The 72,089-nt window shown below is 39.6% G+C and overlaps 2 protein-coding genes across 2 annotated transcripts; both read right to left on the bottom strand.

Annotated features, from left to right (window-relative positions):
* Nucleotides 1–2,415: 2,415 nt before the first annotated feature.
* Nucleotides 2,416–4,658, bottom strand: LOC138887374 (uncharacterized). Its single transcript, XM_070169116.1, has 3 exons — nucleotides 4,162–4,658; nucleotides 3,964–4,114; nucleotides 2,416–3,459 (listed from the first exon to the last, which is right to left on the bottom strand). Exons 1-3 carry the CDS (start codon nucleotides 4,656–4,658, stop codon nucleotides 2,416–2,418), a joined length of 1,692 nt encoding a protein of 563 aa, XP_070025217.1.
* A 44,501-nt stretch (nucleotides 4,659–49,159) lies between these two features.
* LOC104217989 (LIM domain-containing protein WLIM1-like) lies at nucleotides 49,160–51,271 on the bottom strand. Its single transcript, XM_009768366.2, has 5 exons — nucleotides 50,995–51,271; nucleotides 49,994–50,090; nucleotides 49,833–49,876; nucleotides 49,663–49,752; nucleotides 49,160–49,583 (listed from the first exon to the last, which is right to left on the bottom strand). The coding sequence occupies exons 1-5, from the start codon at nucleotides 51,127–51,129 to the stop codon at nucleotides 49,374–49,376; spliced, it is 576 nt and encodes a 191-aa protein (XP_009766668.1). The 5' UTR covers nucleotides 51,130–51,271; the 3' UTR covers nucleotides 49,160–49,373.
* Between the last annotated feature and the right edge of the window lie 20,818 nt (nucleotides 51,272–72,089).

The following is a 72,089-nucleotide window of genomic DNA, read 5'->3' as shown; positions in this document are numbered from 1 at the left end:
AAATGAGGTAAGTAGTGTAGGATGACAAATAATGTTTCAATTTCTGTGCTACCCAAGTTAGGGCATAACATGTCCTTTCCAGGTGACTGTACTTAACCCCATAAGCCGTGAACTTCTTGCTAAGATAGTAGATGACTTGTTCCTTCCTACTAGTGATGTCATGCTGACCCAATACACAACCAAATGATTTTTCCAGGACTGTCAAGTAAAGAATCAAAGGTCTCCCTAGTTCTGGCGGAACTAGCACAGGTGGGTTTGACAAGTATCCTTTTATCTTATCAAATGCTTCTTGACACTCATCAGTCCACTTAACCGTAGCATCCTTCTTCAGCAACTTGAAAATAGGCTCACAAATTGTCGTGAGCTGAGCAATAAACCTGCTAATGTAGTTCAACCTCCCTAACAGACTCATCACCTCAGTCTTGTTCCTCGGAGGTGGCAATTCTTGGATAGCTTTGATCTTTGACGGGTCCAACTCAATTCCTTGACGGCTGACTATGAATCCCAACAATTTTCTGGATGGAACACCAAATGCACACTTGGCAGGGCTAAGTTTGAGGTTGTACCTGCGAAGCCTCAGGAAAAATTTCCTCAAATCTCCGATGTGGTCGGCCTGCTGCTTCGACTTTATGATTACATCATCTACGTATACCTCAATCTCCTTGTATATCATATCATGGAACACAATAGTCATTGCCCTCATGTAAGTTGCCCCAGCGTTTTTCAAACCAAACGGCATTACTCGGTAGCAATAAGTTCCCCATGGCATGATGAATGCCGTATTTTCCGCATCTTCTACATCCATTAAAATCTGATGATACCCTACATAGCAATCCACAAAAGATCCAATTTCACACTTGGCGCAATTATCAATCAAAATGTGGATATTGGGTAGTGGGAAATTATCCTTTGGACTTGCTTTGTTGAGATTGCGGTAATCAATGCATACTTTGATCTTGCCATCCTTCTTTGGTACTGGCACAACATTAGCTAACCAAATGGGATATCTTGTGACCCCAATGACCTTTGCGTCCAACTGCTTGGTGATTTCTTCCTTAATCTTCACACTCATATCAGTTTTGAACTTTCTCAATTTTTGCTTGACGGGAGGGAATGCCGGGTCAGTGGGTAATTTGTGGACCACCAAATCAGTGCTCAAACCTGGCATGTCATCATATGACCATGCAAAAATATCTTTGTATTCAATCAGTGCTTTGATTATCTCTTCCCTGATCTTTGGGTTCAAAGTGGACTCTTATTTTAGTCTCTCTGATATTATCTACGTCCCCTAAATTGATGGCTTTTGTATCATTCAGGTTGGGTTTGGGTCTTTCTTCAAAGTGATTTAATTCCTTACTAATCTCTTCAAAAGCCTCATCCTCATCATATTCTGATTCGTCATCACACTCTACTTCTTGAATTATTATTTCAAAATCAGATTGATGTTTAAGACTGGGCTGAGGATTCCTCATGCATACCATGTCATTAGAACCAGCGTAAAAAGAACTTTACAGAAAAGAAAAGAAAAACAAAAAGGAAAACCATCAAGAATGATAAAGAAAGGGAGATTGCATTTCATTGAATGATAAAAGATAACAAGGTTTGCACAATCAAACAGACTGAAAGATAACAATCTGGATTACAACCCTGGAATAACCCAGACAAACTGAAGGAAAATCAAAATAAATTACCAAAACTCCTTCGAGCGGGGAGAGGAGTAGCCTTCCAATTGTTAAGCTTTGTCTTTGTCCCGACAAATTGCACTTCCGCATTGCTATAACCTTCTCCAATTTCTACCATGTTTACATCGTCGAACAATTTCTCGAATTTTTCAATTAATTCCTTGCCAGGATCAATCACAGAACTTGGAATTGTTGTTACTGGGCGACTTCTGGTACCGGACTTGACAAATGATCTGGAAAGATGTGGGACCAGCTTTGGAAGGACCCATGCCCTCTATTTCAATTTCCTAGCTCTTTTTATGTCTGCAGTTGTGGGCTTGAATCTCAGGCCAAATGTTCCCAAGTTTTTAGGGAGGGACACTGGCTCTATGATGCCCTGCAGAGATGAACCCAAACCTTTGCCTGGTACAAAACCATTCTTTAACATTTCAAAGGCCACCCTGACTGATGCGGCAGTTATCTTTTGATTTGGAATGTGTTTCCCCTTTGGAACTTTCTCGACCAACATCGTGTCAAAAACCTGGTAGACCCACAGCTCCTTGTCATCTTCCATTTCAATGAATGGCATAACGGAATTGCTATGGGCGCACAAATTATCTTCGACGTGCACAACTATTTCATGTCTATCCCATTCAAATTTGACCATCTGGTGTAGTGTTGATGGGACTGCTTTAGCCGCGTAAATCCATGGTCGACCTAACAACAGATTGTAGGAAATAACTATGTCTAGCACCTAGAACTCCATTGTGAACTCAACTGGCCCTATTGTTAGCTCTAGCACTATATCCCCAATTGAATCTTTGCCTTCGCCATCAAATTCCCGCACGCATATATTGTTCTTATGAATCCTCTCATCTTCTACTTTCAACTTGCTCAGAGTGGAGAGAGGGAAAATATTCGCACTGGAACTGTTATCGACCAATACCCGGGTAACTACGGAGTCCTCACATTTCACCGTAAGGTAAAGAGCTCTGTTGTGCTCAGTACCTTCTACAGGCAATTCCTCGTCAGAAAAAGTGACTCTGTTCACTTCAAAGATTTTGTTGGCTATCTTTTCCAGATGATTCACTGAGGTTTTATCGGGAACATGAGCCTCATTCAGGATTTTCATTAAGGCTTGACGATTCTCGTCTGAGTAGATTAACAATGTCAATATTGAAATCTGAGCAAGCGTCTTTTTCAATTGTTCCACGATAGAATAGTCTTGAATCTTCATCTTTCTCAAGAATTCCTCTGCCTCTTCTTCAGTTACAGCTTTTTTCACTAATACTGGGTTATCTTTAGCTTTTCTTAACTCCTCGGGGGCAAAGCATCTCCCTGAACGAGTCAAACCCTGGGTCTCACAGACTTCTTCTTTAACTTCTTTCCCATTATATGTCACTGTCACCCGTTCATAATTCCATGGAATAGCCCTGCTATTGACTATCGGTAATTGGCTTACCGGCTTAATAATGACATGATCTGTGCGGGCACCCTCCACAATTACGATAGGTCTGCTTGCCACTCCTGTAACAACCACTTTCACCCTTTCTTGTTTTTCTGCCACATCACTTGAAAACCTCTTCGACTTGAGTATTGATCTTTCACTTGTTGATTGTTCAATTGGCTTGACCTCACTGGACCGAATCATCATGACGGTCTGTGAAGGCTTCCTGGGCTCCCCTCCCTTATGCATTATTTCAATCATATTTGTCTCTTGGTGGGTTGGCATCAGATTCTGGTTGATATTGGGCGCCTCTGGAGCTTGAACTTCAATTCTATTAGTATCAATGAGCTCCTGGATAGCACTTTTTAGGTGTCAGCACTTCTCCGTGTCATGACCCGGAGTACCAGAATAATATTCACAGCTTACAGAATAATCCAGATTTTTTGGGGGAGGATTTGGCAATTTTGCATGTATCGGCCTTAGCATGTCCAGTTGTCTTAGCCTGTGAAACAGACTAGTATATAACTCTCCCAATGGAGTAAAGGTTTTCTTTTTCTGCAACTTTTCATCCTTAAATGCTTGATTAGGCCGGAAACTTGGTCCAGGAGGGTTTCGGTAGGCTCGTGGTGGTGGATAAGTGTTTTAGGGAATGGGCGCACACCATTGCGCTTGGGCAAGAGGTTGGTTGTATGTTTGGGCGTGGTGGACAGAAAAATGAGGTTCTGGTGGAGGTTAATAGTGTTAGGGTGGATTATACTGGTTGTAGGGGTAAGTTTGGTGGTGGGGTCGAGGCTGATTATAGTGGTAAGATGAGCCTCTAGGTCCGAACCAAGCTCCTGAATCAATTGTCCTCACATCCTCTCTCTTCTTATTCCCAATTATTCCTCTCGTGCTGCCTTGAATAGCCTGAGTGGTTGCCTTAATAGACAAATAGCTCATGATTTTATTCGACTTGAGCCCTTCTTTTACCATATCCCCATTTTCACCACTTCGTTGAAGGATTTGCCTACAGCCGATACCAGATGACAGAAACAAGTGGGCTCTAAGGCCTACAGGAAATAATCCACCATTTCACTTTCTTTCATCGGAGGGTCAACCCTCGCTGCTTGCTCTCTCCGACGGAAACCATACTCTCTGAAACTTTTACTGTGCTTTTTCTCAAGTTTTGTCAAGGATAGTCGATCCGGAATGACCTCGAGATTGTACTGGAAGTAACAAGCAAATGCCTGGGCTAGATCATCCCATGTGTACCATCTTCCGTGATCTTGCTGGGTATACCATTCCAACGCTGAACCACTCAAACTTTGACTGAAATATGCCATTAGCAATTCATCCTTCCCTCCAGCTCCCCTCATTTTGCTACAAAACCCTCTCAAGTGCGTTATTGGATCATCGTGCCCATCGTACAAATCAAACTTGGGCATCTTAAACCCTGCCAGCAATTGCACATCTGGAAACAGACATATGTCTTTGTAAGCCACACTTACTTGACCTCCCAACCCCCACATGTCCCTAAATGACTGTTCTAAGCTTTTAACTTTCCTGAACATCTCCTCATATTCGGGATTTTTGGACGGTTTCTCAGCTTCCACAGGAAGATCAAAACGAGGAGTGTAAGAATAGGGTTTTGGAGCTTTGAAAGTGGGCTCAGGGGGGTAATACTAGTTGTCATGAGCCTGGAATAAAGGCTCCCTGGAGGATCGGTGAATTGTAGCAGGCGGTAGTGCTATGAAGATAGGAGTGGCTGGTGGAGGAGGGTACGAAACTGGTTTGGGTGGTGGAGCTTGCGGGGTTTGGGAGGTGGTGCCTTGGTAGTGATGGTAAATAGGAAATCCTGCAGATGAATCAACAGTAGGATGTTCCTGGGTTTGAGTCAATGGCAGGATGAAAGTAGGGTTGGCGGGGTAAGCTGGTGGTGGTTGCCCTTTTGCCCAGGCCTGGTACATTTCGGCCATCTACTGCTTCAACTTATACATCTCTTCTTTCATCGAATTAACATCCAATTCTTCCATCTCTCTTGAAGGATCGATGCTACTAGCATCAAGTTCTTGGTTAGATATGATCAACTCGCCTTTGGACTTGGTGTTGTATGGATGAGTTGTCAGAATACTCAACAAACTAACTGTCACACCTCCTTTTTCCGCACCCGCGAGGGCGCAAGGGAGTTTTTTCCAATTAAAGGACAATCGAAACGGGATTGGTTTATTTATTTCAGAGTCGCCACTTGGGAGATTTAGGGTGTCCCAAGTCACCAATTTTAATCCCGAATCAAGGAAAAGAATGACTCTATATTATAGTCTGCGTACCAGAAATCCGGATAAGGAATTCTGTTAACCCGGGAGAAGGTGTTAGGCATTCCCGAGTTCCGTGGTTCTAGCACGGTCGCTCAACTGTTATATTCGGCTTGGTTATCTGATTTTATACAAATATGAACTTATGTGCAAATTTTAACTTTTTACCGCTTTCATAATTATTATTTTTAAAGAATGTGAACATCGCTTAAAACATGTCTTTGGACTGCGTCACATGAAATGCACCCACAATCCGAAATATATTTTATTTGATGTTTTGGGATTTGGATTTGGGTCGCATGAAATACACCCCTAGTTTAGGAAAGTAGATTATTAAACACGCGCCTAAAGAGACTATCGCGTTATTATTTTGGGAAGACCGTGAAATTCGCTAAACGACCCTCCTGAATTCTAAGTAGTTTAAAACAAGTATTTACTGAGGGCCCCGCAATTTGCATTTTTATTCGGCGAGGCTCATCTCATTCTTATTTTTTAAAGGAGTTTGCAACGTCATGGAAATGCATCTCCGACCACGTCACAATCAATGTACCCGTGATTAGATACACATTTCGACTTCGTTGAGATTTGGATTTGGGTCACATAAATGTGCACCCGAGTTCAGGGAGATAACATTATTAAAGGCGCGCCTAAAGCAACTAGCGCATTATTATTTTTGGGTAGGGCCGTGAAATTTGCTAAACGGCCCGTCCCGGAATCTAAGTATTTAATATATACATTTAACGAGGGCTCCACAATCTGTACATTTTTATTTGGCGAAGCTCGTCTCGTTTTATTTATTTATTTATTCTTTTATTATTATTATTTTTTCTTATTTTTATTTTTTAAAATAAAAAGGGACAAAGCTAAAATACCTACATTTTGGCTACTTTGCAGGGTCACGGGTTGTAGATTGAACTTATTTGATGAAACGAGTATTTTTTCGCGGAATTAAAATCACTACTATAATTTTAACATTACTACTACATGTGCAAACAATTATTAAGACAAACTAAAATAACTAACATCTTACAGAATGTGTACAAACGCCTATTGTGACAAATATTTGGATAACAATAATCTGAGCATGAAGAAACAAAATGTCGGATAACTACTTAAAATAACGAAACAAAGGAAAAGACATTCACGGTCAAATTTCAGTGCCACACGGAGTTAATTAACAAGAAATAGCAATTTACAAACATCATATGTATATGTCTCGCTTGCTTGCATACTATTCGCATGAACTAGGATTGTATTTCAACAAACACATGTACATATTACTAAACAACAAATATGAAGGACACGGACAGAGATGACCTACTTGATATTATCGTCCGGTGCGTTGGACCTGCGACGAAACCTCAGACAACAACCTCGACGTACCGGACCTCGACGAACCAAAGTCGACCTCGACGGAAAACAGAAAACTCGGACCCACAACTGTCAACAACCAAGGATTGTTTGGTTGCTGCTGTATTTTTCCGGCGCAACACCTGGTACGTAAAGCTGCAGCAGGAGGGGGTTGTTTGGGCAGTTGAAGAAGAAGTCGATAGGGCTGAACGACGAGCAGCAGGGGTTGTGGGGAAGCTGGAAGGGTCGTTTGGTAATGCGACGCAGCAAACGCAGCCAAAACTGCTGCTCGACAGGAGACGATGAAGCTACTATTTTTTTTTCGGGCAATGGCAGTCGAAGGGCAGCGACGACGGGGCTGGTGCGTTGGGGGGGTGGTTTGCGACTGGTTTCTGTTTGGTTATGGTGGTTTCACGGTGGTGGGGAAGTTCGGAGGTGGTAACGACGATGGTGAATGTTCGGAGGAGCTGGGCGTCGTTTGTCGTGGTGGGTTTGGACGTGGTGTTTGGGTCTGTTTATGGTGGTTCCGGCAGCTGGGGCGACGAATGGAGCTGGTGGTTATGGTGGTGAGGCAGACGAGGGTTATGGGGTTGGTCACGGTGGTTGATGAAGAAGAACGTGAAGCTGTCGCTGCTGCTCGACGGGGAAGTTTGGAAAAGTGGAGGTTACGGGTAGTGTCGTTTGGGTGGTGACGACATCGGGGTTGTTGATGGAGGTGGTACGATGGTGGTTTTTGTTCTTCACGGTAGGTTTTCTTCTTCTTCTCTAGGAAGAAGAAGGTCTACAGTACCCTTTTCAAATTTTTCCAAAAGTCCTGTCCGTCCCCAAAAAAAATTCAAAAGGTCCCCCTTTTCAAAAATGCCTTGTCCGTGTATTTAGTATGGTTTTGCCCAGGGAAATGAGCCCCACGCGTGGTGGGGTTCGAGGCTTGTGTCCCCCACGCGTGGTGGGGTTCCCTATGTGTCGTGGACTCGGTTTATTATGGGCTAGGTCCGAAAATTAGGCCTAAAACCGGGTAGTTTGAACCCGAATATTATTTTTTTGCCCGGACCGGAGAAATAGGCACACGACGTTGCTCAACTAGTCCTATGTAAGTAAAATAACTAACAAAAATAAGACTAATATTTAAACAAAACTATATCTTTTTAAGTATATTTTTCAAGATTTAAAATATCTACAAAATATTAATAAAACTATTTTTTGTAATTTTCGTTTTTTATATAAAGATAAAATATAAAGTAATATTTTTGTATTTTTTCCAAATTAAAATGACTACAAAACATTAATAGAATTATATTTTTTTGTAATTTTCGAAATTATATAAAGTACAAAAATAAAGTGCAATTTTTGTATTTTTCAAGTTTATGAGAGATACATAAACTAAAATTTATATATATATTTTTTGTAATTTTCTTTTTGCAACAAAATAAAGTAAAAATAGTTAAAATAGCTATACTAGACCCAATTTCACATATTCACGCTAAAAATGTGAAAATTCTCGGGGAGGGTCAAAAATCCGGTGTCTACAGCTGCCCCTCTTTGACTGGAAACACGAAGAGTTTTCCGACAAAGAACGACTAGACATGTTTTTGACCCGACCATTACTTGGACGGACTACACTAAGGAAAGGGAGGGAATGTGACCGAGCCCTGGTATCTGAGCTGCCTACATATCCTTGGTTATACAGGAATCAGGCCACGTGTAGTTCGGGAATGAGAGAGATAGTGAAGTGTACCGAGGTGGAGAGCCGATCGAGGTGCCGTTCCGTTGAGGTTCCGGTCCGCGGTCCTGTCATTACAACAAAAATGAAAACTGAAAAAGACTAACTAAGCCTATCAGCTACTAGTTACAAGGATTTCTATCTCTAAGTCTTCTGAAACTTGATCTTGAGTCTTGAATGGTGCTTCATACAGACTTTGGATTTGAACCTTGGTATTTGCTAGTTGTAGGCGCTAGTTCTTGAGCAGATCACATCTGTTCTCCACATCCGTGCTTCGAATTCATTCATTTTTCTTTTTTTTTCTTTTTTTCTTTTTGTTTTTTCTTTTTTTTTCTTTTTTTTTCTTTTTGTTTTTGTGACTAGCTTTCGTTGACTATCTCAGACTGTTGACTCGCATTTTTGAGGCGAGCTTCTTGTTGTTTCTAACTTGGATTGAATGTTGGGGATTTTGTTGTAGCCTTCTGCCTCCAATGGGTTACGGCTTGACCTTGAACGATGTTCCTCTGTTCTACAGGCGGACCCCTAACTTCTTCAATCTTTGACATATAACAACCTCCGCTCTACAGGCAGGCTCCTGACAACCAACATAAACAACACAAATGAAATTTCCTCACCCAGTTTGCACTGGGAAGGTTTGTGAGTCGTTAGCAAAATTGTAACCCCCTGATACTGCTGATGCAGTGCTGAGAGTGAACTAAAGACTAGACTAGGATGTGCATCTCCTACGGGTAAAATCTCAATTTAGGAAGTGAGTCTCCTAAAATAAAATATAACCTGAAAAAGCCAAGCTAGGAAGCGTGCCTCCTATTGGTAAAACATGGAACGTATTCCCTTGTTATACAGGTGGGCGCCTGGCTTCAACACTTGAAATGAAAAGACTGAAATGTATGCCTCTGTTCTATGGGCGGGCTCCCAACTTCAACACTTGTAATGAAAAAGACTGAAATGTATTCCTCTCGTTATACAGGTGGGCGCCTGGCAAGAAATTTAAAGACTGAAAGTATTCCTCTCGTTGTACAGGTGGGCGCCCGGGTTTAGGAAAATGACTCTTTTTTTTCAAAACGTTTTTTTTTTTAGCATCTTAGGAGAAAGATTCATCAGACTATGATTTGGATCCTAGGAGAAGATTCGTCAGACTAGGTCTCTATCTTAGGAGAAAAAATTCATCGGACTAAGATTTTGATCCTAGGAGAAGGTTCGTCAGACTAGGTCTTGTTTTTTTGGTATCTTAGGAGAAAGATTCATCAGACTAAGATTTTGATCCTAGGAGAAGGTTCGTCAGACTAGGTCTCTATCTTAGGAGAAAAATTCGTCAGACTAAGATTTTGATCCTAGGAGAAGGTTCATCGGACTAGGTCTTGTTTTTTGGTATCTTAGGAGAAAGATTCATCAGACTAAGATTTGGATCCTAGGAGAAGGTTCGTCAGACTAGGTCTCTATCTTAGGAGAAAAATTCGTCAGACTAAGATTTTGATCCTAGGAGAAGGTTCATCAGACTAGGTCTTGTTTTTTTGGTATCTTAGGAGAAAGATTCATCAGACTAAGATTTTGATCCTAGGAGAAGGTTCGTCAGACTAGGTCTCTATCTTAGGAGAAAAATTCGTCAGACTAAGATTTTGATCCTAGGAGAAAGTTCATCGGACTAGGTCTTTATTTTTTGGTATCTTAGGAGAAAGATTCATCAGACTAAGATTTGGATCCTAGGAGAAGGTTCGTCAGACTAGGTCTTTATCTTAGGAGAAAAATTCGTCAGACTAAGATTTTGATCCTAGGAGAAGGTTCATCAGACTAGGTCTTGTTTTTTGGTATCTTAGGAGAAAGATTCATCAGACTAAGATTTTGATCCTAGGAGAAGGTTTGTCAGACTAGGTCTCTATCTTAGGAGAAAGATTCATCAGACTAAGATTTTGATCCTAGGAGAAGGTTCGTCAGACTAGGTCTCTATCTTAGGAGAAAAATTCGTCAGACTAAGATTTTGATCCTAGGAGAAGGTTCATCGGACTAGGTCTCTATTTTTTGGTATCTTAGGAGAAAGATTCATCAGACTAAGATTTGGATCCTAGGAGAAGGATCGTCAGACTAGGTCTCTATCTTAGGAGAAAAATTCATCAGACTAAGATTTTGATTCTAGGAGAAGGTTCGTCAGACTAGGTCTCTATCTTAGGAGAAAAATTCGTCAGACTAAGATTTTGATCCTAGGAGAAGGTTCATTAGACTAGGTCTTGTTTTTTTGGTTATCTTAGGAGAAAGATTCATCAGACTAAGATTTTGATCCTAGGAGAAGGTTCATCAGACTAGGTCTCTATTTTAGGAGAAAAATTCGTCAGACTAAGATTTTGATCCTAGGAGAAGGTTCATCAGACTAGGTCTTGTTTTTTTTTATTATTATTTTTTTTATCTTTATATTTAACAACCACTTAGGAGGAAATGCATCTCCTACGGGTGAAACTAAAACGAACTTAGGAGGAAATGCGTCTCCTAGGGGGTAAAACTTAAACTTAGGAGGAAATGCGTCTCCTATGGGTAAAACTTAAACTTAGGAGGAAATGCGTCTCCTATGGGTAAAAGTGAACTTAGGAGGAAATGCGTCTCCTATGGGTAAAACTTAAACTTAGGAGGAAATGCATCTCCTATGGGTGAAACTAAAACAAACCTAGAAGGAAATGCGTCTCCTATGGGTAAAACTAAAACAACCTTAGGAGGAAATGCATCTCCTATGGGGTGAAACTAAAACACATTTAGGAGGAAATGCATCTCCTATGAGGTGAAACTAAAACAATCTTAGGAGGAAATGCATCTCCTATGGGTAAAACTAAAACTTAGGAGGAAATGCATCTCCTATGGGTGCAACTAAAATGAACTTAGGAGGAAATGCATCTCTTATGGGTAGAACTCTAACGATTTCAAACTAGGAAGTGCGTCTCCTATTAATGAAACCTTCGCTTTCTCTTTTTTTTTTGAATTATTTACTTACCTGTGTTGTCTTCCCTCGAAACTGTTGGGGATTATTTAGACGGGGATGACTTTCCTTTTCTTTTTCTTTTGTTTTTTTTTATCTTTTTATTCTTTTTGTTTTTCTTTTTATTATTCTTTTTTTTATTCCTTTTTTGTTTTGTTTTTGCATAGCTTCTTCCTTCAAAGACTACCTCCCTTGATTTACTTACCTGTTGGGGGTAAAATGTTATCAGCTGGGGGTACCTGACTTCCAGAAAATTTTCTAAATGGAAGGAAAATTTTCTGCCCCAGTTTGATAATATCCCTTGTGGCATGCGTTTCTGCATCAATGCCATTTCCTTTACCTGTTTCAAATCAAACAAAATTTGTTAGTTTAAAACATGGTGGTTGGCTGTGATACTCCTATTGGGATTGCTTTCCCTTTCTCCTTCATTGCGCTGTGCTCCACGACTTGTTGGGGATGATATTATGTGCTGGGGATAATCCCTTCCTGCTGGGGATATCCCTCTTCTTTTGTGGCATAGCTTGGAAACTGGCATTTCCCCGACCTTTTAGTCTAGTATGGATTTCGCCGAATCATGCTCACTGCTCTCCTTGCTTTGTTCACGGGCCTTGTCTTTGAGGTTTATAACCTTGGTTTTGGCAAGGATATCCCTCTTGACGCTCGTCAATCCTTTTGTCAATTCCCTTTTGCTGGGGATATCTTTATTGACACTGGCCTCGCGCTTGTTCCTTGCTGACTATACCATTTGGATGTACTAGTCAGATCTCATCTTGAAAAGCTGATGGCATATTTGAAGTCATTTCATACTTGTTCTGGCCCGACAGACTCTATTGGGGAATTTTTCTATGAAAGGAGAAAGATAAAAGAAACAAAATAAAAGACAAAGGAAACGATGACTCTTTTACAAAAGAAACTATAAATAAAAATCTATCAAACGCAGATACCGACTCTAATGGCCATGACATGCGTATGTGGCCTATCCTCTGCCGTCAATCATCTTTTAAGATCTTCAATTGGCGATTCCCCCTCTGATTCTCAATCTTATTCGACTTGTAGTGCCCGAAGGGTTTTCACTATCAAGTCTCTCTCATTTTTGGGTTCTTCTCTCAGCTTTCATCGCCTTATGGTGCCTGTGAAGGTTTTCACCAATAAGACTCTCTCGTTTTATATCTCTCTCCAGCTGGGGATTTGGAGTGTTGCTGGTATGACTCTTTCTGTTGGAGATTAGAGTCCTTTCTGCTGTGGAACAGAATGTTATGTTCGCCGGTAAGACTCTTCATTTGTCTGACTTGGCATTTTTTGAAGACTGGTCAGAAGGTCTTTCTTTGGACCGTAATGTGGGTTTTGGATAGGCTAGAAAGAAAGGGTATAAAAGGCTCAAAAAAATACATTAATTTTGGGTTATTAGTTACAACCTTCGGAATTAGATTTATTTACAACAAACGCAACCTTTGCCCCAATTTCTTGCTTGGGGATATTTTAATTAATTTTTTTTCATTTTTCAAAACTATGACCGAGCCGTGAAGCGCCTACGTATCCTCTTTGAGGAATCAGGTCAAACGTAGTTCCCAATTCCTCTTTTTCATTTGATTTTTTTTTCTTTGTTATCAATTTTCTTTTCTTTTCTTTTCTTTTTTTTCGTTGTTGTTTTCTTTCTTTCTCTTTTTTTTTTCTTCGTTGCTACTGATTCCGAACGGGGGTATGGAAGAAAAATAAATAAGGCTCAAAAGGGGTAACGAAGGATAGAGTGTTTGGGTAGCAGAACAAAATGCCTTCGTCATTCCAATCTTTAAAACATGCCAGGTGCAAACAACACAATTAAACGATAGATTTATAGTCTCTTCCGATGGTGCTGGACTTGACAATTATATTCAACATCTGTTTGTTCATTTTTCACTTCTAAAGCACCGTTGGGCGACACTCTCTTTCTCCTTATTATGAACGACCCTCATGCCAATTTGGCGAATCTTGCATTTAACGGTTTATGTTTTACTTGCCCCAGTTCTACATGACTCGGGCTCCAGATAATCTTGAACCGTTCTTATTCCCTTTAAATGCTTTGACACCTTCCCAGGGTTTCATGATTAACTTTTAAGATTAGGCCCAAACGGGTACGCATGTCATGTCCCTAGAATCGGTTTTGAACAAAAATGATAAAAGGACTAAACAAAAAGATGACTGGAAATAATAAAAGACCGGATTTTGTATTAGACTACCGGTGAAATGGTTTAAATAACGAAACAAACAAAACAATCCAGAACAAAATCCTAAAACAAACTGGACAAGACAACATCCGACTTATAACCCTAATAAACCGAACAACAGAAATGACAACAAAATGAGCCACCACAAGCTTCTCTCTTGCTGACCAAGGAACGAAGCGTCCTCCCACTTTATCAAAAAATTGGCATCTTAGCCACTGAGCTTTGCATCAATACTGCCAAGACCATTACCCGCTTCAACATCGTCACCCTCTGTCAACAAGTTCTCGATAGGGTTCGAGTGCTCCATGTCACTGTTATTGATCACAATCCGCCCTTCTTGGATCATTCTTTCTATTTCTCTTTTCAAATCCCGACAGCTTTCAACATTGTGCCCCTGGGCATTGGAATGGTATTCACACCTTTTAGAAGGGTCAAAGCTTCTTGCACGTGGGTCCACACGATTTGGAGGAATAGGTGCAATCATGTCATGATTCTTTAATTTCTCAAATAAGCTTTCATAGGACTCTCCTATTGGTGTAAAATTATCTTTCAACCTTTGTTCCCCTTTATACCACTGGCTTGGCTGTGGGTTATAGGGCACCTGAAAATTTTGTGGAGACTTCTGGAGATTTTGTGATGCTCGTGCTCGCCTCCTGGGGTGTTTTGGTGGCTGGACAACATACTGAGGTGGAGCGACAGAGTATTGAGCGTCCTGAGGTGGATAATACTGCTCAGGGGAGCCATAGAAAATCTGAGGAGGCTGCTCATACCTTCGAGATGTTCTCCTGGGACCTCTTCTAGACCCTGATGTCATCATGATTTCTTCAATCTCCTCATTTGTGTCGCTAAGATTATCTGAATCAACCCGGACAACCTGAGTTGCGGCTTTAAGAACAACTTGACTTATAATTTTGCCTGTCTTAAGACCATTCTCTACCATTTCTCCAATTTTGATTGCTTCCGAGAAGGTTTTGCCAACTGCGGACACCATGTTTTGAAAGTAATCTGGCTCTTGCGCTTGAAGGAAGACAGTAATTAGCTCGTGGTCATCCATGGGTGGCTTAACTCGAGCTGCTTGCTCTCTCCATTTTATGGCATATTCCCTGAAACTTTCACTTGGTTTCTTCTTCAGGTTTGAAAGGGAAATGCGGTCTGGGGGAATGTCGATGTTGTATTGGAACTGTCTGACAAAGGCCTGTGCCATGTCATCCCAGACATACCAGCGAGACGTGTCTTGATCCATAAACCCATTCGGAGGCTACTCCCGTAAGGCTTTCCACAAAATAAGCCATTAACAATTCTTCATTTCTTCCCGCACCTCTCAGTTGATTGCAATACCTTTTCAGGTGGGCTATGGGATCTCCATGTCCATCGTACTTTTCAAATTTGGGAGTCTTGAACCCAGGCGGCAAGTGGACATCGGGGAACATACATAGATCTTTGAAGGCAACACTCTTTTGGCCTGCCAACCTTTGCATGTTTTCCAACCATTGTTCTAAGCTTTTCACTCTTTGGGTCATTTCTTCCTGTACCATCTTTCGGCCAGGCTTCTCAGTTTTTGCAGCAAGATCAAACGAGTACGAGTGGTACTCAGGAGAGTGGTACTGCTCTTGTTGTGCCGCAAATTGTGACTCATGACGAGGAACCCTCCGACTCTGAGTCTCTGGAGCACTTGTAACAGCTTCGACGTTAGTTGTCATTTTTCTTTGAGGCACAAACCGACCACCTCAACTTTCTTCACATTTCAAAACCAAATATGTTAGAATGGACTCAGTCGGTCCTTATTATTATCAATATATATATATATATATATATATATATATATATATATATTTATTTTTTTTACCTTTGTTTTCCTTTTTTCTTTTTTTTTTCTCTTTTTCATTTTTTTTTGTGGTCGAATCTTATGGAGATTGCCTACGTATCATGACCCTGCATGAATCAGTCCTTGCGTAGTTCGGACCCAATAAAGGATAAGTACTAAACACATTTGTTTTCTGGAATTTACAATTTTCAAATTAAAACAAACTGGATTGCAAAAGTTTAAAAACTAACCATACTAACAGACTTTGACAAAAGACAACAAACGACCTCGAAAATCAAATAACTCGCATACTTTAATCAAAGAATTACAAACTCAAAACAAAAGGGCCAGTTCCTTTCCCCGTTTGCCAAATGCAACCAAACGGTTATTTTTTGCAAATGTGGCCCCTTCCAAATTTCATATAAATTTTGAGGCCGGGGAGGATTATTTTATGACACTTTACAAACTTGTCCATTCTTTTACGAAAATAACCTTTTGACAATTGAAAGATACTCTAAGGCTATTTCGGCAAGAACGGTTTAAAACGCGGCCGAAGCTGGCTCGACTTATTTTGACTAAAAACCCAAACGGTATACACCTGACCGTTGACTCTTTTTTTTTCAAATTACAAAAAAACTGGTGTTGCAAACACGGCCCTTCAGCGCCTCGGGAACGAAGATTTATAGGGCTGTGTGTGTCAACTAGACCAAAAATCCTAAACATGACCCAAAAGTGGCTGTTTATGCAAAGTCAGCCTTCCGGCGTTCCTTTCGGGAACATTCGGCTATTTATGACATAACAACATCACCTGACTTATTTATGACTCTTTTTATCGTTTTTCAAATTAGAAAACTCAATATTGCAAACACGGCCTTTCAACGTCTCGGGGACGAAGATTTTTAAGGCTGTGTGGGTCAACTGGACCAAATCTTAAATATGACCCAAAAGTGGCTGTTTATGCAAAGTCAGCCTTCCGGCGTCCCCTTCGGGAACATTCGGCTATGTCTTCATAAAACAGCGTCACCCGACTTCTTAGAAATTTGACATATATATTTTGCTATTATTAGCAAAAGGGGAGGTTGGACACCACCCGACTTATTTATGGCAAAATTAAAAATTTGACATATATTTTTTATTTATTTGTTTTTTGGCTATTTTAGCAAAAGGTGGGTTGGACATCACCCGACTTATTTATGACAAGATTAAAATTTTTGATTTTTGGCTATTTTAGCAAAAGGTGGGGTTGGACCCGATGAGGGTTGCCTACGTATCTCACATCCGGTGAGAATCAAACCCGCGTAGTTCGGGCGAATAAACTATTTTTGAGAAGACCCTTTTCCATTTTCTATTCTTTTTTTTTATAGCAAACAAACAAACTATTATTTTTCATTCATAACAAACTAACTAACGTAAAACATAAAACATTCCTTCTTTTTTCATTTGTTTTTCTTATTCTAAAGAAAAAGAAAATGTTTTTTTTTTGGAATTTTTACCTTTAATAAAAGAAATGCTTAAAAAATATTTTTTTTGAATTTTGAATTTTTAAAGAAGAATCAAAATATTTTCGTCTTTTGAATTTTTTTTTTTTGCTTATACATATATTTATTTTGGAGCAAATAATAAAATCACGTTCAACGCCCGACTCATTTTATTTTTATTTTTTGCAAAACAAACTATTTTCTTTTCTATATTTTTTAAAAAAAAAACAAGACGGAACAATGATGATTTTTTCCCTCTATTTTCCTTTGCTTTTAATATAACAAACTAATAAGGCATTTTTTTCATTTTCTTAAAATTTCGGCAGAGTTTCGATACTACTTGGACATTGGTTTTTTCCTTCTAAAAATAAGTAGTTATATCTCTACACTGCCATTTTCTCATCTTTTCACGATTTTCTAATTTGTGGAAAATGATGACAACATACAAAATCTTTTTGAATTTTCCAATGCTCTTTTTTATTTATTATTATTTTGTTATTATTTTCAAAAATTTGGCATGAGGGACATGGGGGATTCCAAGACTTCTTGGATTCCACAAATGTTCCCCATGTGCTTTTCCCAAAAATGAAGCGTGGGGGACATGTGGAATCCCAAGACTTCTTGGATTCCACAAATGGTCCCCATGTGCTTTTCCCAAAAATGAAGCATGGGGGACATAGTGGATTTCAAGACTTCTTGGATTCCACAAATGTTCCCCATGTGCTTTTCCCAAAAAATGAAGCGTGGGGGACATAGGGAATTCCAAGGCTTCTTGGATTCCACAAATGTTCCCCATGCTTTGATTAATATAATAGCATGCTTAATAAAAAATCGTGCAACTTTCTTATTTAACGTGATCAGCATGATAAGAAGTGTCATTTGTCCGCAAATATCATTTGTCCGCCAAATGACTCATTCACCCTTGAATAAATATAACATGTAGCACATAGGATGCCAAAGATGGTCTATTATTTTCAGGTTGCTTGTCCTAGACGGACCCAACCCCTGTGTTGAGTCCCCTAAGTCAAATGCACATGATGCAAATAAACGTTCCTACTAGGGATCCGGCATGTGGCTTTGTTATACTAAGTTCATAACCTGGGTATTTGTTCTAGACCTGGCTTACCCGAGCGGACAACTCGAGCCGAGGATGGGAGCTGTGTACCGGTAACCAAAAGGCCATCCGATTTTGCAACTCCTCCGAATCCTCTTTCTTATTTCGGGTATTGACACTAACAGAATAGGGAGTCTCGACCAGCGAGCTTCTCCCCGGAGGTAAGAAGAGAAGGGTTTCGGCACAGTTTATATATACAGTCCAAATAATATCAAAGCAGTAAAAGCAGCATTTAGCACATTAGGCTCAAACACGTAAAAAACCAGATAATAAATAAAGCCAAATAATAACAATTATTTTAAGCTCGAATTCTTAACCCTGAACCAGTGGTTCTGGGTTACAGATCCCCAGCAGAGTCGCCAGAGCTGTCACACCTCCTTTTTACGCGCCCGCGGGGGCGCAGGGGAGTTTTTTCCAATTAAAGGACAATCGAAATGGGATTGGTTTATTTATTTCAGGGTCGCCACTTGGGAGATTTAGGGTGTCCCAAGTCACCAATTTTAATCCCGAATCGAGGAAAAGAATGACTCTATATTATAGTCTGCGTACCAGAAATCCGGATAAGGAATTATGTTAACCCGGGAGAAGGTTTTAGGCATTCCCGCGTTCCGTGGTTCTAGCACGGTCGCTCAACTGTTATATTCGGCTTGGTTATCTGATTTTATACAAATATGAACTTATGTGCAAATTTTAACTTTTTACCGCTTTCATAATTATTATTTTTAAAGAATGTGAACATCGCTTAAAACATGTCTTTGGACTGCGTCACATGAAATGCACCCACAATCCGAAATATATTTTATTTGATGTTTTGGGATTTGGATTTGGGTCGTATGAAATACACCCCTAGTTTAGGAAAGTAGATTATTAAACACGCGCCTAAAGAGACTATCGCGTTATTATTTTGGGAAGACCGTGAAATTCGCTAAACAGCCCTCTGAATTCTAAGTAGTTTAAAACAAGTATTTACTGAGGGCCCCGCAATTTGCATTTATTATTCGGCGAGGCTCATCTCATTCTTATTTTTTAAAGGAGTTTGCAACGTCATGGAAATGCATCTCCGACCACGTCACAATCAATGTACCCGTGATTAGAGACACATTTCGACTTCGTTGAGATTTGGATTTGGGTCACATAAATGTGCACCCGAGTTCAGGGAGATAACATTATTAAAGGCGCGCCTAAAGCAACTAGCGCATTATTATTTTTGGGTAGGGCCGTGAAATTTGCTAAACGGCCCGTCCCGGAATCTAAGTATTTAATATATACATTTAACGAGGGCTCCACAATCTGTACATTTTTATTTGGCGAAGCTCGTCTCGTTTTATTTATTTATTTATTCTTTTATTATTATTATTTTTTCTTATTTTTATTTTTTAAAATAAAAAGGGACAAAGCTAAAATACCTACATTTTGGCTACTTTGCAGGGTCACGGGTTGTAGATTGAACTTATTTGATGAAACGAGTATTTTTCCGCGGAATTAAAATCACTACTATAATTTTAACATTACTACTACATGTGCAAACAATTATTAAGACAAACTAAAATAACTAACATCTTACAGAATGTGTACAAACGCCTATTGTGACAAATATTTGGATAACAATAATCTGAGCATGAAGAAACAAAATGTCGGATAACTACTTAAAATAACGAAACAAAGGAAAAGACATTCACGGTCAAATTTCAATGCCACACGGAGTTAATTAACAAGAAATAGCAATTTACAAACATCATATGTATATGTCTCGCTTGCTTGCATACTATTCGCATGAACTAGGATTGTATTTCAACAAACACATGTACATATTACTAAACAACAAATATGAAGGACACGGACACAGATGACCTACTTGATATTATCGTCCGGTGCGTTGGACCTGCGACGAAACCTCGGACAACAACCTCGACGTACCGGACCTCGACGAACCAAAGTCGACCTCGACGGAAAATAGAAAACTCGGACCCACAACTGTCAACAACCAAGGATTGTTTGGTTGCTGCTGTATTTTTCCGGCGCAACACCTGGTACGTGAAGCTGCAGCAGGAGGGGGTCGTTTGGGCAGTTGAAGAAGAAGTCGATAGGGCTGAACGACGAGCAGCAGGGGTTGTGGGGAAGCTGGAAGGGTCGTTTGGTGATGCGACGCAGCAAACGCAGCCACAACTGCTGCTCGAAAGGAGACGATGAAGCTACTGTTTTTTTCGGGCAATGGCAGTCGAAGGGCAGCGACGACGGGGCTGGTGCGTTGGGGGGGGGTGGTTTGCGACTGGTTTCTGTTTGGTTATGGTGGTTTCACGGTGGTGGGGAAGTTCGGAGGTGGTAACGACGATGGTGAATGTTCGGAGGAGCTGGGCGTCGTTTGTCGTGATGGGTTTGGACGTGGTGTTTGGGTCTGTTTATGGTGGTTCCGGCAGCTGGGGCGAAGAATGGAGCTGGTGGTTATGGTGGTGAGGCAGACGAGGGTTATGGGATTGGTCACGGTGGTTGATGAAGAAGAACGTGAAGCTGTCGCTGCTGCTCGACGGGGAAGTTTGGAAAGGTGGAGATTACGGGTAGTGTCGTTTGGGTGGTGACGACGTCGGGGTTGTTGATGGAGGTGGTACGATGGTGGTTTTTGTTCTTCACAGTAGGTTTTCTTCTTCTTCTCTAGGAAGAAGAAGGTCTACAGTACCCTTTTCAAATTTTTCCAAAAGTCCTGTCCGTCCCCAAAAAAAATTCAAAAGGTCCCCCTTTTCCAAAATGCCTTGTCCGTGTATTTAGTATGGTTTTGCCCAGGGAAATGAGCCCCACGCGTGGTGGGGTTCGAGACTTGTGTCCCCCACGCGTGGTGGGGTTCCCCATGTGTCGTGGACTCGGTTTATTATGGGCTAGGTCCGAAAATTAGGCCTAAAACCGGGTAGTTTGAACCCGAATATTATTCTTTTGCCCGGACCCGAGAAATAGGAACACGACGTTGCTCAACTAGTCCTATGTAAGCAAAATAACTAACAAAAATAAGACTAATATTTAAAACAAAACTATATCTTTTTAAGTATATTTTTCAAGATTTAAAATTGCTACAAAATGTAATAAAACTATTTTTTGTAATTTTTGTTTTTTATATAAAGATAAAATATAAAGTAATATTTTTGCATTTTTTCCAAATTAAAATGACTACAAAACATTAATAGAATTATATTTTTTTGTAATTTTCGAAATTATATAAAGTACAAAAATAAAGTGCAATTTTTGTATTTTTCAAGTTTATGAGAGATACATAAACTAAAATTTATATATATATTTTTTGTAATTTTCTTTTTGCAACAAAATAAAGTTAAAATAGTTAAAATAGCTATACTAGACCCAATTTCACATATTCACGCTAAAAATGTGAAAATTCTCGGGGAGGGTCAAAAATCCGGTGTCTACACTAACCACCTGCCTTAGCTCTACAGCATCAACAACAAACTCGTTAGTGATTAGAGCTTAACATAATTGTAAATGCATATTTGTGGAATGCAATTCACCTAAGTAATTAATCATTTCTATCATGTATTTGCTCGATTGCTTGTGTCATCCCGGCTTTTCCTTATTTCCATGTGCAACTTCCCTTTTTATCTTTTTTTCTTGCCTTTCTTTGTTTGACTTCTCTTTGTTTTTTTATTCTCTCATTTCCCTTTCTTATTTTGTTTCCTTCTCACGGTTTCTTATTTTCTTTCTCTTTTCTTTTGGTTATGGTCGAATCCTATGGAGATTGCCTACGTATCATGACCCGCATGAATCAGACCGAGCGTAGTTCTGGGGTATAAGTGTAAAAATAAGTAATAAAATATTTTTGGGATTTTCAAAAAGCAAATACTTTGATTATAACGACTCAAAAACTAACAGACTCAAAAGAAACTAACAGACTTTAACAAAAAGAAAATACAGACTCAAGTAAAAAAATCACGAATACATTAATGCCTCAAATGCTCCTAGGGCCCGTGGGACATCATTCGGTCTCGTCACGGGCCTATATGCAAGATCCCTTTGAAGCCTCTCCAAGTCACTCATTATTTGTCGGACAAACATCATCACTGCCGCGAAGAAAGTGGTGCGAGTCATATCCTCACATGCTTGGCATTTCACAACAATGTAGTCTGCGATGACTCTGACCCGCTCTCCGATTCTACCCTTTTCCTGAAGCAGTCGCCCGACCTGTTGATTCCGGGCTTCTAACACCTGAGTGTCATGAAGATGTTGATTTTGTAACTATTGCATTTCTTCCTCAATCTGAGCCATCGAATCATAACATTGTTCCCTATCATCCTTGAAGTCCTTGTCTTGCTTGGCTACTTCATTCTTGAGGGTAGTCATTTTTCTCTTTAGGCTGGTGATTGTCCCTTCATACTTTCTTTTTATTTGTTGCACAAACTTTGCCCGCTCTTCCACCTCCTTTGCCCATTGTGCCCGGACTTTGGCTAGGTTGGCCTCAGACTTTTCCAGGTCATCTTGACAATCAAGGGCTTTCTTTTTCAGACTGCTTATAAGCCTTTCATCTGCTTGGCTTCTTTCCGGGTTTCTAACAGCTGTTCTCATTTTCTGAATTTGGGCTTTGAGAGCTTCATTTTCCTGAGTTAGCTTTTTCTTCTCTCCTTCATCCGCGGCGGCTTGCAAACCATTCTTAAACTGAAGGTCCATGACTTGCTTTTCTAGCCTGCCTATGTTGGCTCTGTACTCATTTTCTTTGGCCAGCCAATCCCATTTCTCTTGTGATGCTCCGACAAATTCTTGAAGATGAGGTATTTTGGACAGCCTTCCAAACTCAACTTCCCTTTTATACCAGGAAAAATATCCTGGTGCAACTTCACATCTGGGCAGATCACACACTCGAGTGTTCGCCATCAAGTACTGGCATTCGCTCCAAATTTGGCGGACTGCTGCTTTATGAAACTGACCATCGGGACCAATCTCGACCACATGGCGACTAATGTCTTCATCCCTGGGAACCATTTGATATCTCCTTAATTGTCTCAAAATCTGGTATGGGGAATAAGGCTGGATACTCCTGAGACCCATCAAAAGGAAATGAGGCCCGGTAACTGGCATGTATATGATCTCATCTACGGGAAGCCACCCAAACGTCCACTCTATTTGACTTGCACTGATGGAACGGAGATGTGATACCCATTCTATAACCCCTTCTGGCAAGCTGATCCCATCAACCCTCGTATAAAATTCCTCTATTTAGGTTTTCTCTATCAACCCATAACTCAGGAATTGAGGATGATGGCATAGATATTCAATCATCCACATCTGCAGCAACAAGTTGCACCCCTCAAAAAAGTCTCCTCCGGCTTTGCAGGTTGTGAGAGTGCAAAAAATTTCAACTACTATCATGGGTACGGGGGTGCTTTTGGCCTGAGTAAGCAAAGTGCTGACAACCCCAGCTATTCGTATGTCGATATTTCCATCTTTCCTAGGAAACACCAGAAGCCCCAAGAAGACCACCATAAAAGCAAAACACCTGTGTTCTTCCCATTTGAGGCGGTTCCCTTTGCTACAAATTTTGTTTTTTGGATTGTTAAACCCTCCTATGTGATCGTATCTTTGGTATATAAACTGTGGAGTGAAAAATCCTACGGCCAAATCTGGGTTATGGACCCCCTACTTATATTTAAGGAATCTAAGAATCTGTGCATAGCGACGAATCTTGGAGCAACCAGATACTTGTGTCTCAGAAGAACTTCAGCGCTCCCAATATATCCGGCTATTTCTTCCAGAGTTGGGGTGAGTTCAGAATCTAAGAAATGAAAAACGTTGTGGGCTGGGTCCCAAAATGTAACCAATGCCTTTATGATGTCCCCTCTAGGCCTGATCTTCAACAACCCGGTGAGTCCTCCCAAGTATAGATTGACCTTATCTTGCCCTGATTTACCCAAATCTTCCCACCACATACACAGCTCCAAAGGGATCTTGTTCATGACTATTATTGGTAAATTTTGACTCGTACTCATTCTGCACATTTATTAGAGTGATTAAGCAAAATCATGACTCATTTGACTCAAGAAAAGCTAATTTTCGAAATTGTCATTTCAAAAATAAAACCTGGCTTTGCAAATAAGGCCTTTCAGCACTTCTGGGGAGAAGATTTTAAGGCTGTGCTTGCTAACCGGCCAAAAAATCGAAAAAGAGACAAAGGTGGTTGTTCTTGCTAAAACAACCTTCTGGCATCCTTTTGGGGACATTCGGCTATTTTAGACAAAAATGGCATCACTCTTCTTATTTAAAATAAAATAAATTTTTTTGTTCTTTTGGGCAATTTTTGCAAAAGGGAAGTTGGACCCGATGGGGGTTGCCTGCATACCCCACATCCGGCGAGAATCAAACTGGCGTAGTTCTGGCAATTCTGACAAAATAAAAATCAACACTTTTTTTTCTTCTTTTTTCACAAAAATTCTCTTTTTTTTCAAAATTTTGGCAGAGTTTCAGTATGTTTTGGACGTTGATTTTCAAAAAAAAAAGACAATTATCTCTCTCAGTCCCCACATTTTCCTTTTCAACTTTTCCTCTATGAGCCGGTCAACATGCAAATCCGAAGCAAATAAATGCACAAGTAGCAAGTACGATGCATCAGGATGGTCTTTTTATTTCGGGTACACCTGTCCTAGACAGACCCAACCCCTGTGTTGAGTCTCCAAAGTCAAATGCACATGATGCAAACAAACGTTCCTACTAGGGATCCGGTATGAGGCTGAGTTATTCTAGGTTTAAAACCTAGGTATGTGTTCTAGACTATGTACCCGAGTGGACAACTCGAGCCGAGGAGGGGGCTACGTACCGTGAACCAAAAGGTCATATGGCTTAGTAACTTGTCCGAGCCTCTTTCTTATTTCAAGGTATGACACTAACAGAATAGGGAGTCTCGACTAGCGAGCACATCCCCTAAGATGAGAAGAGAAGGGCTTCGTAGCAGTTTATATACAGTTCAAATAGTATCAAAGCGGTAAAAGCAATATTTAGCACACTAGGCCCGAACATGTAATCGGATAATAAATAAAGCCAAATATAACAATTCATCTAAGCTCGAATTATGAACCCTGAACCAGAGATTCTGGGTTCGGTCCCCGGCAGAGTCGCCAGAGCTGTCACACCTCATTTTTTCCTATACCCCGAAAAGGGTATAAGGGAGTTTTTTCCAACTTAAAGTGACAATCGAAACGGGACTTATTTATTATTAAAAATTCAGTCGCCACTTGGGATAATTTATGGTTTCCCAAGTCACCGGTTCAAATCCCGAATCGAGGAAAAGATTGAATTTGTTTTACAGTCCGCGAACACAGAAATCCGGGTAAGGAATTCTGTTAACCCGGGAGAAGGTGTTAGGCATTTCCGGGTTCCTTGGTTCTAGCACGGTCGCTCAACTGTTATAATTGGCCTATTATCTGATTTTAATACATGTTTTAGCCTATGGTTCAATTTTAACTTATTAACCGCTCTTATTCATTTTTAGGAAGATTGCAACGTCATTTAAAATATGTCTTGAACCACGTCACATAAATGCACCCGCGGTCCACAACACATTTTATTTAACGTTGTTGGGATTTGGATTTGGGTCATATGAAATGCACACCCAAGTTTAGGAAGGTAATTTTATATTACGCGCCTAAAGCAACTACACATTTTTCAATTTTGCGAGGGCCATAGAAAATTAGCTAAATGGCATGCCTCGAATTCTAAGGATTTAAAATTAATTAAATGAGGGCGATGAGTTTTGAGGTTTTATTGTGGATGAAATGGTATAAATTTATAAGTACAAAAGGCCTAAAGAAATGGGTTAGCTACATGTATATCACTGGAGCCTTTTATTATAGCATACTACAATTCAGAAAGGTGGAATTTACATTTATGTGAAAATAACAAAAGGCAGGTGCCAGCTTTGGGTTCATCTCCATATCATCTTCAAAAGACCGACTTTCGTTTTTCAAATTCTAGAAAGAAACTAACAAAATTTATAACAAAATAATGAATCTTAAATGACCATATGAGCACCAAAAAAACCATGCTGAAAACTATTCGGATGAACCAGAAGGAACAAAACAAACATGGACATACAAAAATGCATTTTAAACTTGATTATAATAAAGAACACTTAAAGTAAATAATTTATTTAACACTATGCTAAAGAGAAAGTTGTAGTATCACCACTATAACTTCTACAGTATCATTTTGAAGCAGAGAAAGTTGAATCTTCACATGATTAATTTAAAAAAATATGCAGCCAATAACATAAATTGAAGATAAGATCCTTCCACTAACGCAATCTGTTTTTTTTTACATCTTAATGTTGACAAATTGTTCAACTTCACATACTTCTTTAAATTTCAAAATATGAACATGGTGCTACATGGGCTTGAAATCTGAATGTAAACAAAATAATACCTGCTGGTTACAAGTCATGAGCCAAGAAAAAAAAAAGTAAAAAACAAAAAATAAAGAAATAACAAAAACGAGACAGAGTCATGAACATACTAAAATAGCGTTAACATTTGCAAATCTCAATTCACTCAATCAAAGAAACATCATTCATGCGAACAGATCCAATACGAAAGAAACTTTATCAAAAGAACCAAATCAATTTGCTTCTGCTTCAATAAAGATGCTCCGACATTTTTTAACTCAAGAGCTTGAATTACATACCTACAAGAGAGTGAATTCAAATGAATAAAATCTGAAAGTTGTAGAGTCAATACAACAACAACAACAAAATCTCTATCAACTCTTCTTCAAACCCAAGATTCAAGGCCCCAAATGTTGAAAGAAAAATTTAATGAAACTTTTCAACCTAAATTTCTCTCCTCTCCCTCTCTTCTTTTTTTTTTCTTCTTCTCAAATTTTCTCTTCTATTTATAGCAAAATTTTCGAGATTTTTCAGATTATTTTTAAAAAATATTTTATTATTTTATTATTTTTTAATTAAAAGAAATCCCACTTACAAATTGCTTTTATTTTTTTATAAAAAGAAATCTCACCTTTTTTTAATTTTATTTTTTAAATTCCAACTTTAATTACTTTTATCTTATTTAAAATCCCACTTTTTTTACTTTATAAAAGAGAATTCCACTTATTTAACTTTTCTGAAAAAAACAATCCACTTTCTTTTGCTTTTCTTTTAAAAATGCTACTTTATTTTACTTTAATTTTTTTTTTAATTTTCAGATACCTTTATATTTATTTTTTAATTCCAACTTTCTTTTACTTTTTATTTTTTAAAAATTTCCACAAAACTTTACTTTTATTTTCTACTTTCTTTTTCTTTTTCAAAGAGAATTCCACCTACTTTACTTTTATTTTGTATTCAATACTTCCCATTTTCTTATTTTTTAAATCACTCCCAAAACTTTAAAAAAATTAATATTTTTCGGAATAAAAATAAAAATAAATAATAGTAATAGTAATAATTCACCGTTTAAAATTTTGTATTTTTACCCTATAATAAAAAGTGAAACAAAACTAAAAATTGTAGGTTAAAACCCCTAAAATATTTACATAGAAGAAGTGATAAAAAATTAAATATTGTCAAAAATTAGGTGCTCACAACGGGAATACAGTTCAAGTTTAGCAATCAGGCTTCCACCTGAAGAAAGGGAAAACATCTCAGATTACAATTCAAGTCGCCAACAAATCAACATGGAAACAAGAGCTGCAAGATCAAGTTTGAAGATATAGATAGGATTCTTGTAATGCATAGATCATAGTCTAGTTTAGCTTCTTCTTATTTTGACATGATATAATAAAGAGTTCAGTAAGCAGTAGCAGCAGCAGCAACAACAGTGAAATCACAGCTTCATGGTAGTTCCAGCTACCGAAACTTCCCGAACTACACTGACCTGATTCTTTTATAGCCAAGGATATGTAGGCAACCACGAAAGTAGAGTGCAGTCAAATCTTTCAAAAAATGCTTCCCACGGAGGATTCGAACGAGCAAAAATCGCTCATATCCGCTCACTTTATCTTTGCACGAAAACTCTTCGTGTTTCCGAGCAAAGAGGGGCAGCTATGAGCACGTGATTTTTACCCTATATGAATTACTCCCATAAATTCAAGAAAACAAATTTCTTTTCATTATTTGCAATTTTATGGATTTTTGTGACATTTTCTATTAATTGTTTGCATTTGTCTGTGCATTTTTATTTAATTAATGAAAAATACAAAAAAACTTGGCATTTGCATTTAGGATTTAATTTTACATTTTTGGATTAATCAGCAAATTAGTTGTTTTATAAAAAAAAGTCACAAAAATAGTTATTTTGTACCTTTTAATTTTAATTTTGATTTTTGAATAGTTTTTCTTTAATTTGTTAATTGTGGTAATTATTTAGGTTAATTTGGTTTTATAACTTAATTTAGGATTTTAGTTTTAATTTTTGAAAAAAAAAAGAAAAGAAAAAGAATTAATTTTGAAAAAAAAAAAGAAGAAGAAAAGTAATTAATTTGAAAAGAAAGAAGAGGGAATTGAAGAAATGGATTTTTGGGCCAAGTCTTTAGAGTTTGCCCAGGCCCAAACATTCCCCCCCCCTGAAACCCGTTTAGCATGGCCCAAAACCCGCCCCATTACCCGGTCCTCACCCCTCACCTACCAAACGACACTGTTTAGTCCAAGTGTGATCCCAGCCGTCAAGGTTTGCCTGATCTAACGGCTCAGAAGTGATAGATACTTAATATATAAGTGTCTGAATCGTCTCCCCCCCTCTCAATCGTCTCTCTCATAACACCCCACCTCAGAGACCCCTCCAAAACCCTACCCGCCGCCCCTCTTCTGCACCATCATAAACCTGGCGGCGCTACCACCAAACAGCCCCAAACTAACACCCTGAAGCCCCCATGATCTCCTCTTTCCAAATCCCTAACCCATACCCCTCGAATCAACGTTGAACTCATCGAATCTTAAATCTGAGTTCAACCCCAAAAGTTCAAAATCATCTTCCATTGAGCCTGGTAGCATGCAGTGCTATTCCTACAAATCTTGAGGTTCGAACTCGACGAAACTGATGTCGATTCGTTTGTTCTTGACAAAGAATAAAGGATCGACATAAGTTTGGTTAAGTCCCTGTGTCTCCGTCTTGTTTCAAGGTTCAATCCGGTAAGGCCCTTTCTCCATTTGGTTTTCTTTCTGCCATCATCTTACTATCCTCCTTCTCCCTTTTCTTTACCTTAGTTTCATAATAATCTGGTGGAATTCAATTCGTCTTTAGAGTTCAAGTTGTTCCTCCATTCAATATTTTTTTTTCTCCTTTCTTCCCTTTCTTTGAGAACTCTGTTTTAGTTTTTTAAGCATGATGAATTTTTGGATCATTAAAATCACTTAGTTAATTAGGTCTTAGTTTAGTCAATTTCTTGTTTGTTGTTGTTTGAGTTTTAAAAGAATGGGGTCCCGGGTTTCTCTTAAGGAATGTTGGGTCAGCCTTTCAAATCGGCAATCATGGATTGTTGATAATGGGACTCTAAAAATCAGAGGCCCGGCAAAGGGACTTGACCCAATCTAGCTAGCCCAGCTTTAGAATGGGAACTTTGGGTCAAACTTTGACCCGCCTGGTGTCCTACAGTAAATAACAGTAGGTAAAAGGTCAATTTGGGGTAATGAGATAGGGAATCTTTTGTTAACTGAATGGGAAGCTTCCAAGAAGCTGGGTTGGGGGATTAATAGAGAAATCTGATAATTGGTTAGGGATTCCTATGCTAAAATGAGAATTAGAGAGGGACTAGAGTGCAAAAACTAATTCCTAGTTGTTTCCCTTATTCCCTTGCCTATAAAGGCACATTTTCTTGTCATTCAAGGCAGGGCTTAAGAGATCAGATTTAGAAAAATCACAAACGGCTGAGTTTTACTGTTTCATTGAGCTTCTTCAGTAATTTCTAATTTTTTTCAACTACTGAAAACAAAGGTTTCTTATTCTGAGATTTCAAATGGATTGATATTGGGTTTTTGAAAAGTTTTCTGGTTCAAGCTTGTTAAGGGTCATTGTTCCATTGAATTGTCGAGCTGTTTTCAGTGTCTTAATTGCTGAATCTGGTTGATTTCTGCTACTGACTTCTTGCTAATGCTTAACTGATTTCTTCCTCTTTTCATTGCTCTTTCAAATCTCCAGGTATCTATTTCGAGTCTCAATGTTGTGAAATGAACTTGAAGAGTGAAACGAAAAGCTAAATTTGAAGCATGGCATTATTCTACTTTTAATAGCATTGCTTTGATTTTGTCTCGATTGATTGAATTCTGGTTCAAGTAAATGAGTGCTATCAGTGTATTTGGCATAGAGCTACTATGAAACTTGGGTAGCACTTTGTCCATTTGAATTAGTAGTTAGACTTTGGTATTGTATAACTGAACCATCAGCATGATTCTGAACTATTATGAAAGCTTGATTAACATTAGGTCTAGTCAAGTATTGGATATATTTTATACTCTTTATTCTGAGTTTTAATTGAAGCTTCTGTCTGCACTCAATTTTAGTTATCAGATCATTTTTGCTCTGAAATATTATTGAAGTTGTTGTCAGCTTGTTTCAAATGCTGAAGTTGAACTTTGTTTGAGTATAGAGGGCTATAGGGTGAGTTAGAATATATGACAATTAAGAGATCTGATTGTTATTTACATGTCATTTCCATTTTTTATTCTGGTACTCATATTCCTAAAGAATGGGTTTAGGTTGGTTTTTAATCCAATAATCAGCATGTTGTCTTTTTGGATTGAATGGTGTTAGTGTTGAAAGGTTTTGGTTTGAGTTTCCATGAGGAATGTGCAAGTCCAGATGTATTCGAATCCAAACATAGACATTAAAAGTGGCCATCTTTGTGCTTTTGGGCTTGTCCTTTGAGCCTACTGACTCACTCATTGACCATTGGTTCGTTTCAGTAGCCAAATCAGTCCAAATATGTGTATAATTTTAAAATCATGAAGGTTTGATGATTAATCGGTGTTGACGTTTAAAATTAGAGTTTCAATTTACTAAATCGATCTCATTTCTTGGTATCACCAGTAAGTGACATTATTTGGGTGTTCTGAATATTTGGGACATTAAAAACTGGGCCTCACGCAGGCCCAGCTGCAAGGTATGTTGGATACAGACCTTTGGGTGATTTTCTTATCAGAAAATTGGGCTTGGTTTAAGCCTAAAACCTGAAGACGCTTTTAATTCAAAATAATTTCCTTTTGGGCTTTTAACTTTCTAATGCAATGCGTTTTAGTAATCCAGTAATGTAGAATCCTTAGCTTAAACAAGTAGAAGCTCCGCAAATTTCCCTTAGTTGATTAATTGGGTTCTTTTAAAAGTAGATTGGAAGTGTGCCATATTAGGAAACTCAAATAGTTCATGGCCCTCCAAAGTTTAGTGTGAATTCCCTTTTAAAGATAATTGAGGTGCGCCGCGCCAAATAAAATCTCAAAGGTGTGGCCCTCATTTAATTATTTCTTTTAAATCCTTAGAACTCGAGGCGTGCCATTTAGCAAATTCTCCATGGCCCTCGCAAAGTTAAAAATGCGTAGTTGCTTTAGGCGTGTTATTTTAATAATATTACCTTCCTAAACTTGGGTGTGCATTTCATGTGACCCAAATCCAAATCTCAACAACGTTGAATAAAATGTGTTTCAGATTGCAGGTGCATTTCATGTGGTGCAATCCAAAGACATGTTTTAGACGACGTTAAATCTTCACTAAAATGAATAAAAATGGTTTTAAGGTTAAAATGCACATAGGTTCAAAAGTGTTTTAAAATCAATAATAGGCCAATTGTAACAGTTGAGAGACTGTGCTAGAACCACGGAACTCGGGAATGCCTAACACCTTCTTCCGGGTTAACAGAATCCTTACACGGATTTCTGTGTTCGCGGATTGTAATACAGAGTCAATCTTTCCTCGTTGTGGGATTTAAAACCAGTGACTTGGGACACCATAAATTATCCCAAGTGGCGACTCTGAATTTTTAATAAAATAATCCCGTTTCGATTGTCACTTTAAGTTGGAAAAAACTCCCTTATATACCCCTTTACGGGGGTGTAGGTAATAAAGGAGGTGTAACAGGGAAATGTTTGGAGGTGAGAATTTTGGACTAAAAACTCGATTATTATGTAAATTCCACCTAGAAAATCATGGAATCTAAGCCTAAAAATCGAAGAACTAGGGCTTGAAATTGGAGACCAAATATTTGGGATTTGAAGGGTCATTTGTGGATGGATTTTGATGTTTTTAATATGTATGAACTCGTGGGGAGATAAGAAATCTATTGGTGTAAAAATTTCTGAATTTTGAGATGTGGGCTCGGGGGTCGGGTTTTGGTAATTTCGGGATTTGTGTCCTTTACTGATTGTTTTCACTTGGGCTTCGTTCCCTTAGCATATTTTGACATCCTCGTTCTGATTTTGGGTAGATTCGACGCAAGTGGAGGCCGATTCTAGGGACAAAGGCGTCGCGAGCTAGAGATTTAAACGGTTCGAATGAGTAATGATTGTAAATGATGTTCTGAGGGTTTGAAACCCCGGATTGCACATCGTAGTGCTATATTGAGGTGAGTCACACACTCAATGACGAGCATGGGGTCGTGCACTATTCGGGATTGAGACTTGGTCCGTCCCGACTGATGATTTTACCGCGTATTTGACTGAAATCTATTTGTTATCATTATTATTTGGGCTGAATGCCATATTTGGGCCTTGTGCCAACTATTTGAACCCTTCGGTGATTTTTATTGATATTTCCTCACTATTTTGACTTTATACTTGAACTCAGTCATGTTATTTTCCATTATTTTCATACTCAGCCATGTTTAATCAGTTTTAAGACTTAAATAATATTTTAAATGATGTTTGGGCTGAGAAACACTGTTTTACTATTGCCCGAGGGGCTTGTGAGGATTTTGACTGAGTAATGTCGGGGGCCTATGTTGTGAGGAAACACTAATACTGATTTGAGGCCGAGGGCCTGAGATATGTATGCCACGAGGTGGCTTGATTGATATGAGGCTGAGGGCCTAGTTTTGATGCCACGAGATAGATTGTTATTGCGCTTGGGCCGTAAGGGGCCCCTCCAGGAGTCTGCACATCCCCTGTGAGCGTGGGTGCCCATTGTGATGTGAGATTGAGCCTGAAGGGCTGGTATTGTTCTAAGATGTTGCCGAAGGGGCAGATTTGTTGATATTGTGCCCGAGGGGTGAAATTCTATTTGTTTACTTTACCTTAACTACCTATCAATTACTTGTTTACTTGTTGAAAGAGGATTTTACTTGGCTTTTCACTGGTTTACTGTTTTTAAATGATTTTACTGCTTCATTATACAATGCCTTGTGCCTCACACATTTTCTTACTTTCAGTTGTTATTTACATTTGTTACTCACTGAGTTGGAGTACTCACTTTACTCCCCACACCCTATGTCTAGATTCAGGCGTAGCTAGTCCTGCTCCCGAGTGCTGATTCATTCTAGTTTCAGGCGGATCTTCGAGGAGTCTTTAGGTAGTTGTTGGCGTTCGCAGCACAGTGCTCCTACCTATCTCTTTCCTTTATGTCCTTAGTTCAGTATTTAAATTATGTAGTTACATTTGAAGACTTAGTTATGTTAGGTACTTGTGACTTGCGACACCCCAGTTAGGGCTATGTTGGGTGGTACTTTCGCACTTTATTGATATTATCCACTACTTAGTATTGCTAAATCATGTTTTAGACTACTTTTATGTTGTTTAACTATTTAAAAGGTGAATTGGAGACGGCTGTATTTATCCTCGAGAGGCTGCAGAACTTTTAGGAAAAACTTTGTATTCTTGAAATTCTTGTCGTGCGAACTCCTTGATCCGAGTACTAAACTTCTGTTATTCTATTCTCTCACAAATGGTGAGGACACGCGCTATCGGATAGGATGGACGACCACCAGTGCCACCAACTGTGGCCATCAGAGGCCGACGACGCGGTCGTGGTAGAGGCAGAGCAGCGAGGGCAGTCCCTGTAGATCCACCAGCTGCCCCAATTCAGGATCAGGTCCCAGCTATGGATGCTCCAGCAACACCATCTTAGGCCCCACTTGTGCCCATTATGATTCCAGTTCTTCAGGAGGCCTTGGCTCAAATTTTATCAGTTTGCACTGGCCTAGCTCAGGCAGTTTCAGCCACTACAGCCGCAGCTACTTCACAGGCCGGGGAAGGCAATCAGACTCCCGCCGATCGCACACTTGAGCAGGTCATGCATGGACTTCAGACGCTGGGGGCACATCCAGCCCAGCTGGTTACAGCTGCTTAGGACTATGTAGTTCCTGCCATGCCGGAGGACGAGCATCGTAGGTTGGAGAGGTTTGGTAGACTTCAGCCTCCATCATTCAGCAGTGCAGAGGGCGAGAATGCCCAGGGTTTCTTAGATAATTGTCAGAGGATGCTTTGTACAGCCAGTATTTTGGAGACTAGTAGGGTCGCTTTCACCACTTATCAGTTTTTAGGAGCTGCTTTCACTTGGTGGGAGGATTTTGAGAGGTGTAGGCCTGTTGGTGTGGCACCCCTTACCTGGCAGCAGTTCTCCGTTCTATTTTTGGAGAAGTATGTGCCGCAGTCTCGCAGAGAGGAGCTATGTAGGCAGTTTGAGTGGTTGCGTTATGGGGAGATGACCGTGTCACAGTATGAGTTGAGGTTCTCTAAGTTGGCTCGTCATACTATCTGGTTAGTCCCGATGGATAGAGAGAGGATTAGGAGGTTTGTTGATGGTCTTACTTATCAGCTCCGTATTCTTATGACCAGGGAGAGGGTGACTGGTGCTACCTTCGAGGAGGTTGTGGATATCGCCCGCGAGATTGAGTTTGTTCGTCGCTAGGAGCGAGAGGAGAGGGAGGCCAAGAGGCCTCGAGGATCTGGTAGTTATAGTGGTGCTCCTTCGAGAGGTCAGTTTCAGCACGGCAGAGGCCGTCCATTCAGGCCTACTCAGCGAGCTCGCCCAGTTTATCATGGGGCATCGTCGGGTCATGGTTCGCACAGTTCTCGTCAGGGCCAGTCATCACTTAGTGCCCTTCCAGCTCAGAGTTCGACCCGTGCTCCATCAGTTCAGGGCTCTTCTATGCTGAGTGCATCTGCTAGTCACTCTAGTGCGAGAGGTTCCCTTCAGTCCCCTTCTCCAGCACCTGAGAGTTATTATAAGTGTGGCGATATGGGTCACATGTGGAGGCAGTGTCCTCCTCATTTTGCTAGTTCATCAATAGAGAGGCCAATCATCGGCTTCAGCGCCAGTTTCTTCACCACCACCCTCTCAATCAGCTAGGGGTGGGGTTCAGTCAGCCAAGGGTTGCCCTAGAGGGGGAGGTCGATCAGGGGGCGGTCAGTCCCATTTCTATGCACTCGCAGGCAGGCCCAATGTTATTGCTTTAGATGCTGTCATTACAGGTATTGTTTCAGTCTGCCACAAAGATGCCTTTGTATTATTTGATCTTGGTTCCACCTTTTCTTATGTGTCCTCGTATTTTGCTCGTTATTTGGGTATGCCCCGTGAGTTTCTTGCTTTACCTATTCATGTATCTACCCCGGTAGGCGATATTGTTGTTGTAAATCGTGTGTACCGGTCGTGTATGGTGACTATTGGGGGTATGGAGACCCGAGTGGATCTATTATTATTAAGCACGTTGGATTTTGATGGCATTTTGGGCATGGATTGGCTATCTCCGTGTCGTTCTATTATGGACTGTCATGCTAAGATAGTTACATTGGTTATACCGTGTATGCCACGGATCGAGTGGCGAGGTGTGACTGATTAGGTTCCCAGTAGGGTGATCTCATTCTTGAAAGCCCAACGTATTGTTGGGAAGGGTTGTCATTCGTATCTAGCCTTTGTGCGGGATGTCGGTGCTGAGACTCTCAGTGTTGATTCTGTTCCAGTTGTGAGGTATTTTCTCAACGTATTTCCTGCAGACCTTTCGGGCATGCCTCTGGATAGGGATATTAATTTTGGTATTGACCTGGTGCTGGGCACTCAGCCCATTTTTATTCCACCGTATCGTATGGCACCAGTGAAGTTGAAGGAATTAAAAGAACAGCTTCAGGAACTCCTTGATAAAGGGTTCATTCGGCCTAGTGTGTCACCTTGGGGTGCGCCGGTTCTATTTGTGAAGAAGAAGGATGGCACTATGAGAATGTGTATCGATTATAGGCAATTGAGCAAAGTAACAATTAAGAAAAATATCCCTTGCCTCGCATTAATGATTTATTCGACCAGCTTCAGGGAGTGAGAGTGTTCTCCAAGATTGATCTCCGTTCAGGTTATCACCAGTTGAAGATTAGGGACTCAGATATTCTTAAGACAACTTTTAGGACCCGATATGGTCATTATGAGTTCTTGGTGATGTCTTTTGGGATGACCAATGCCCCAGCAGCATTCATGTATTTGATGAACAGTGTGTTCCGGCCTTATCTCGAGTCATTTGTTATAGACTTCATTGATGATATTCTGGTGTATTCACGTAGTCAGGAGGAGCACGCAGAGCATTTGAGAGTTGTGTTGCAGATATTGAGAGAGGATAAGCTTCATGCAAAATTCTCCAAGTGTGAGTTTTGGCTCAGTTCAGTGGCTTTCTTGGGGCACATGGTGTCTAGCGAGGGTATTCAGGTTGATCCGAAGAAGATAGAGGCGGTTCAGAGTTGGCCTAGACCATCCTCAGCCATAGAGATTCGCAGCTTTCTTGGTTTGGCAAGCTATTATCGCCGATTTGTTTAGGGATTCTCATCTATCGCATCGCCCTTGACCAAGTTGACTCAGAAGGGTGCTTCATTTGTGTGGTCGGATGAGTGTGAGGAGAGCTTTCAGAAGCTCAAGACAGCTTTGACCACAGCTCCAGTGTTAGTTTTGCCATCAGCTTCAGGTACATATACCATGTATTGTGATGCTTCGAGAGTTGGAATTGGTTGTGTATTGATATTGGAGGGTAGAGTTATTGCTTATGCTTCTCGTCAGTTGAATCCCCATGAGAAGAACTACCCCATTCATGATTTGGAGTTGGCTGCCATAGTTCACGCGTTAAAGATTCGGAGACATTACTTGTATGGTGTGTCTTGTGAGGTGTTTACTGATCATCGTAGCCTCCAGCACTTATTCAAATAGAAGGATCTCAATTTGAAGCAGCGGAGGTGGTTGGAGTTGCTCAAGGATTATGATATCACTATATTGTACCATCCGGGAAAGACCAATGTGGTGGCCGATGCCTTGAGCCGGAAGGCGGTGAGTATGGGGAGTTTGGCATATATTCCAGTTGGGGAGAGACCTCTTGCAGTTGATGTTCAAGCCTTGGCCAATCGGTTTGTGAGGCTAGATATTTCGCAGCCCAGGTATTGGCTTGTGTGGTTTCTCGGTCTTTCTTATATGATCGCATCATAGAACGCCAATATGATGATCCGCACTTGCTTGTCCTTAAGGACATACTTCATCATGATGATGCTAGAAATGTGACCATTGGTGATGATGGGGTGTTGAGGATACAGGGACGGATTTGTGTGCCCAATGTGGATGGGCTTTGGGAGTTGATTCTGGAGGAGGCCCATAGCTTGCGGTATTCCATTCATCCGAGTGCGCGAAGATGTATCAGGATTTGAGACAACACTATTGGTGGAGGAGAATGAAAAAAGACATTGTGGGATTTGTAGCTCGGTGTCTCAATTGTTAGCAGGTGAAATATGATCATCAGACACCGGGTGGCTTGCTTCAGCAGATGGATATTCCAGAGTGAAAGTGGGAGAGGATCACTATGAACTTTGTCGTTGGACTTCCACGGACTTTGAGAAAGTTCGATGCTATTTTGGTGATTGTGGATCGCCTGACCAAGTCCACGCACTTCATTCTTGTGTGTACTACCTATTCTTCCGAGCGGTTGGCAGAGATCTATATCCGGGAGATTTTTAGGTGTATGGTGACCCAGTTTCCATCATTTCAGATAGGGGCACTTAGTTTACCTTGCAATTTTGGAGGTCTGTGCAGTGAGAGTTGGGTACTCATGTTGAGTTGAGCACAACTTTCATCCTCAGACGGACAGGCAGTCAGAGCGTACTATTCAGATATTGGAGGACATGTTGCGTGCTTGTGTCATTGATTTCAGAGGGTCATGGGATCAGTTTCTACCGCTTACAGATTTTGCTTATAACAATAGCTACCATTCGAGTATCCAGATAGCTCCATATGAGGATTTGTATGAGAGGCGGTGTAGATCTCCAATTGGTTGGTTCGAGCCCTGTGAGGCTAGGCTATTGGGGACTGATTTGGTGCAGGATGCATTGGGGAAGGTGAAGGTGATTCAGGAGAGGCTTCGTACAGCGCAGTCGAGGCAAAAGAGTTATGCTGATAGGAAGGTTTGAGATGTGTCCTACATGGTTGGTGAGAAAGTTCTATTGAATGTTTCGCCCATGAAGGGTGTTATGAGATTTGGGATGAAAGGGAAATTGAGTCCGCGATTCATTGGACCTTTTGAGGTGTTTCGAAGGATTGGGGAGGTGGCTTATGAGCTTGCTTTGCCACCCAGCTTGTCGAGTGTGCACCCGGTATTTCATGTTTCTATGCTCCGGAAGTATATTGGGGATCCGTCTTATGTTTTGGATTTCAGCTCGGTTCAGCTGGATGATGATTTGACTTATGATGTGGAACCAATAGCTATTTTGGGTCATCAGGATCGAAAGTTGAGGTCAAAGGGTATAGCTTTGGTGAAAGTGCAGTGGAGAGGTCGGCTTGTGGAGGAGGCTACCTGGGAGACCGAGCGAGAGATGCGGAGCAGATATCCTCACCTGTTTGAGGCTTTAGGTATGTTTCTTGATTCGTTCGCGGACGAACGTTTGTTTAAGTTGGGAAGGATGTGACGACCCGGTCAGTCATCTCATGAGTTACCGCTCTCTTTTCTCCATTTCTGCTTCTTTATGCTTTGTTTATCCGTGTTATGTGATATCAGGTTTGTCAGATCAAATTCGGAAGGAATTTGGTAAGGTTTGACACACTTAGTCTCTTTTAAGGAAGTTTAAGTTGGAAAAGTCAACCGGATATTGACTTCTGTGTTGGAGGGCTCAGATGTGAGTTCCGGTCGTTCAGCTAGTTTCGGGAGGTGATTTGGGACTTAGGAGTGTAATCAGAATGAGTTTTGGAGGTTCGGAGTAGATTTAGACTTGATTTGGCGAAGTTGATATTTTGGCGATTTCCGGTTGGTAGGTGAGATTTTGATATAGGGGCCAGAATGGAATTACGAGAGTTGCAGTAGCTCCGTTGTGTTATTTGGGATGTGTGTGCAAAATTTCAGGTCATTCAGACGTGATTTGGTTGGTTTTTTTTATCAAAAGCGGAATTTGGAAGATTTTAGAAAGTCTAGCTTGAATCTGATGTGTTTTGGGTGATTTGATATTATTTGAGGTGTTTTAATGATTGGAACAAGTTTGAATAAGGTATTAGGATGTGTTCGTACCTTTGGTTGAGGTCTTTGGGGCCTCGGGTGAGTTTCGAGGGGTTAAACAGATCATTTTGGAGTTAAGAAAATTGCAGAAGTTGAAGGTTTAGTTGTTGCAGGTTTTTACTCTTCGCGTTCGCGAGTGGACCCTCGCGTTCGCGAAGAGTCAGAGGAAGTCAGTGGAATTTTGGCCCTCTTGTTCGCGAGAAGGTCTTCGCATTTGCGGAGGGCTGGTAAGTGATGCATCGCGTTCGCGTAGAGGAATTGGGTCAGCTGGGTTTGAGGTCAAGTTGTTCATCACGTTCGCGGGAGGGGGAGCAAGTTCGCGAAGGTTCGTCTGGGTAAAGCATCGCGTTCGCGGGGGATTGGTCGTGATTGCATAGGAGAAAAATTGGTCAAAGTAAATCTGTGATTCGCGAACGCGAGGGTTTGACCGCGTTTGCGAAGAAGGAATAAATGTCTGGGCAGAAGGTTTTTAAACTCGTCTTGTCCGCGATTTTGGGGCTTATTTCCTCCATAGTTGGTCATTTTTGGAGATTTTTGAAGGAGATTGTAGAGGGATTTAAGGGGAAAACGTTTGGAGGTAAGAATTTTGGACTAAAAACTCGATTATTATGTGAATTCCACCTAGAAAATCATGGAATCTAAGCCTAAAAATTGAAGAACTAGGGCTTGAAATTTGAGACCAAACATTTGGGATTTGAAGGGTCATTTGTGGATGGATTTTGATGTTTTTGATATGTATGAACTCATGGGGAGATAAGGAATCTATTGGTGTAAAAATTTCTGAATTTCGAGATGTGGGACCGGGGGTCGGGTTTTGGTAATTTCGGGATTTGTGTCCTTTAATGATTGTTTTTGCTTGGGCTTCGTTCCCTTAGCATATTTTGTCATCCTTGTTCTGATTTTGGGTAGATTCGACGCAAGTGGAGGCCGATTCGAGGGGCAAAGGCGTCGCAAGCTAGAGATTTAGCTAGTTTGAGTGAGTAATGATTGTAAATGATGATCTAAGGGTTTGAAACCCCGGATTGCACATCGTAGTGCTAAATTGAGGTGAGGCACACGCTCGATGACGAGCGTGGGGTCGTGCACTATTGGAGATTGTGACTTGGTCCGTTCCGATTGATGATTTTACTGTGTATTTGACTGAAATCCATTTGTTATCATCATTATTTTGGTTGAATACCATATTTGGGCCTTGTGCCAACTATTTGAACCTTTCGGGGATTTTTATTGATATTTCCTCATTATTTTGATTTTATACTTGAACTCAGTCATGTTATTTTCCACTGTTTTCATACTCGATCATGTTTACTCAGTTTTAAGACTTAAATGATATTTTAAATGATGTTTGGGCTGAAAAACACTGTTTTACTATTGCCCGCGGGGCTTGTGAGGATTTTGACTGAGTAAGGCCGGGGACCTATGTTGTGAGGAAACACAGATACTTATTTGAGGCCGAGGGCCTGAGATATGTACGCCACAAGGTGGCTTGATTGATATGAGGCCGAGGGCCTAGTTTTGATGCCACGAGATGGCTTGTTATTGCACTTGGGCCGTAAGGGCCCCTCCAGGAGTCTGCACACCCCCAGTAAGCGCGGTTACCCATTGTGATATGAGATTGAGCCCGATGGGCTGGTATTGTTCTGAGATGTTGCCCGAGAGGCGGATCCGTTGATATTGTACCCGAGGAGCAAACTTATATTTGTTTACTTTACCTTAACTACCTGTCAATTACTTGTTTACTTGTTGAAAGAGGATTTTACTTGGATTTTCACTAGTTTATTGTTTTTAAATGATTTTATTGCTTCATTATAGAATGACATGTGCCTTACGTGTTTTTTTACTTTCAGTTGTTATTTATATTTGTTACTCACTGAGTTGGAGTGCTCACTTTACTCCCTGCACCATGTGTGCAGATTCAGGCGTAGCTGGTCCCGCTCCCAAGTGCTGATTCATTCCAGCTTCAGACAGATTGTTATACCCCATATTTTCGTAAGTTAAAGTTTTGTCGTAAGTTAATCGACGTAAATTTGGGAATGAGATTATTTTTGGATTATAAGTATTATGCTATCTCAAACAAGTGATGAGTAAATTTGTGAAGGTGAGAGGGTAAGTAAATCGAAGAAAAGGAATTTCGTCGAAGTTTATCATTTCGGGATAAAATACGGCCCGAACTAAAATACCCGGTATTTATGGACTAGTACCATGCAGGATACCATATCAACACGGTAGTATAACATATAAAGTATATATGAAGTATTTTAGTAATAAATAGAATTTTAAGTAATTTTGGGTAATTGGTTAATTATCGGGTAACGAGACATTACTCGATTAACTAATAAGTGGATAAAAATTTATAATTATCTCCAAAACAAAGTGTGGAAGCCACATGGATATACCTGTAATGACTCTTGCATTTAAGTGAAAAGGTGTCACATTAGTATACAACAAGTTTTATATTTTTTTAAGCCTTCTAACGTGCAAGCATATAGGTATTCATTTTAGCATTCTTGAAAGCCTTCTGAAAGTAGGTTAATTTGTTTAAGAATTTGATTGATCTCTTTATTTTGAAAGCAAAGTCTTTTTGTTTGCTAAGAAAAGTGAAATCTAGCTATTGCATTTTTGGGTGTTTATAAAAAGATGGCAACTTGTGGTAGTATGTTGTTCATGATTTGGGAAGTCCAGCAGTGTCAAAGTTTTCAAAAAAAGAATGGTGTGAATCAGTTAGTTCGAAAATGTTTTATTCCACGCCTCAGAGGAATTCTAGTTATAGTATTAGGTGTATGTACGAGATCAGTAGATATAACATCGTATTTCAAAGTGACTGCAAATGTGAGTTACAATGGTCGGAGATGTAACGTGAAATTTTGCTATTCTAAAGGAGTACGGTGCAATATTTTCCAAGAGTATTATACAGAGTTTTCCTTATTCCAGGTATGTTAAGGCACTTACTTCTTTCTTTTGGCATGATCTAAAGTGACATGAACATAAACGGTACGCTAATTCATAACGGATCTACTCCTAGAAACTAAGGTTGTCCATGTTGTTCTTTCCTTATAAAGTTATTCTAAACAAGTGTGTATGATCCTTAAATCCCACTAAGGTTCATATTGATGGTAGGGATGTCCATAATGTTAATCGAAGGTGCAATGACCTTACATCACTCCGAAAGGGTTAGAACGTGATTCCATGAGTCGAACATGCATTATATATATGTATCTATTTTACTCTACCGAGCCGCGCTATAGTCGGCCGGGTATGACACCTATTATGCAACCACTGATCAGTTGGATTTACCGAGCTCCACGTAGCCGGGTACGATTCTACCGAACCTTATGATGGTCGGGTACGCTTTTACCGAGTCCTCTTTGAGGCCGGGTACGATATGATGATGATGATGCCCACAGAGGCGAATGTTTTAAAAAGTTTATGTATATATATGTATTATGCATTTCATATCAGTAACCCCCAGAGGCACTCTGATGTTACAGGTTGTATCTCCTCTATCTCTCTCTTTACATTACTGTTCTTGTTTATGCTTTCCTGCCTAACATACTCGGTACTTTATTCGTACTGACGTCCCTTTTGCCTGGGGACGCTGCATTTCATGCCCGCAGGTCCCGATTGATAGGTTGACAGTCCTCCTAGTAGGCTATCAGCTCAGCGAAGGTGTTGGTGCACTCCACTTGCTCCGGAGTTGCCTATTTGGTCAGTATGCTTTGGATATGTATTGATTGGTATGGCGGGACCCTGTCCCGACCTTTATGATTTGATGTACTCTTAGAGGCTTGTAGACAGATGTCAGGTGTATGGATAATTGTATGGCCTTGTCGGCCTATGTTTCGAATTTACTAATGGTCATGTCGGCCTTATAGGCCCGTATGTCACATATATTAGTTTGTATATCATGTTGGGTCTTCATATGTTGAGTATTCCCATATGTTTTATTCTTGTTATCTCATGACGGGTTTTCTGGCTCATTTACTCATGATAACATGATAAGGAAGATATGTTACATTGGTACTCGGTTGAGTAAGGCACCGGGTGCCCGTCGCGGCCCTTCGGTTTGGGTCGTGACAAAAGTGGTATCAGAGCAGTTCTGTCCTAGGGAGTCTACAAGCCGTGTCTAGTAAAGTCTTGTTTATGGGTGTGTTGTGCACCACACTTATAAGCAGGAGGCTACAGGGCATTTAGGTATGTCACTCTTTCTTCTTACTCTAGATCGTGCAGTAGAGCTCAGTTGTAAGAATTCAAACTCCTAAATTTGACTTTAGTCATAATACAACGATACCTACATCCACAAATATAGTTGGTAAGAGATTGCATGTGGATGTGGAAGAGTTGAGTCAGAGGAACTCGATTTCACATCATGCTTATGATGAGTAAATATGAGGTCTTCAACAGATCATGTGTGTACTAAGATGTGTATGCTTCTTAATAAGGAGCCTTAAGGCACGGATATCTATTCACGAATATGGTGAAAATCTATGAGGAATTCAGAAGCTAGATACAAGTTTTAACAAGTAAAAGAAGTAAAGTGAAGGGGTACGAGGCACCCAGATAATGAAGATTATCAATATTTTCAAATCAGGCAGAGAAATATAAGCATTTTGGTACCTTCATCAATGACAGAGGTAAGTACAATTGGCCACACCCATCTCAGTTATGTTCTATGGGAGCTAACAGATATTATTTAAGAGAAAGATGGGATATCAGGATCCAGTTGGAGTTAGAGTAACCCAAAAATTGTGGATAGGTTGTTATCATTAACCAATGTTTCCGAAAGATGGTACAAATGTGGTAAAAGATATCCTTCTAAGACACCCAGATGGTGAACTCTAGAGTAGTACAATCAGATACGAATACTGGAATATTCAAAAATTTCAGAATATAGGCAGTGGGATCCTAGAAGGGACAAATAAGGGTGTAATTGTGATAGATAAGAGGATGATGCTTAGGCCTTTGATTAAGTAATGATTTAACGAGAAAGGGATTTCATTAATTGCACGGGATTAGAATACCCCCATAATATGAATCGCGTTGGGAAGCAATGAAATATGGTTATTGAAGTATAGTATTATCCCTAGGTAGATCAGGAAAATCACTTCATATGTTCCCCGATAAGATGTGAGCCCTAGTGACAGTGTATTACGTAAGAGGTTGCAAGTTATCAGTGATAGATTATAGATCAACATTAAGGTGAATAAACAATAGATGGGTACAAGTTCCAAAGTTCGAGATGAGATTTGTTTGTTATTCTTAGATGAATAATAATGAGGAAGCACTAAAGGACTTAGATTTATACATATAGGATAAGCAGCGAGAGAGTAACCTGGAGTTGGGTAGCAAACCTCGGTAATAATAAACCGAAGTAAGTTTTATGGTATAGTATAACCTACCTAGATGTAGTAAATCCATAAGGATAGATATACAAGGCTATGAAACAAGAGATAGAAATAGTCTTAAGTTCGATAAAGTACCAAGCGAAAGACATCAGTACACCTATAGATGCCTAGAGGGACAGCTTGTCATAATTCTGTATATGTTCACAAAGCGAGGCCTAGAGATTGGCTAAGAGCTGGAGGAAGGAGGAGAGAAGCGTCGCATAGGCGCACATACAAAATTAGAATCGTACAGGCTGCATGATAGAAGGTAGCAACAGTTACGAGATTAGAAGGATTCCGACTACATGTCGTGGTATAATAAAGAGGCTTAAAGAGGGGAATACCCTGGCCTGTGGATTTATTCAAAGAAGAGTTGCCTCAATGGAAAGGAGAATATTAAAATATTCGCAAGAGCTATGGGTTATGAAAATGATAAGTGCATAAGTCAACATTCGAGGACGAATGTTCCAAAGAGGGGAATAATGTTACACCCCATGTTTTCGTAAGTTAAAGTTTTGTCATAAGTTAATCGACGTAAATTTGGGAATGAGATTATTTTTGGATTATAAGTATTATGCTATATCAAACAAGTGATGAGTAAATTTGTGAAGGTGAGAGGGTAAGTAAATCGAAGAAAAGGAATTTCGTCGAAGTTTATCATTTCGGGATAAAATACGGCCCGAACTAAAATACCCGGTATTTATGGACTAGTACCATGCAAGATACCATATCAACACGATAGTATAACATATAAAGTATATATGAAGTATTTTAGTAATAAATAGAATTTTAAGTAATTTTGGGTAATTGGTTAATTACCGGGTAACAAGACATTACTCGATTAACTAATAAGTGGATAAAAATTTATAATTATCTCCAAAACAAAGCGTGGCAGCCACATGGATATACCTATAATGACTCTTGCATTTAAGTGAAAAGGTGTCACATTAGTATACAACAAGTTTTATATTTTTTAAAGCCTTCTAACGTGCAAGCATATAGGTATTCATTTTAGCACTCTTGAAAGCCTTCTGAAAGTAGGTTAATTTGTTTAAGAATTTGATTGATCTCTTTATTTTGAAAGCAAAGTCTTTTTGTTTGCTAAGAAAAGTGAAATCTAGCTATTGCATTTTTGGGTGTTTATAAAAAGATGGCAACTTGTGGTAGTATGTTGTTCATGATTTGGGAAGTCCAGCAGTGTCAAAGTTTTCAAAAAAAGAATGGTGTGAATCAGTTAGTTCGAAACTGTTTTATTCCACGCCTCAGAGGAATTCTAGTTATAGTATTAGGTGTATGTACGAGATCAGTAGATATAACATCGTATTTCAAAGTGACTGCATATGTGAGTTACAATGGTCGGAGATGTAACGTGAAATTTTGCTATTCTAAAGGAGTACGGTGCAATCTTTTCCAAGAGTATTATACGGAGTTTTCCTTACTCCAGGTATGTTAAGGCACTTACTTCTTTCTTTTGGCATGATCTAAAGTGACATGAACATAAACGGTACGCTAATTCATAACGGATCTACTCCTAGAAACTAAGGTTGTCCATGTTGTTCTTTCCTTATAAAGTTATTCTAAACAAGTGTGTATGATCCTTAAATCCCACTAAGGTTCATATTGATGGTAGGGATGTCCATAATGTTAATCGAAGGTGCAATGACCTTACATCACTCCGAAAGGGTTAGAACGTGATTCCATGAGTCGAGCATGCATTATATATATGTATCTATTTTACTCTACCGAGCCGCGCTATAGTCGGCCGGGTATGACACCTATTGTGCAACCACTGATCAGTTGGGTTTACCGAGCTCCACGTGGCCGGGTACGATTCTACCTAACCTTATGATGGTCGGGTACGCTTTTACCGAGTCCTCTTTGAGGCCGGGTACGATATGATGATGATGATGATGCCCGCAAAGGCGAATGTTTCAAAAAGTTTATGTATATATATGTATTATGCATTTCATATCATAGCCCCTAGAGGCACTCAGATGTTACAGGTTGTATCTCCTCTATCTCTCTCTTTACACTACTGTTCTTATGTATGCTTTCCTGCCTAACATACTCGGTACTTTATTCGTATTGACGTCCCTTTTGCCTGGGGACGCTGCATTGCATGCCCGCAGGTCCCGATTGATAGGTTGACAGTCCTCCTAGTAGGCTATCAGCTCAGTGAAGGTGTTGGTGCACTCCACTTGCTCCGGAGTTACCTATTTGGTCAGTATGCTTTGGATATGTATTGATTGGTATGGCGGGACCCTGTCACGACCTTTATGATTTGATGTACTCTTAGAGGCTTGTAGACAGATGTCAGGTGTATGGATAATTGTATGGCCTTGTCGGCCTATGTTTCGAATTTACTAATGGTCATGTCGGCCTTATAGGCCCGTATGTCACATATATTAGTTTGTATATCATGTTGGGTCTTCATATGTTGAGTATTCCCTTATGTTTTATTCTTGTTATCTCATGACGGGTTTTCTGGCTCATTTACTCATGATAACATGATAAGGAAGATATGTTACGTTGGTACTCGGTTGAGTAAGGCATCGGGTGCCCGTCGCGGCCCTTCGGTTTGGGTCGTGACACAGATCTTCAAGGAGTCTTTAGGTAGTTGTTGGCGTTCGCAGTCCGGAGCTCCTCCCTATATCTTTCCTTTATGTCCTTAGTTCAGTATTTAAACTCTATAGTTACATTTGAGGACTTAGGGTTGTTAGGTGCTTGTGACTTGTGACACCCCGGTTAGGGCTGTGTTGGGTGGTACTTCCACAGTTTATTGATATTATCCACCACTTAGTATTACTAAATCATGTTTTAGACTGCTTTTATGTTGTTTAACTATTTAAAAAGTGAATTGGGTTTAATTGGTTGGCCTTGTCTTCACGAGTGGCGCCATCACAACCGGGTTCGGGTTTAGGGTCGTGACACTTACCTACCTTCCTTGCATCATTGGAAATGATGTCACACATATATATATGCATTCAAGAGAGGTAAAATAAAATACTTGAACACTTACAGATTTTACACAAGCTCACCAACGTGACCATTCAGCTAGCAAGTTTCAAGTGCCTCAAGAACAAAGAACAAAGCTACTACGGACCAGTTCCCACATCGAGTTATTGAGTGTCCTTAGTTGAATTATAACTTTGTAATAGTTCTTCAAATTTTAATTCCTATCCAGCTTATTTAGAAGCACTCAATAGGAACATCTTTGTAAACCTTAAACCTACGTGTTTAAGTCTTGGCTAGAGTTAGTCAAGTTTTAAAATCTTTGTAATAGAGTTATTGCAAAGTAGCTTGTAATAGGTGTATTACAAGTTAGTGAGGGATTAAGAGCTAGGTTGCATAGATTGTAATCTGAAAGTTGCTTAGTAGTAAAGTTGAAATCCTACAAGGGTAGGTCGTAGTTTTTAATCCTGTTGAGCTGGAAATTTTCCACGTAAAATTCCTCTTGTCATTTAACTTCTCTTCTCTGTGTGTGTACTGTCGAACTTGATAGAGAACCTGGTTCTCTATAGAAGTTGGTGGACCCATACATTCTATCACTTAACATGTTAGTTTACCCTCTACCATACTGGTTGAGGCATATAAAGAAGAGATGCACGGATGTCTCAGTGAGGAGGTGTGAGAGGTTGGCCATGGTGGGTCTAAGGAGAGGCAGAGTTAGGCTAAAAAGGTATTGGGGACAGGTGATTATGTAGGACATAACACATCTTGAGCATACTGAGGGCATGACCCTTGATGGGTGGATGGAGGTCGAGAATCATTGTAGAGGATTAGGAGGTAGTAATGCGTATTTATTTTCCATACCAGTAGAATTTGAATTATTCTTGCATTTTCTTATTCTCATATTTCTATTAGTACATGTTATTTGTTTTGATTGTTATCTTATTATCTTGTTGTTAGTACTATGTTATTTCTTTTGTTTATTATCTTATTATCATGCTTTATTACTTCCTCCTTTTCATGGCTTTTTCAATATCAGTGTTTCTTTTCAACTCTACTCTGACTATGATGTCCTTGAGCCGAGGGTATATTTGAAACAGACACACTACCTTTTCAAACATCACTTGTGGGATTATATAGGGTTTATTATTGTTGTTTGTTTTTTCTTATTCAATAGACTGCGTGACAGAGTTTTTCTTGCATTAAAACCCGATAAAAAAAAAGTTTTTTTCTTTTTGCATTGTGTTTTTCATCTTCTTCACACTTATGCTATTGGATTCTCAAGTATTTGAGCCTCATTTCTCCTATTGACTAGGAGCGAAAAAAGTAGAGAAAGAAGAAGCTAACCCTTAGCTTGTTGGTGATTGTGATCGTTTGATTCTTAAAATTAATTCTTGGAAAGTAGAGGTAAACAAATTTACACTTTACAATGATTCTGGTTCAATTTTTAAAACAACCTTCAATATGCTACAATGTACAGAAACCGACAAGAATACATAGAAGTACAACCAAAATGGATAGATATAACTGAATTTACCCCGTAAGAAAGAACAAAATCCAGAATCAGTGACGAGGAAAAGATAGGGAGAAATGAAAGAGAAAACAATTTGAGGAATATTGTTTTAAGTTAATGATTGAGTGGAAAGAGCAGGGTCAGTTTCATGGTCAGACTCAAGCTGGCTGTAATTGCCTTTCTCCTTGAAGAGTTGAATATGGTGGTGCTTGCAATAAAGCCTTCCTTCATGTGCAATGTAATTTGATGGGCTTATTGTACAGCCTCCATGACTGCATTTGAAGCAGGCCTTATGGTATGCTGTTCCGTTCACACTTACCTTAAATTAAACAACATAAATAAAATTGTTTTAAGTATTTGATTTAAGGGAAAATAAATACTTGATTCATTGTTGTTACCTTCTCAATCGGATACACAGTTTTAGTGCAGCCCACACATTTTTCCCTCGTGCCTGCAAATAAACTTGAGACTTTGCTCCCGCTACCATTCTGTTCAACATATATATATATGTATTTCAGAAATTGGAATTAAACAGAGAGATAGGAGGATCATTATCTGATTATGTTACCTCGTTGTCCACAGGTTTTTCTGGCTTTGTGACTTTCGGAGTTCCTGATATATACCAAAGAAGCAAAGTTATATTGATTTTAATTTGCTACCATACTCCTTTCTGTTTTTGTGTTTCTTTTTTCTAAATATTTTATTTAAGACTATGAGTAATATATATACCTTCAAAACTCTTGTCCAAACTGCCAGTTCTCTTAAAAAGCTGATCAAAGTGAGGCCTACAGTAAATTACCCCCTCAAAGGAGTTGAAATTACTGAGCTGAAAAAAATCAAAAAAAAAAACAAAATTTATTAGATGCCAGAACTAGCTTGCGATCACAAAGCTCATGTTTCCTTGGGTCAAACACGTGAAAATTATTTTTGTTATAAAAAAGGTTAGACTTGAACTTAAAACCCCTTCCTACTTCGGTACTCTAGTGAATATGTGACCATCTTATCCAGAAATTTAAGCTATTTAAAAGAGCACACTTTAATAACTTAAATTATTATAACTTTAATTTTCCTCACGTGTGAGCCTAATTCTTCTTCACTGATCTTCAACTCCCACTATCGGGAGATAAAATTCATAGCTATCTACCGTAGGCTATTCTTTATTTGCGCTCCCTGAAGAATACTCATATAGTTTAATAAAATGATAAAAAGAAACTCAAAGAAAAGAAGCGAGGCTCGTTGAAATAAAAAGAGCGTATTCTATTCCTTCCTTGCATGTATTTTCCCGAAAAAAAGGCTTGGGTTCAAGATTCTTGTATAAACGTTCAAGTTGACAACATAATTTTCAGACAACCAGTGAGCTTCGAAATTAATATGAATGATTCCGGTAGAACTAAGAATAACATAGCATAGAGGAGCTATGGGACTTTCTAAAGAAAACTGCAATCGCAATTTATCAACCACTCACAAGATCACTAAGATCTTCCACTTAGCTCCCAAAGTTAATCCACCTGGCCCTTTCGCAATCTATACATGGAGAGCGGAAGATAATGAAAGGGAGACAAGGTCCTAATTAAATAGAACACAAACTCTCATTCCATCTATCATATCAGTCGAACCGATCTGATTTGTTCTTATCATAAATAATGCAAGAGAGAACTTATGACCTCGCGGATGGAGAGGGATTCGAACTCTTAGTATTTCTATCAATACTTCGTAGGGGGAGGGAATACCTTGAGAGTACTTTTGCAGTGGTAGCACCTAAAGCAAGCCTTGTGATAAATGCGATTATCAGCAGCAAGACGATCCACCAGATACACCGTTTTCTCACAAGCACTGCACTTTTGCGTTGTTCCTGCGAACGTCATCTTTGATTGTTGAAAGTAAATTCTACGATTGTTGAAAAGAGGCGAAGGCAGGAGAACAGATATTTGAAGACAATCAATAATTCCTTTCTACTCTGTTCTCTCTCTCCCCTCTTCCCCTCTCTCTCTCTATCTCTCTTGTTAAAATTCCACGCACAACTTGATCATCGAAGAGCTTAAATAAGATCGGAGAAAGGTTGAAAAAACAAATAAAATATGATTGACAGTAATTTGCGGGTCATGATAGATATTCCACCATTGTATTCCCTTAGACCAAGCTTTTCCGCTCCCATAACCAAAATTCTGTTAGAAGCTATATGATCATAATCTAACAAAACAAATGCAAATTCGGGTGGTTAAAATATGTACTTCCATTTTCTATAGTGATCCAATTTTTAACCATGCTTCCTTCCTTCTAATTTGTTTGATACTATATCCTTGTTACGTAATTCTTTTACTAGTTTCTTCGAACGCGCGTTGGGCGTGTATTTCGTCTCTGTAGGTATACATATTTTTGAATATTATATTAAAAATTGGCCATTGAATAAAAGAGTAAGTACAAGAAACTGAGGATTGTTGATTTCATTTAGCGAATTCAATAAAAATTAAGGAAGGATCTGCCTTAGAAGTCAGCAATCATCTTAGTCAATATATTCAATTTAAAATTGTTGAAATTTTATTATTTTATTACTTCAATTTCACAAGTTATGGTACTTTTTTTTTAGTTTTAAAAATAACAAACAACCCTTACAGATTTAAAAGTTTTTCTGAATTTTGGAAAGTTATTTTGTTCTTTATCTTAAGTACACAAACACAGTTAACTGACAGAGAAAAGTTTTTTTTTTTTTTTTTTTTTTTTTTTTTTTTTTTTTACTTTTCAGGCGAGCAAAATAAAATAGCACTATTTATTTAATCTATAAATACTATATACGAACTTTCTCCAAGAAATGAAAAAAATTTAAAGTCAAGCTCTACCTTTGAATAGTCTACTTTATCATTCGTTTGGAAAGACCTTGGAAAGATAAAGTTTATGATTAAAATTGAATTACTTGCAGTTGATAGATTATGAAATGACCATATTAATACTATCTAAAAAGAAGTGAAAGTATGAAATTCATATTAAAATTAAAAATTAAATTTATTCTTTTAACCAATTTCTAAAGATATCATGTTTTAGTTTTTATGTATATCTATCATCAATTCTTATTTTAATAAAAAGTAAGCTCGAATTCATAAAATAATTTTTTACTAATTTAGAAATTTTGAAACATTTTTAAGAGATATATTTTATAAAAATATTCGGTTTACTTAACTATGTTGTGTCTTCTTAAATAAGGACTATATAATCCATTCCTAATTATTACTTTGGACAAAAAATCCATTCCTAAATTTAGTTCCGCTTATTTCCACCTCTTGAGCTTTACAATTACAAAAAATCTATAACGATAAAAATTATCTAACGGAGATATACTATATGCTATTAATCAATGTGATTGATCATACTGTCACTTTTGTAAATCATGAGAGTTGGACATATATCTTTCTTAAGCTTATAGCATTTGCATTAGCTTTTTTCAATTTGTATCTTTTTATTCCTAAACATATTTAATACTACACGATAATCTTGATACCTCTTTCCTTCACGTGATAAAATGCATTAATGAAAAACCACACAGAGATGGCATTCATGTCTCTGATGTAATATCCAAAGTAGATCAAGAAAAGAAATTAAATCATAAACTTATTAATATGGAAGTAATCTATGGATTCTAAACTAAACAAATATAAGCAAGGAAAAAAACATGACCATACTTCAATAGATACCAATCAATGAAGGTTCTTCCATTTATCATATATGAAATGTGGTCAGTAATAATAAAAATAATACAAAGTTACTAATATTTTACAAAAAAAGAAGAATGTGCACCTTTTAATCTTTATAAACGACATACAACAACAAAAGTAATTCAACAAACCAATAAGTCACAACACAAGCAATATGATTCAGAGGTAAAACAACACGGCAACAAGGAACAAAAGAAAAGAAATAAGTTCTATCCATACTTACACGTGGAAGAAAGATATTGGATGCGTGCATTTTTGAAACAATGAGGCAACGTAACCGCTTATATAGTGATAGGAGATGGTTAATTTAAAATGTTCTTGTCCGTGTGAGATTGATTCAGGTTTGGAACCCCAACAATTGATAGGAGGCTTAACTTTTAAAGCATTGATTATTATTGCTTTTGTTGGTATGTTGGTGTCACCAAATAAATGATTTTATGGATAATTTCGTAGGATAGCATCAAAAGAATGAATGGGAAGCGAACATTTTTTCTATTAAGTGGCAATTTGTTTCTTAAACTGTTAGGCTTGTGACTGTATGGGTCGAAATCCGAACAGCAAAATCTTACTTAAATGGAGGACTAGCAAGAGCCAACCAAGCCGAGGTCATGTATGGGAAGAAATATACTAACGAGCGATTCAGTTACGGCCGAGGTCGAGCACTCAATTCGGCCTGAGCGGCTGATTCAAACACTTAGACATTTTAGAGGAATATTCCACAGAATATTTCAAGAGCTAAGGTATTCCGGTTAAGGACCGTTGGATAAAGAAAGTGCTTTTGTATAAATATCAGAGGAAAGAATAACAGAAAGGGGGATTTTTGACAAAAACTCACACACATAAGCAGACATATTTTTGAGAGAGGATGGAGGATCTTCATCTTGGGCTCCTCGCCAAGGAGAAAGGAAGCCGAAGTCCTCAGTATCCATCATTAGTTGTATTATACCAAATGTACGGGGGTCAACTTTGTTCAAGAACGGTGACCCTTTTATCTACATATTCTTCATTATCATTTAATATTATGAAAATCAACATCCTTTTCTTACATTATGGGATCCAATTATTGTTATGATTTAGTTTTGTGTGCAGCTATACTTGCTTATTATTATTCTTAATCTCGGATCTAGGATTAATTATCTCTAGCTAGGATTTGCCTTAAATCTTTCTATCTAATTAGTTTAATAAAGAGTTTAACACTTTTAAGTCAAACAATTTGGCGCCGTTTGTGAGGATTTTCAAGCCAAAGTTTTAGTTTCCTCTAGATCTAAAGTCAGCCAAAGTTTCACTTTCCGATTGTCATAGCCTCGCCCCCTTATTACATACACCAACTCGAGAAATTTGTAGGCAAGATCTTGAAATAGCCGAACCAACCAAGGTCATATCTTTGCACGAAATCAAAATTATGTTTCGATATCCACATGAAAGTCGCGCGTTGCTGTAGGGGTGAGTCTGGTATGTCGTGAGTGTGAGTCGTCAAAATAGGATTATAGCCACTACGCACCAAACACGCCTACCATCTTATTGCTATATCAATGTTAGATACCGATCTATGCTTTATGCATACTGCCCTCACTCACTTAGGAAGGAATGATAACCTATTGTGTCATTATTTGAAATAACAAGCTTACCATGCCCGTGTGTTCAAGGTATGACTGATGTTCCTCTTATTTTTGTGCACATGGGACTGGATGGGACCGGAACTCGAACTCGAGATCCCAACGGGCGAAGTAAGTTGTCAGTTCACAAGACGCTCAGATTCAACTAACGACGAAGCTAAGTACAAGGCCGAGATCATATCCGAATCCAGCATTAGAGTACGGGACGAAACAAGTCATTCTACAGCCCCACTCCCCATGCCAATCAATTAGTTCGAGGTAACAAACAGTTTCATTTAGGTTTAACTTGTTATCTTTCTTTTAGACAGGGATAAGAACATGAGCATTCTCCCAGATACATGAACAAGAAACAAACGCCATCAAAGCAACACACCAAGAAAATATTTCGCGCCATATTGTCTTGCGGGCGACGGTCAAGTAAAAACTCCTCTCCAACAAGTTGATACTTAACGCCATAAAGGGAAAAATCTGTATAGACTGGGACTGGGTCACCAACCCCGACAACACACGAATCTCTCCAATTTGCAGACAGAACACATGTGATAGGCTCACCCATGCGCCCGCCAAACAAACTATGCGACGATACCACTAGCTAAAATCTAATTTCGTCCATACATTAAGACGCCCCAAAGCTTGAGCAATACATTCATCGCCCCGCCTATCGACTATTTCTCTAGGACGAGTGATGAAAGGACTAGACAGATTGGGACTCTGCGAGTGCACGCACGGACCGAACGGAAACATGTAATATTCTCCAATGAATAAACAAAGTAGCAAGATGATCTTATACAACGCCAAATGTACATAATCGCACCAATGCAAAGGAAATATAAATATGACCTTGCTCGAATTTACAAGTCAAAACTGACTCCGCCCAAGTTGGCAAGTCAAAATTCAACCTCGCTCGAATTAACAAGTCGAAACTGACTCCGCACCAAGTTGGCAAGTCAAAATTCGACCTTGCTCGAATTGACAAGTCAAAACTGACTCCGCCCAAGTTGGCAAGCCAAAATTCGACCTTGCTTGAATTTACAAGTCAAAACTGACTTCATTCAAATTGATAAAATTCGACCTCGCTCGAATTAACAAGTCAAAAGTGACTTCGCTCAAAATGGAAAGACAAAATTCAACCTCGCTCGAATTAACAAGTCCAAATTGACTTCACTCAAATTTGAAAGTTAAAATTAGACCTCGCTCGGTTAACAAAGTCAAGTTCAAATTAGCAGATCGAATTCGATCCCACTCGAAGTCAACTACCAAAAGTCAGGGACTTATTGCGAGAAAATCCAAGAAATTTGAAAAGAAAAGAGAAGGGAACGCCAAAAACATACAAACGAAAACGAGCTGACTATTTCATTCGAAGGACAAAAAAAAGATACAAAGGGCCGTAAGGGGGCCCCACCCAACCAACCAACCAAGAAAAAGAGAAGATGAAAAATCCAAGTTCAAAAGGAAAAATTAAAAGTACAAAGCTTCACTCAGCGTCGTCCACACCATCATCTCTCTCCCCACTTGGTTCGGCAACTTCACCTCCACCATCACCTTCTCCATCAGAATGTTCATCATCAAAGGCAAGTCCATCCTCGACCTCATCTTCTCCATCAGCCTCTAGTGTCGCGGGGTCATAGTCGCAGGCAAGCCGGGCCTCACGCGCTTTGACACAGACCTCTTCAAAAGCGGCTTTCGGAACATTCCCCGTTGTCAACAAACCCTTATATATATCCCGCTGAGCCTCAGTGTGGATCCACCTCTTGTACAAATGGCGAGGAATGGACGCAGGAAGAGTTGAAGCCAAAAGTTGAGCTTTCTTAGCCTCGAGGGCAGCAATTTGATCGCCCAAGGTTGAGACTTCTCTCTCAAGATCGCAAATTTTCTCATCAAACTGCGCCTCCCTCAGAGCAGCCGTCCCCATCTTAGTTTCATGCTCAGATCCATGAACGTAGATAGAATCCTCCAGCACCGCAGTCCTCGCCAAGGCCGCTACTTGGGCTCTTTCGGTCCTCTCTAATTTGGCTACTTTCCCTCCAATTCGATCGCTTTCTCCACTAGTTCAACACTTAGACCAGCGACTCTGGAATCACTCTACTCAAGCTCCACCCGCAAGGAGACCACCTTCGCCTGAAAATCAACACACTCAGCCACAATGCCCTTGCCCACCTCAAGCTCTTCTTCTTTAGCCTTAAGCAGCCCCTCAAGTTCGTTGTACCTGCCCATGGACCGCATCAGGTCCTCGTCCTTCCACTCCAACTCCTCCTTAAGGTTGTACATTGAAACCATCTTCTGGAATATGGTAGCCCGCCTCTCCTTGCAGTGGAGACTCTCAGTATCCAAAATAAAAGTCTAAAGGAAGAAAAGAGGATAGAGAAAAGTCAACAAGAATAGAAGACGTGAAACGAAGAAAGTAATAAAGAAGTCACCCTCAAAGCCATTCCGCCCATGTCCTGAGACAGGCCAGCATCGTTGATCTCCTGAAGGGCCCTGTTTTTGGTAGCGGAACAAAGAACAGCAAATTGGCACACCAGGCTTACTGTGTCATCCAACAAATCTAAATCTGGGGAAATCTCGATTACGCGGGAAGAACTGTCCGCTCCCGCTTTTACCCGAATGAACCCGTCTCCATACATTCTTATGTCCTCAGGGTCAATATCTGAATCAGACTCGTAGTCATCTACAACCACACTTTTTGCCCTCTCGATAGCCGAAGAGAAAGCACGGGCCAGTTGTGAAGCCGACGGACCAATCGGAATGATTGCAGTGGCCTCCTAGCTCTGCCCTCCTTCAAAAGAAGCTATCTCCATGATCAGGGGAAGCATGGTTTGAACGACCAAACCAGTACCCCCGTTCGGTTCGGGCACCGCCAATACGGGTTCACCCCTCGAAGGCCCCTCGGTCTCAGCCTTTATTCTCCGCCTCTTTAATGGAACCTCTTCGCCTTCGCCCTCTAATGACTCGTCCACCAAATGAATTGCGGGAGCCAAAATCCTCGCCAGGGAAGAAGCAACTAAGTGGCTAGGCCTGCGAGAAGTCGAGGTCTACGGGACAGCAGTAGTCTGAGCAGGTTCGCTTGCAGCCACTACAAGTACGAGCTCAGGTAATATACCCAACTGGCGAAAAGCGGGCGTAAGAGCCCTCGCCCTCCTCGCTGCCCTCCGACCTATAAACAAAGAGGAGAGATAAAACGATATAAATGATGATATAAAAGCCCATATTTGAAGCGAAAGACGACTCACCGGCCGCAGGTCTACGACTAAACCTCTCGTTGAAGTGAGACCACTCACGAATCCCCATAGTATGGGGGAGGACCTGAATCACCGAGTCACAAATGCCAACAACTGGTAAATGAGGATCTCTCAGGGCTGCAAAGGAAGAAGGAAAACGATAAGATTGCCCCAAAACAAACAACGACCATTTTTAGAAAGAAAACACTTACGAGCAATGTTCCACTCCTTGGGGAATCCGTCAGGGTTTGATACCACATGCGTCGTCTTCACGTAGAAGGAATTTTCACAAAAACGACAATTAGTTTTGTCGTCCATCTTCACGACCAACCCCTTGGTCCCCCGATGACGCATATGAATCATCGTGCCCCTATGAAATCTTGGAGCGAAGAGGTGAAGCACACGGCATAGAGAAATACCATGGCTGGACAACTCCGCGTATTTGATTAGCATGAGGAAGAGCTTGTAAATGTAATTAGAGAGCTGAGCCGGGCACACATTGTAAAAGTAACAAAAATTCTCTGCCAAGGAGAGAAGAGGAAGCGTGTAGCTAATGACAAACGGGTACGCGTAAAATGCGCAGTACCCGGTGTGTTTGGACTACATTGCTACCAGCGGGAATGATTTCAACTTAGGTCGGTATTAGCCACTTAGCTCTAAACGCATTGATCACCACCGCATCTATCGTAGAGATGACAGGTTCATGTTCATCCTTAGGCAGGGTTTTAAAATCTGATCAATCCTTAACGAAGCACGGGATTATCTCATCCACGGTGGGAAAGTTTTCATCTTTCACCTTGGCCACCCCTTCCTCATGGGGAGGAGCATCTGCAGCCAACATCACAGGGTCAGAAAAAGCATTGGCCATTTTTTCTGAGTATGTGAAGAAGAAGTACAAAGATGAAGGAGGTGAAAGTAGCAAAGGATACTAAGAAGAGGAAGAAAACACTGAAGCTGAGAACTCAAAGAGAAAAAGGACTCGGGCTTCAAGGGCTTTAAAAACACAACAATTCGAATAAGGAGTGTCTGTCCCTATTTATAAGAACACAGACACCCCAATTAAGAAATCCCAAACGCCGCCTCATTAATTTCAAAATGGAAGAAGCCGAGGTCAAGAGCCAACCAAGCCGAGGTCATGTATGGAAAGCAATATAATAACGAGCGATTCAGCTACGGCCGAGGTCGAGCACTCAATTCGACCTGAGTGGCTGATTCAAACACTTAGATATTTTAAAGAAATATTCCACAGAATATTCCAAGAGCTAAGGTATTCCGGTTAAGGACCGTTGGATAAAGAAAGTGCTTTTGTATAAATATTAGAGGAGAGAATAACAGAAGGGGGGATTTTTGACACAAACTCACACGCATATGCAGACATATTTTTGAGAGAGGATAGAGGATCTTCATCTTGGGCTCCTCGCCAAGGAGAAAGGAGAAAGGAAGCCCAAGTCCTCAGTATCCGTCATTAGTTGTATTATACCAAATGTACAGGGGTCAACTTTGTTCAAGAACGGTGACCATTTTTATCTACATATTATCATCATCATTTAACATTATGAAGATCATCATCCTTTTCTTACATTATAGGATACAATTATCGTTATGGTTTAGTTTTGGTTCAGCTATATTTACTTATTATTATTCTCTATCTCGGATCTAGGATTAATTATTTTTGGCGAGGATTTACCTTAAATCTTCCTATTTAATTAGTTTAATAAAAAATTTAACACTTTTTAGTTAAACAGCGATATCTTGAATTCTTTTTTTTTTAATGATCTTCACGTGTCAAATCCCTCTACTATTCACCCAAATCAAAGAGAATTTCATTTAATATTACTCTATCACCAATGACAGAAGACTTTTATGGACAATATTTTTTTCGTACTTTTTAAACAAGCTTTGATTACAAAATCCTCAAGGCAGCCGACGATTAAACTAATTTTGAAAGAAAAGTTAGTCACACAACTCGAAAGACACAACTTCCTGAGGAAGAACACAACAATTCTTTTTCTTCCTTAATTGTTTAATATTTTTATAAGTAGGGTATTTAGATTACTTAAACATTATTAAAATAATAATTATAGTTGGGCAATATGTTTATTATTTTTACCTTTCAAAATAAATAAGTATTGTAATCGAAAAACATTAGATAAAGTATCTAACGAAAAACATACTAGAATGAGTAAGAAAAATAATGAGTTAAATATGATCATACTGTGTTGGTTTCAAGACAATCCCGTCCAAAGTGAATACAGAGTGAAAAGGCGAGAACCAGTAATTATGTCTTTTTTCTCATTTTAAAATCTAAGCAACAATGTTTCTCTTCTTATTTGAAAAGATATCATCGATTAGAAACTAAAAATCGGAACCCTTAGTGAAGCTTTGGAATGGTTGTGATCATTAGTGAAAGGGTATGAACCTTTGCTTGGGGCCATTGGCAGGCTTTATCTTTTTAGTTTTTATAAATAGGGTAATCAGATAATTTAGAAGGGTATTTTAATAATTTAACTTTTCAGTTAAAGTGTTCCTACTTTTATAATAATATAGATAGATAGATTAAAAAAATAATTTTAGTAAAAAATTATTTGAAAATAATTTCTTTAATGAAATTTTTTACAACCGCACAATTGTTATATCGTGTTTAATTAAGATCATATGTATTAAAAATTTTATAGCCATACAAATGTTACGACATGTTTAAGCCAATAAAATTCAAATGTTATTACTCTTTTGTTAAATTTTGTGCCGAATCAAATTATATCATATAAATTAATATATGAAATTAAAATTTCCGAAGGCACCTTTCGGAAATAAACAACAACCTAAGCAATTACCTTTAGGGTTGTGCTTCCTAATTGTAAGAAAACTCATTTCACAGAAATACAAAGCGACCACTCCATTATCCGAAATTATATAGTAAAGTCATATTTCTTTCGTTTGTAACAGAAAAGTCACTTAGCCATGTCTATATCGCTTAGAAGGTCATTCAACTAGATTTCTTAAACTTTGATTGTCAAATACCTATTTTGCCCGCTCAATTATCAATTTTTATCTTCTTCTTCTTCTTCTTCTTCTTTTTTTTTTTACTTTTTTAATATTATAATTTTTTTTCTCCCTTTTAATCTATATTATGGACTTACCTATCGAAAAAATAATTTTTATTTAAAAAATAAAAATTCAATATTCTAGCATATATAATATCAGAATAATAAAATAATTGAGCATAATTTTCATGAATATATAATATATATTATAAATATACCTTTATTTTAAATAATTATTTTTATATTACATACATAGAATTTATATTTTCAAAACTTTTATTTTCTTTCATTCTTAATTGTGTAAATAAATTTTTGAGTTTTTGTTGTTAACATCAAAATTGTTATTACGAACAAATTGTTCTAATTAAATTATTTACTATGCTCAATATATTGTTATTCTAACATTATATATGCTTAAATACTATTTTATTTAATTTATAAATAAAATTGATTTATTCTATAGGGAATTCCATAATTTATATTAAAACGAGAAAAATTCATATAATTAAAAAGTAAAAAAAAAATAAATTGACAATTTAGAGCAAAATAGGTAATTGGAAATTAAATGTTTGAGAAATCTAGTTGAGTGAGCTTCTGAGTGATATAAGCATAGTTAAGTGCCTTTGTTGTTACAAACAAAAGAAAAATGACATTAGTAAATAATTTCAGATAGTTGAGTGACCATTTGAGTAAAAGACTCAAATTTTGACCTACATTATGGGAATAGGCTTAGTAAGCATTTGGACATAAAAATTGTATGTTTTGGAAAAAGGTAATATTTGGAGTTAAGTTGAAAAAATATATTTGGAATTTGAAATTACTTTTTGACATGCATTTCACTTGAAAAAATATTGCAGTTTTGTGAGCAGAGAAAAAAAATTCTGAAATTTTTGAAAAACTCATTTTCGAAAAATTTTCAGAAACATACAAAATTTTATGGACAAACATATTTTTGAAAAAATAATTCAAAAAAATATATATCTTTGGACAAGCGGGTCCTTACTATTCTTCGGAGAAATTTCCAATGCCTGCATAAATTAAAAATTGAGTATGAGGAAAGAAATAAAGAAGGAAAAAATCAAAAAACTTACAAAGAAGAACTTACCATGGTGTTTGGCTTCCCATCTGCCCCTCGCCAAATCACGCTAGCGTTGTTTGTCATACGAGGAGGTCGCAATTAGTTTTCGGACCCAGTCCTCGAGGTCGAGGACCGCATGAGACATCCAAGTGACCGATACAAAAAGGATGAAGGCTTCAAGCAATGCATAAACAAAATACATAAGGTTACTAGGGGACAACTTCACTTATGGTTGGGGTTCTATTCTACTGGGAACGACATATTTTCCTCGGGGATGATATCGCAGGCCCTCACTCGGATGAACCGGCTCATCCAGTCTCAATCTTTATCCTCGTCGTTGCTAGCAAAGAAGGAATTGGTTGACCGATGTTGGAGCTTGATCAACCCTCGGAAAAGCTGGGGCCAGTACAAGCTGATAAGGTGACTAAGGGTAAACTCGAGCCCCTTAGCCTTATTGGAGAAATAGCGAAGCATGATCACTATGTGCCAGAAAGAAGGGTGGATCTGGACGAGGGTGACTTGATATCTTTTATAGAAATCAATCACAATGGGATCAAGAAGACCTAGTGTGAAGGGGTAAGTATAAACTCTTAGGAACCCCTTCACGTGGGTAGTGATACTCTCCTCGAGGGTAGGTATCTGTACCATGACCCCCCCCCCCCAATCCTTTTTCATAGCCTCGAGGTGTTTCTCCGTTATCGAGCAGATATACCTCGATGCATGTTCACATCAGCCGGGAACCGCAGGGGAGTTTTTGACTTTGAAGTCTTTCTTTATGACACAGGAACCGGGAACGATCTCGTGAAGGGCCAGTGCTTTCTCACCGACTGGACGGGAGGAAGAGGAGGAAGCCTTCTCCTTTTGAGGAACTATTTTAGAGGTTTTCGCCATGATTTTAGGATTATAGAAGCGGAAAGAGGCAGAGTTTGGTATTTTTCGGCGCTAAAAGGGCAGAAGTAGCAGGTGGTGAGAGAAAGAGATGAAGAGAAAAAAAGGATCAGAGAAATTGCAAGGAGGAAATAAAGTCCTTGATAAAAATAAGAAGCGCTGTATTTATAGGTAGGCGGCGACGGTTCGGCGGCATTAGTGGAAGACCACTACTAGCGCGTATTTAATATATTGGGGAAGAGAACCGACGGGCCTTTTGAGTCACCTCAAGCACTTACGCCACGACGATGACGTCATCATCAGCGACTCCGAAAAACCGAGGTTCAAATCATTTATTATCATCTTATTCTAAGAAACACGGGACTATCTGTATACGATCGAAATCAGGTATGCTTGATTTAGTGGGATCGAGGAACCGCTTCGAGACTGAATTTCAAATAGACTGGGCTCGACCCCGATGGCAAAGTTCGAAGTTTGAAGATCAAGGTGTCAAGGTCGAGCATGACCACCCTAGAGATAATGCCGTCATGGTTTTATAAAAGAAAAGGTAAGAGTCCCGCAATGTCCCCAAGATCAAGGCGTAAATTTTGGAACGGATTTATACGAATTCGTATTAGGTGGTTAAACAGTTGTCCGATTAGATTCCTTACTAAAAACGAAAATACCTTATTTAGGACTCCCCTATTGTATAAAGAGGAGCCCATTCATTTGTAAGATCGTCAATCATTGGCAAAAGAATATACTGTCTTACTTTCTTGCTCATTACTCATCAGAATTATCTCTTTGCTTTATTGTTTTTACTTTACTGTTCTTGTTGACCTAACTCGAGGCCATCATAGCTCGAGGTCAAGATTTGCTCAAATGCTGGTTTGATTCGACTTACATTTTTAATTTATACGTTAGATTTTTTGGTTATTAATTAGTATTGAATTAAATCACGTATCTTTAAAACCACAAAGAAGTTTAATTGTTTCTCGTATTTTCGAGGTAAACAAGTATAAAATTATGGAAGTTTTGAGTTAATAACTAGTAGAGCATGAACTAGAGAATTTTTGGCAAATACCTAGGACTGGTAGAGAGATTGCTTTAGCTGGAAGTTGTTCCTTAAATCGCTTCCACGACAACTGTTTTGGCATTTTTGGGTCACGTAGTGTCGAGTAAGGGGATCAAGGTGGATCCGAAGAAGGTTGAAGCAGTGCAGAGTTGGCCTAGATTGTCCTCAACTATAGAGATACGGAGTGTTCTTGGTTTGGCAGGGTATTACCGTCAATTTATAGAGGGTTTATCATCTAATGCAACACATATGACCAGGCTGACCCAGAAGGGTGCTCCAATCAGGTGGACAGAGGAGTGTGAGAAAAGCTTTTAAAAGCTCAAGATAGCTTTGACTACAGCCCCAGTAAGAGATCGAGTCCTCGATTCTTAAATCGGGGAAATATAAGAAGAGAAAAAGGGTTTCGAAACCCGAAGACCCCTAAGACAAAATGGCTCCTACTCGAAGACGCAGGAGGAATGTTATTCACGTAGACATAGACTTGGCCCACCCGTTTCTGGAGGACAAAGAAAACAAGGGCGAAGAGTCGGTGTTGGTGACCCGAGCTAGGAAACTAGTTGAGGCTGCCAAAACCTCTAAATCGGAAACCCTGCCTCGTGAAGAAGAAACTCCGAAAAAAGACTCGGGCAAGGCCCCCAAATCGCCTGAAGTCGAGATTGTTCCTCCACCTTCAACAAGAACACCTAAGGGACAAGTACCGAGATCCCCGAGATCGAATAGAGAACCCCGAGTGACATGTTCGGGGCCATGACAATATGTCACTCTCCTCCCCTAACAGGTTATTCTGAGGAAGCAATAAGGGACGCTCAGGCTCTGCAAATGCCTGACCCCAGCAGAATCCTCGGTAAAGAAGATCTTTTCTATGATTGCTTTACTAGGATCGATGATGCCGCCGACTTCAATGACGCATCTACCCTCTTTGAAGAGGCTTGCCGTCTTTTCTCTCGGGTAAGCATTAAATCCTATCGTTGCAATTTTTTCTTCTCCCCTTTCCCTAACTGATATCTCTTTTTCTGTGTAGGCCATCACCAAGTTTAGGGCTGAGCTGAGCCAATGTGAGGTCGAGCTCAAGAAATCCTCGGATAAAAGGAAGGCCCTGAAGCTCCTTTGTAGCAAAAAGAAGGAGGAGCTCAAGGACCTTCGGACAGATTTGGCCAAAGCTCGTAAAAATGAGGCCGAGCTAGACAAGCAGGTAACCGTCATTTTAAAAGAGTATGGTCTACTGGACCCGACTATGGAGGCTAACACTTTAGTGTCTTAGCTGTAGCAAAAATTGGATATGATCGAGCATCTTCGAGGGGAGGTTGATCAAGTTAAGACCGACTGCAACTAGTGGAAGGAAAACATGGATCGACTTGCTATTGATAAAGAGGCTGCTCTAGCCAATCTGGCCTCGGTTGAGACCTAGCTCCGGGGTGTCAAAGTGAAAAATCTGGCCTAGGCCAAGAAGATCGATCAGCTCGAGGCCAAACTTGTCGCAACCAGGGCTAAGGTTGATGAAGCTAAGGCCAAGGTCGAGAAAACGAAGGTCGCGGCTGATAAAACTATTGTCGTGTACCTAAAGGATACCGAGGCCGCTCAAATGGAACTAATGGAGCCTCTAACCAGGAGAAACAAATTAGTGATTTTGCTAAGTGTCAATCCCGGAGGGAGACCCTCGAAGAGATCCATGCTTGAGGTTTTGACCATGGCAAGGAGATAGCCCAAGCAAAACCACTCAAAGCCAATGCCAAATGCCTCATCTCCTCCTCCGAAGATGATGATATAGAAGGTAGCCAAAGCGGGTCCGATAATGAAGCTGGGCTCGAAGAGGAAACTGCTTCAAAGGGAGAGACCAGCTCTAGACATTGATAGGATTTTCCTTTCTCTTTTTGTGTTTTTTTGTCATACCTTTTATCGGTTTCTTGTATATATCTTTTTCTAAGTATATAAAAGAAAAATTACCTTGAATGGGATGTTTCCTGCCTTATAAAATTCTTGTAATGATTTCATTCTTTGAGCCGTGTGTTTGAGATTTTATCTTGGATGTTTTCTTCAAATTTGTCGTGGTCGAGTTTGAATAAGGTCCGAACTTTGGGGCGTAGAGCCTTACGGGCTTGTGTTGGATAATGATGAGTCCCCGAGCCATAATCAAGCTAGTATTTATTTAGGCTTGGGATAATCGAACCCTTGGGTTCAGATCGGGTGAGGACAAGGTCTTGAACCCTAAGTGTATCGGCCCTTGGGATCTTTTAGATGGGGCCATTATGGCCTCTAAGAGATGGCTATTATTTCCCCTTTTCGGGTTAGAAGACAGTAAAAATTTATTTATGCCTTGGCATGCATTCTTTACCCATTAGGTTTTTTGAGGGTTTGGTGTCGATCGGAACCCTTTGTTTTTAGTGCCTTAACACAAATTTGTATTTGGATAATTCGATACCTCTTAAAGTTTTTGAAGGGCTGATTTTGTTGAAGCCCTTTGATTATTTTGTCGAGGGTAGCCTTTATTTAACCAGTTTTTTGAGAATTTGAAGGCCTGTTTTTATTGCTAAATTCGGACTTCTCCGATCCACATTATTTTGTTCGTAGCCTCTAATATGGACGTAACCTTCGAGAGTGTCTCTTGGACTTATTTCCCATAGCATTTCTAACATGTTCGAAATGTTAGTTCCCGAGTATGATGGCCTTGGCCTTTATGTCGAGGGATGCCTCTTTGAGGTCTTATGAATTCGAGTTTAGACGACTCAAATGTGTTGACTGTTGATGGTAGTCCCCGAGTATTCGAGGTGTATCTGTGTTTTGGCCCTTGAGCCATTTCTCGCAGAATCACAAGTATGGAGCTCGTACAGTAATAAACATCTTTAAGACACAAAGGGTTTGATATAAAAAGAATGCTTCTTTGAATAATTCATATATGCGTACATGTTTTGCCATCGGGGCTCGACTATTCTATATGGACACGGTTCATCTGACCGTTTGGCCCATTACAAGGTTTTTCCTATCGAGGCCCTCTTTGGAATGAAAAATATAACCTCCGAGGGTGATTCCCCCCAGTATTCGAGGTTGATTGAAAAGATGCTTTAGATACTGTTGAATTTACCCTAGGTGGCACATAGTTGTTGCCTCGTTAAAAGCCTCGCCGGAATAACCCATTTGGGATAAAAATCGATCTAAGGGAAAAAGAGTGCAATACATGCTTTAAAACCTAAGGTCTTCATGTAGAAGGGTGACCTCGACGTCCTCGATCGAACATCTGCAATGAGTTAGTCTTAAATACATATGGAAAAAAAGGAGAATGTCATACCTTAGCAGTAATATCATTTGAGTAGTGATACATACCAATTTTTGGCAATTGTTCGCCTTCCATCGTGCCAAGTTTGTAAGACCCTTTACCGATAACTCTGATGACTCGGTACGGTCCTTCCCAATTCGGGCCTAGTTTCCCTTCATTCGGGTCTCGAGTATTGAGGGTGACATTCCGTAAAACTAAGTCCCCGATTTCGAAGTGTCGGAGGTTGGTCCTTCTATTATAATATCTCTCGATTCTTTGCTTCTGCGCAGCCATCCAAACAAGGGCTGCTTCTCGTTTTTCATCTAATAGCTTGAGGCTGGTATTCATAGCCTTGTGATTTGATTCCTCCGATGCATATCAAAATTTGGCGCTGGGTTCCCTGACCTTGACTGGAATCAAGGCCTCAGGGCCATATACTAAGGAGAATGGGGTTGTCCCCATCCTAGACATGGATGTTGTTCGATATGCTCAAAGAACCTCAGGTAGAACTTCCCTTTAGCGTCGTTCAACCTTTTCTTCAAATTTTGAATGATAGTCTTGTTTGCCAATTCGGCCTACCCGTTTCCGCTCGGATGATATAGCGTTGATAAAATTCTTTTTATTTTGTGTGCTTGGAGGAACTCCGTTACCTTGTTACTAATGAATTTCTTGTCGTTGTCACATACGATTTTGGCAGGTATCTCGAATCGACACATAATGTGGTCCTAGATGAAGTCAATAACTTCTTTTTATCGGACCTTCTTGAAGGCATGTGCTTCGACCCATTTAGAAAAGTAGTCAGTTATAAATAAAATGAATTTGGCTTTACCTGGGGCCATTGGTAGAGGGCCGACGATGTCCATTCCCCATTTCATGAAAGGCCACAAGGACAGGACTGAGTGAAGTTGCTCTCCGGGCTGATGAATCATTGGTGCAAACCTTTGACATTTATCACATTTTCTAACAAACTCCTTAGTGTCCTTTTCCATGCTATCCCAGTAATACCCTGCTCTAACAATTTTACCAATCAAAGACTCGGCGTCGGAGTGATTCCCACAAGTGCCTTCGTGGATTTCTCGTAGAACATAATCGGTGTCCCCCAGCCCCAAACATACCGCCAATGGTCCATCGAACGTCCTCTTGTATAATGTTCCATCTTCATCCAATGTGAACCTAGCAGCCTTAGTTCGTAGAGTCCTCGACTCTTTATGATCCAATGGGAGCTTTCCATTTTTCAAGTATTCAATATACTTATTCCTCCAATCCCAAGTCAAATTTGTAGAATTTATCTCGGCATGACCCTCCTTGACCACTGATCTCGATAATTGGACAACAATCCCTGGGATAATATCATCTTCTTCAACTGATGACCCCAAGTTAGCAAGTGCATCAGCCTCACTGTTTTGTTCTCGAGGCACATGATCAAGAGTCCACTCCTTGAAGTGGTGCAAGGTTACCTATAGTTTGTCCAAATATCTTTGTATCCTATACTCTCAAACTTCAGAGCTTTTGTGTACCTGGTTCACCACCAATAGAGAATCACACATGGCTTCAATGACTTTTGCCCCCAAACTTTTAGCTAGCTCGAGACCTGCAATTTAGGGACTCATAGTCGGCCTCAATAGAAGTCAACCTAAAAGTTTTGATAGATTGTCTAATAGTGTTACCTGTAGGTGGCTTCAAGACGATGTCAAGCCTGGACCCTTTCACATTTGAGGCACCGTCCGTGAAGATGGTCTATACCCCCAATGATGTACCCTATTTTAGTAGAAGTTCTTTCTCCACTTCGGGTATGAGGGTCGGTGTAAAATCGGCAAGAAAGTCAGCTAAGATTTGAGACTTGATGGTCGTTCAGGGTTGCTATTCGATATCGTACACGCCAAGTTTGACTGCCTATTTGTCCAATCGGCCTGATAACTCGGGCTTATGCAAAACATTTCGGAGAGGATAAGTGGTGAACACACATATTGGGTGACACTGGAAATATGGCTTTAACTTTCTAGATGCGCTTATTAATGCAAGTGATAACTTTTCCAAGTGTGAGTATCTAGTTTCAGCATCTCCTAAAGTACGACTTACGTAATAGATAGGGAACTGCGTACCTTGCTCTTCTTGAACTAGTATCCCACTTATCGCTATCTCGGACACTTCAAAATATTAGTATTGCTTTTCATTTACCTTCAGAGTGTGAAGCAGAGGTGGGATCGATAAGTATCGCTTCAATTCTTCCAATGCTTGCTGGCATTCCGGGGTCCATGCGAAATCATTTTTCTTTTTTGAGTAAGGAAAAGAACTTGTGGCTTCGATCTGATGACCTCGAAATGAATCAGCCCAAGGCGGCTATCCGTCCTGTTAGTCTTTGTACATCTTTCACACTATCTACGATAGTGATATCTTCGATGGCCTTAATCTTGTCGGGGTTGATTTTGATTCCCCGATTTGATACCATGAAGCCAAGGTACTTGCCCGGACTGACCCCAAAGGCACTTTTTCTGGGTTAAGCTTCATGTTATACTTCCTCAAGATTTTGAATATTTTCTGCAAATGAGTTAAATGGTCTTTTGCGTGTAGGGACTTAAGCAACATATCGTCAATGTAAACTTCCATTGATTTACCTATCTGTTCCTTGAACATTTTGTTAACTAGGCGTTGGCATGTAGCTCCAACATTTTTTAGCCTGAAGGGCATTACATTGTAACAGTATGTTCCAAACATAGTGATAAATGAGGTCTTCTCCTGGTCCTCCGGGTTCATCTGAATTTGACTGTAACCGGAGTAGGCATTCAGAAAGGTAAGTATTTCGTGGTCGGCCATTTGCATCGATCATGCGATCGATGTTAGGCAGTGGAAAGGAGTCTTTAGGGCATACCTTGTTTAAATCTTTATAATCTATGCACATTCTAAGTTTATTCCCCATTTTAGGGACTACAACTACGTTAGCTAACCATTCGGTGTATTTTACCTCCCGAATAGACCCTATTTAAGAAGTTTATTTACCTAGTCCTTTATGAATGCATGTTTTACCTCGGACTAGGCCTTCTCTTTTGTTTCATTGGCTTGAACCTAGGTTTGAGGCTTAGTCGATGTGTTGTTATCTCCGGTGGGATCCCCATCATGTCTAAATGGGACCAAGAAAAACATTCTACGTTATTGATAAGAAATTGAATGAGTTTTTTCCTGAGTTCGGGGGTTAATCCTATTCCCAAGTATACCACAGACCAACCAATGCGATACGATGAATTGGCGAAATAGGAATTTTGGCATTTTCCGGTTGGTAGTGAAAATTTTAATATTGGGGTCAGAATTAAATTTCGGAAATTGGAGTTGTGTCATTTGGGATGTATGTGCAAAATTTCAGGTCATTCGGATGAGGTTTGATAAACTTTTTGATCGATTGCGGAATTTGGAAGTTTTGGAATCCTTAGGCTTAAATTCGAGGGTGATTTGGTGTTTCGGCGTTGTTTTGAGTGTTTCGGGGATTGGTACAAGTTTGAATAATGATATATGACTTGTTGGCATCTTTGGTTGAGGTCCCGAGGGCCTTGGGGATAGTTTTGGATGGTTGTCGAGAAGTTTGGACTTGGAGTTGTATTGCAGAAATTGCTACTTCTGTTGGTTCCGCACCTGCGGATTAGGGACCACAGGTGCGATGATCACAGGTGCGTGGAGGCAGCCGCAGGAGCGGATGATTTACCGCACCTACGAGCCCGCAAGTGCGAAGCCTTGGGCGCAAGTGCGGAAGCTAGACTTTAAGTGAAAAACCACAGGTGCGGTTATTTTGCCTGTAGAAGCGGTCTGCAGATGCTAAAAGAGAGTCGCAGGTGCGAGATGCGTGGGCAGAAATTATAAAAGGTCATCTTCGCAATTTTCAGCTTATTTCCTCCATTTTTTAGACAGGTTTTGAGCTTTTTGAGCGGATTTGAAGAGGGATTCAAGGTATAATGTTTGGAGGTAAGACTTTTGAACTCAATACTCGTTTCTATGGCATTTTTACTGATTAGGCTTGAAATTATTGGAAATTAAGGGTTAAAATTGGAGAATTAAGGCTTCGTATTGGAGAGTTTCCATTGGGGATTTGAGGGGCCATTTGGGATCCGATTTTAATGTTGTTGGTATGTATAGACTCGTGGAAGGATAAGGATTCTAGTGATGTAATTTTTATCGAAATTCGAGACGTGGGCTCGGGGGTTGGGTTTGGCCGATTTCGGAATTTTTGACGTAATTTGATCATTTTTGCTTGGGCTTTGTTCCATTAGCTTATATTGACGGCATGAATCTGGTTTTGGTTAGATTCAGAGCATTTGGAGATCGACTAAAGAGGCAAAGGCATCACGAGCTAGAGTTTGGACTGGATTGAGGTAAGTAATGATTGTAAATGTTGTATTGAGGGTATGAAACCCCGGATTTCACATCGTGGTGCTACTTTGAGGTGACACACACGCTAGATGACGAGTGTGAGGGCGTGCACCATTGGGGATTGTGACCTGGTCCATCCTATACGACTATTAAGTTGCGTATTTGATTGAAAACTATTTGATTCTATTGTGTTTTGGAAAGTATTACTATGTTTTGGGCTGAATGCCTTATGTGGGCCTCGTGCCAACTGTTTGGACCCTTAGGGGCTTTTTACTACTACTCTTCATTGTTTTGACTTAATATATGTACTCAGTCAAGCTGTATTTTACTGATTTCATAACTTAGCCGTATTTACACCGTTTTGATATTTCAAATGATATTTTGGGCTGAGCATCCTATTTTACTGTTGCCCGGGGAGCTTGAGAGGTTTCTGACTGAATGAGGCTGAGGGCCTGTGTTGTGAGGATATTATGGGAAGGGGCTGCATGTCGCAGCATGTTGTACTCATTTGTGATATATGAGAGGCCGAGGGCCTGATTTGTTATGCCACGAGATGGCTTGTGATAGCGCTTGGGCTATAGGAGCCCCTCCAGAGTCTGAACACCCCTAGTGAG

Source organism: Nicotiana sylvestris, chromosome 3, assembly GCF_000393655.2.
Source record: "Nicotiana sylvestris chromosome 3, ASM39365v2, whole genome shotgun sequence".
Lineage (NCBI taxonomy): Eukaryota > Viridiplantae > Streptophyta > Magnoliopsida > Solanales > Solanaceae > Nicotiana > Nicotiana sylvestris.
The sequence above is the reverse complement of the archived record's forward strand: the minus strand, read 5'-3'. Positions and strand labels throughout refer to the sequence as shown.

Excerpts from the sequence above, each read along its gene's own strand:
- LOC138887374 (XM_070169116.1), bottom strand. The coding sequence starts at position 4,658 with ATGTTCAGGAAAGTTAAAAGCTTAGAACAGTCATTTAGGGACATGTGG. Across the intron at positions 4,115-4,161 it reads GAAATGGTGGATTATTTCCT|GCAAATCCTTCAACGAAGTG; the intron begins GTAGGCCTTAGA and ends TATCGGCTGTAG. Across the intron at positions 3,460-3,963 it reads GGAATAAGAAGAGAGAGGAT|GAGCTCATTGATACTAATAG; the intron begins GTGAGGACAATT and ends AGTGCTATCCAG.
- LOC104217989 (XM_009768366.2), bottom strand. The coding sequence starts at position 51,129 with ATGACGTTCGCAGGAACAACGCAAAAGTGCAGTGCTTGTGAGAAAACG. Across the intron at positions 50,091-50,994 it reads ACTGCAAAAGTACTCTCAAG|CTCAGTAATTTCAACTCCTT; the intron begins GTATTCCCTCCC and ends GATTTTTTTCAG. Across the intron at positions 49,753-49,832 it reads AAAAACCTGTGGACAACGAG|AATGGTAGCGGGAGCAAAGT; the intron begins GTAACATAATCA and ends TATGTTGAACAG.